Source organism: Melitaea cinxia, chromosome 27, assembly GCF_905220565.1.
Source record: "Melitaea cinxia chromosome 27, ilMelCinx1.1, whole genome shotgun sequence".
Classification (NCBI taxonomy): domain Eukaryota; kingdom Metazoa; phylum Arthropoda; class Insecta; order Lepidoptera; family Nymphalidae; genus Melitaea; species Melitaea cinxia.
The window spans coordinates 6,852,167-6,919,055 of NC_059420.1; the positions used below are offsets into that span (position 1 = coordinate 6,852,167).

At 36.7% G+C, this 66,889-nt stretch overlaps 1 protein-coding gene across 1 annotated transcript; it reads left to right on the forward strand.

Moving 5' to 3' along the window:
- The first annotated feature begins 37,442 nt into the window (after window positions 1-37,442).
- LOC123666931 lies at window positions 37,443-38,273 on the forward strand. Its single transcript, XM_045600944.1, has one exon. It carries the CDS (start codon window positions 37,443-37,445, stop codon window positions 38,271-38,273), a length of 831 nt encoding a protein of 276 aa, XP_045456900.1.
- The last annotated feature ends 28,616 nt before the right edge of the window (window positions 38,274-66,889 follow it).

Sequence of the window (66,889 nt, forward strand, 5' to 3'; positions counted from 1 at the left end):
CACACTACCGCATTCCAGCAGGATAAGTGAGGCCGTTTCTTCTGCCTCCATGCACGCTCTGCTTAGGGGGCTATCTGTAACAACTAAATTGTGTGTTTGTTAAGCAAGGCATGTCCGGTAAGAGCCCCAACTAGTAGTCAGAGCTGGGCTCTCCCGTAACCGCGAAGTTTGCGGTACAATCCTGGGTCGATCCTAGGAAGAGCTTCCTTGGTCTGCCTGCAGATAGGTTTGTCCCAGATTCTTCTTATTCAGGCAGTCCTTAAAACTTCCACAAACGTCTGATGGTTTCTAACTCACATTGAAATCTTTTTTGCCTTGCTCTGTGTCATACATCAGTTTCCCATTGTTTACTTTTAATTATAGAATATAATAATATTAAATTGAGAAACGAAAATCCTATTAAATGGAAACGTTATAAATTGTGTCACTTATAATTCCTTTTTGTTTTCAATGGTCCAGTGTCAGTTATGTTCTCACTGTTGAACTGCACTGGAACTGTTGGACGAAATCAACGCCATCGCCTTTGTGCAGAAAATATTTGAATCACTACGATAGTACAATTTTGAGTTAAGTTTTTTTAAAAATTCCATTTTTTAAGCCAGCGGTAAACTTTGGCTAATACTATTATTTTGATAATATTTTATTTTTAAAACAAGTAATAGAACTGTCTGCATCACTATGTTAATACCATTCGTGTTCTTTCATATCATCATATTCAAACAAACGCACTACTACTCAAATTGAAATAGTCTAAGTAGGATTAAATATCATCTGCATCACTTTTTTTTCCGTTTTAATTTTATTTCAGTTCAATCTTTACAAAGTATGGTACAGTACCTCTGACAAATTGTTCAATATACTCGATTACTCCTCTATGGGCTACCTCCAAAACAATCTTTAAAATGATAGTATAGACACTATCTATATATTATACAGTCTGCATCAAGTTTTTCGATTTATTATTGTTATTTATTGTATTGACTCCGCTAAGATCCTAACATTTTCTTTATCTTTCTCAAAGCAACACAATTAGCTCATTCAAACCATGGGTCGATTGATAACACTTTTTATGATGTTTCAATTAAAATATTCATAAGCGGGATATTTACCATCTTTTTTATTTTCATTTTGCGGAACTCGATATTTTGACATGAAATGGGAAAAAAAAAATGTTTCAATTATTCTCTTCAACATAATTATGTTTAGTATGAAACAAAGTACATTTTAGTCCATATCACGTCTGACACGACACTTCGCATGGCAAAGTTGCGTTCAATCAAACGCTCTACCACTCAAATTGAATACCATCTGCATCACTCAAAATCATTTTTTTTGTTTTTATGATAGATACAGCATTAACAATGTAGTAAAATATGCTTGAAACTGAGAAGAAAATTAAGTTGTGTATTCTCATTACGGTAATTGCATTGATTGCTTTATTGTACTTATTAAATAACCATTCTATTTGAATTAAAAAGAAAAAAAATACTCGTGGCATTGATAAAAGATATAATATTTTAATTACAAAGAGTAGACATCACGATAGCGATCTTCTATGTAACCATTCAGACAACTATTGCACGACTGGCTCGGGCTGTGTGGACAAGAGTAAAGCTGCTATGCGACATATACATACTCACGACAAATAAACTGAAATCCTATTAGTTTTCTCTTTTAAGTAATTATCTTTTGCCATTTTTAACGCTTCGAATGACTTATGACCTTGTAGAGCGTATCTTATGATCTTCAAACCCTCTATTCTACATAGTCGAATTTTGGTGGTTTCTTGTTTTGGGTTGTATCTTTAAATATTTTTTTTTTGTCATGGGATAATGCGTTCTCTCTTTACTCATATGGATTTGTAAATTGATCCTTGCAATAGTAGCAATAATCGAAACTGTTGTTGTAGTCTGTAATTTGGTCGCGGTTGATAGTCTGTGTCTTTAATTTTTTCGACTGAGGTGGATCTGAAATGAACAAAGGCAACCTTTATTATCAAATTGGGTACTGTCAAAAAAACATAGTGTTGAGCCATTTTACCAATTTAATCTAATAATTTAACACATACGCTTAGTACAGTTTAAAATGAAAGTTCCCGACTTTTATTCATGCTAGTCAAATCAATCGATAATCTAGGCGTGCTTGTGTATTATGTGTTTCCGGAGAGGAGGCCACCGACGAGGCCTCCTTCCGCAGGCGACGAACGGGGGTGCCTAGGAGGCGCTACTTAATGCGCCTCCAGTAGCGCCCCTGTGCTCGTGTCGGGCCGGGATGGGAACCCGGTCCTGCTATACATGGCGTCGTCGGGATTATTCAGAGGTGAGCCGGATGTACTGTGTGGCTACAGTACTAAAGAATATAGTCACCCCCTCTCTTCCCGTGGGTGTCGTAAGAGGCGACTAAGGGATAACACAGTTCCGCTACCACCTTGGAACTTACAAAGCCGACCGATGGCGGGATAACCATCCAACTGCTGGCTTTGAAATACACAGGCCGAAACCGTCGCCGGCCGCAGCGTCTTCGGTGCGACAAAGCCAGCCCTGCGGTCACCAACCCGCTTGCCAAGCGTGGTGACTATGGGCAAAACACATGAGTTCACGCTATTTTTGGCGTAAACTTGTGGAGTCCTATGTCCAGTAGTGGACTGTAAAGGGCTGTAATGATGAGCCGGATAGTCTCCACGAAGGAGAAGTCTGGCCTTTTCGCCGAGGCCAGCCGGTCGCTGGAGGGATCCTGTTGCCTGCAGATCCGGGACCCTCCAATTAAAGCGGCTGAAGGCCCCGCAGTGGTTTGGTTGGTACTGCACCCCCAAGTGCTGAAGCTGACATACGGTCTAGGATTGCCTACGCGGGCGTCCTGGATATCACCCGTAAATGGGTTCCCATGCGATACCAAAAAAATGTGTTTCCGGACCCTCGACATACGAGTAAACACTAGTGGGGGCCTAGTTAGGTCGAATGTGAGGTGTAAGTGTGACGCGTTTACAACAACTGACTAACAGACACATTATGGACATTACTATAATTATTTTTTTTTTGTTCGCAAGTCAGGATATGCTGTGTGGTTACGGCAGTAAAGAATAAAGTCATCATCTCTCTTCCCGCGGGTATTGTAAGAGGCGACTAAAAGGTAACACAGTTCCACGACCACCTTGGAACTTAAAAAACCCACCGACGGCGGGATAAAAGTCAACTGCTGGTTTTGAAATATATAGGCCGAAGTCGGGGTAGCAGCGTCTTCGGTGCGACAAAACCAGCCCTGCGGTCGCCAACCCGCCTGGCCAGCGTGGTGACTATGGGCAACACAAATGAGTTCACGCCATTTTGGGTACGATTTTGTGGAGACTTATGTCCAGCAGCAGTCCTGTCTTTCAATTACTGGTACGATATCACTGCACTTCCAAATATCTTCTGGTCACAAGCTCACTTCTAAACTACCACGATCACTACTTCTATGTCTTTGACTTTCATCTTAAATGCTGGTGGAAGGACTTATTCCTTAGTTATAAAAGTCGGTTCATCGCTTGTTTCATATCTATTGCTAGTCCCAGGACTTCTATCTCTGTGACTTGGACTAGTGCTTTTGTCTCTGAAACACAAGTTAGTGCTTCCATGTCTGTTTGTAGATGTATGTACTCAGAGCTTTCGTCTGTGCAGCTAGAACAGATACTTTCGCCTCGTCGGTGTAGATTTGGATATTCGTCTCTATAGTTAGAATCCCGTGTTTTATCTTTACGGGTGACTGAGACTAAGTCTGACTGCCCGTCTTCACTTTCGGTCTTTTTGCTGCTAATCTTGGTGCTTGAAAGTTTTGATTTCCGGTCGAGTTTTTCGTCCAGGTACAGTTTTGTGTTTGCGATGTCATAAAACGATTTCTTTGGAGTTATTCGTGACGTGACTGGTACAATTTTTCTGAAGCTGACAATTGTGGGCTTGAAGTAGTTCTCGGTGTATACAGCTGTGTGACGTTGTGTTGTGGCTGCACTCGTAGTGTGCTCTGGATATTGAACGAGCCTTCAGAACTCTTCGACATTGAAAGTTCTCAAGTCAACAGCGATGTCATTTGTTAACCGGTTAACCGGTTCGAACTAGTTTTTGGCTCTGGCGACAACGCTCTGGGAGTTGGTTGAGAATTAACTGACAGTTATTTGAGGGTTGGGGTACTTTGAAGTCTCAGAGAGGACGAAGCTAGTGTATGCGGACCCCAGATAATCGATAATGCTAACTTTGCTTTATGTGGAGTTTGTCAACAAAATACTGTCCGAGGAATTCAGTAATGGATAGCATACGGACACTTACTATAATGCTATACTTTCGTGATTTAAATAAAATATAAAAGAAAAATACGTATTCACTTAATGAAACTTTTCGACTGTTTGTGCTTGTACGAATATCTGTTTCGGTCTGGTGTTCTATTTTTGTGGGTCTCGTCACCGTGCCTTGGAAAGCACGCGATGGCAAATGTTATTCATTGTATGTAATACATCCTTCAACCTCGAGCGGAGCTCACTGGTGGAGTTAGTTTTGTCATCTTCGTCAACGTCACAAAGCATTGTGCACAAATTTTCTACATATATTATACAACGCAGCAAGCTTCTTAGCTCCGCGCTTACTGACACAGTCTGTGTGCTCGTGTAGAGAGCCTGCACAAAAGATTTGATAGCTACAGCTACTCATTTCAAAGTTTGAGCAAAGGCTAATTATAGATTTTTTTCAATGTTAGTAAAAGCAGTTGTTGAAACGGACATTCTTATAAATGAATTTTTTCCACATAGACGCAATGAATGAGTTCTTATTGACAAAATATTGACTCCGCTAATTTCCCAACAATTTCTTTATCTTTCTCAAAGCAACATAATTAGCTCATTCAAACATCCATCCGACCATGGACATACATATATCCACCAATATGTCGTTTTAGTTTTAATCAACGTACTAATAAAAGTGCAATTTATTGATAAACGAATACTCTCTTGGTATACGTCAAGCGTGATGTCAAGAGTAAATAAAATCAAATAATACTGTAACAACCCCCAGCTCTATCATGAACTGCTCGACTTTCTTCATTTTTCACTTTCTGAGTTTTCATTCTAAAAGATATAAAACATTATCCGCATCACTCTCTGTTGGTTTTGGTGGTTTTAATAGATTTATACAACTTCTAAGATTATTTAGTCTGCAAGACAGACATGTTGTATTTATAATTGTTCATAATAATATTTTGTATGTTCACAAAATATCGATTATTTTGACAATGATAGTATTAAACGTTATAAACCTAAACACGAAAGGAACGACCAATTTGTAATTCCAGTAAAGGAAAAGCAGACATTTATATAATAAAATCTCACAAACAATTTTACAATTGATGGGGCAGAGGACTTCCACAATATTTTGCCATCGCGTTGTATTCTCATGGTTTTGTCTAATCTTAAACAGGGACGGCTGAACAACAGAGTATGATGTGTCACCTACGTGTAGGAAATTATCTAACTCATTACGAAGCATGTAATAGCTTGTGGCGAAAATCTGTATTTGTGGAATGTGCCGTTAATTGACACTGTGGTAAAATTAAGCGTTATCAGAGCCACGTCGCAACTCGTATAGTTTCGACTTTATCCCATAATCATACAACAATTCTCCTATCAGACGCCGTGGCTAGAATCGTCTCATCACTTGATAAACGGTTGCGAGCTAACTATGTAATGACAACTGACGGCAGCGGTGAAACTAAACGTGTTTCTTGCAATTGTTCGGAATACGCTCTCGAATCTTCAGGTATGACGTTCATGTGTGTCAGTAATGTGTTTGCTACAATTAAAGACGATGTTGTGTGTGACGTCACAAAACATTATCGACATGATTTAGTACGGGGGTCGGCTGTAGAAGTTTTGTTGATGTCGTAGACAAACGCTTTCAGACTTTCTACACATCGCTTGCAAATAAAATAAAACATTATCTGCGTCACTCTTTTTTTTTTGTTGTTGCTCTTTGCAGATCGCTTGACTTTGTAAGCCTGCATTAGACAGCTGGCCTTCACTGATATTGTGTGGTAAACCTCTGGTGTAGTGCTGCGTGTAGGAGCACCTCAACAGCAGCAGTCGCTGGTTTTATTCCCATTCGGGATGGATATGTGCACAGTGAAACTAGCGTATTTCATATTAAATTTATTAAATTAATTAAATTAATGTAAGTTAGGCCCCAGTTACACAAAATTGTAATAAACTTATGTATCAATATGTAGGTGACCGTTGATGTTGAGTTTGTAGTGACATATTTCTGCTGATGAACGGATGCTTTACACCTAAGTTTAATTACAAAGTAATTACTATACGAAGGAAGATGCCGCCGTCACTGATTTCTGCATCACCGTTAAAAGTATCGTGATACTTTATCTTTCAGTTATTTATCCAAATAATCGTGTATAACACAATAAACTCTTCAGTTTTATATTATATTGTCTACCTGATTCAAGTTCACTTTCATATATTTAAAATATAGAAATAAGCTTTTTTACACAGTTTTCAATACTGATGAACCGAGTTGGCCATTTTTGTAGTTCTCTTCCTCTGAAGAATTCCATTGAAGTCGAAGTGACAATTGGAGTATCGATATAAATAATATTCAATTATTCTTAATACACACATCACAGACGCTGTCTGCATCACTGTTAAGAAGTTCTTTTGCTTCCTCAAAGCGTGATATGATATTAAATCATACAATAGACCAAGAACTCGGTCCCTTTGATAAGCTGTTCAGTATCCTCAATTATCCTCGCTGGGTTATTTTTACAATTATTACAGAGAATAATTGTTTGAACACTATCTCTATACACAGTCTGCATCACTGTTAAGAAGTTCTTTTGCTTCCTCAAAGCGTGATATGATATTAAATCATACAATAGACCAAGACCTCGGTCCCTTTGATAAGCTGTTCAGTATCCTCAATTATCCTCGCTGGGTTATCTTTACAATTATTACAGAGAATAATTGTTTGAACACTATCTCTATACACAGTCTGCATCACAAACCTTTACTGAAATATTGCTGTAATGTCCCAACATTTTTCTATATTATGAAAATTATTCGAAAATGGGATAATTAGCATGTTTATTATTTTCGATTTGCGGAGCTCGATATTTCGACATTGACTTCGACTGTCTTGATCACGAGACTGTAGTTTGCGGGTAGATGTTGCTGGCTTTAGCTGTGTCCATACCGGACTACTTCCTTTCTAACACGTTTGCTGTGTAGACACTGGGGTAACCCTACTATTGTTATTTTCACCCCTACCATTGTCACCTGTTTTACGATCCCGTGTTTTGCAAACGTTACTTACTGTGTCGATTCGCGATTTGTTTATATCACTCTTCAAGGTTTTGCATAACCTAATCACTGGATTCCACACCCTCGACAGTTGAAACCAGATGGGTCCCTATTGAAATTAGTATATTTAGTAATTTCAATGGCTTCTCTAACCAGTCGGGGTATATAATGGCGTTCTGTCGCGAGTATTTGAGCATTATGAAACTCAATCCAATGCCGAACCATTATCCGGCTTCCAAATGGTTTTCCGCGATGGCTGACTTCTTAGTGTCGTTGTCGTTGTTGTGTGTGTGTGTGTATTACTTAAATCTTCAATAGTTCCGTGGTGCAATCACACTTCTCAAATTATTATTATTTTTTTGAAACAATAAGTGAAATTGGGATTATTTTATATAAAGAGAATATTTTCTAAAGTCAAACAGCATTAGTAGAGACAGTATTAGAACGAAATAAAGTTGTCGAGCGTAAAAAAAAAAGATTATGAGAGAAGGAGAAAATAGTTATTTTTTTAACGCGTCGAACTAAACTAGAGAGAGGTGCAAAATAATAGTTAGCTAAATAAAATTGGGTTTGGAGGTCAAAATTAAATAAGACAATAATTAGAAAGTAATTTAATATAAAGTTATTCAATAACCTGGATTTAACCGAAAAAAATAAATTAGGATTTACACAGATTTGTATGAATCAACAACTTTAACTTGCTTCTGAGAATTAAACGTACGTTTCTAAAACAATACAATATTATTTTAATACAAAATTAAGGTTCGTAATATTTCTGGGACATCGGTGGATGTTAACTAAGGTCACTTATCGTCAGCTGGATTCGGTGATCACGTGGCTCCGCCGTAGCACCACCGGATGATCTCACGCTGACTCTCGAGTTTCGTCGACCACACAATTCCACAGCACCATCCACCCCCGCGATGACAACCGGAGGCAGGAGAATCATCACATCGGGGTTAAAAATATTATCTTCATGCCAGAGGGTAGGTTTCTCATAATGCGGGTCCGTACTCTGGTAATAGTACAAATTACACTGTAAATCTGTATTGTTGGGGTCCCAGCGGGTAACCTACAAATTGTCTTGCCACGCGGTATTAAAAGGCACCAACAGCACTGCCCGTAACCGCCACGCCAAGGAACCTGGAGGGTCACACCAGAAGGTGAGCCCTTCCGCAGTCAACCCCCAAAGTCTCTGGGTTGACACGGAAATGGCCCACAAAAGACGAGCACATCCTAATATTTTACATAATTTATTTAATATTTTATTTGAGCAATGAAAATGAATCCAACGCACACAATCTACACACATAATTATTTATATGAGTCCTCACGGACGCCTGTTCTAAGAAGCAAGCTCCGCATATATCACAAGTGAACGTATCACAATGGTCGATCATATTTTTTTAAGGAATTAAAATAAGGAAACACTATTACACTCAGAACAAGTCAAGTTATTTAATGTGAGGAGGAGTTTCAATAATTTGTTGGTGACCGGGTATACATCATCACATCGCTTGAAAATGGAATAAAACATGCAATCGCAACATGCAATCCGCCAACCCGCATTGGAGCAGCGTGGTGGATTAAGCTCTGATCCTTCTCCTACATGGAGAAAGAGGCCTATGCTCAGTAGTGGGATATTACAGGCTGAAGCGTTAAGCATTATTTTTATATATGGCCAACTTTTGCATTGGCATATATAGCTCATGTTTACGTCGAGAATTGGTCCGAAGTACACTGTCACAAGTTTTAAATAGATTTATGTTCTTCTTTACAAATATACCTGATTCGTAAATGTATAAACAAGGAAAGGGAAGGACGCGGAGCGATTTAAAAAGTGGTTTACAGCTGTCCAGGTAACCAGCTCCACATAATGATCTAAGACATTTTTTTTGGACTTTAAAGATTTTATCTGCGTCTACAGAGTTTCCCCACAGTATGACACCATAGCGTAGGTTTGATGAGACATAGCCGTGGTAAGTAAATTATTCTAAATTAAATTATAGAAACATTTATAAAATATCAGTCTTGTTTCAACAATATTACAGGAGCGTAACGGAATATATAGATATAAAAAGAAAAAAGACTTGTCGACTTTTAGACAACAGAAGCTGTTTTACACAATGAAGGCATAAACAAAAATTTAGCCATCTTGATAAATGTGCGCTATAAGTGAAGGTGAAGATAAAAGCCAGCATTGCTGCTTTCTCAGTTGCCACATTCCTGAGCCGTTTTAAGACGTAAACAAATTTTTCAAGTTTCTCACACATTCCGTTCACATGTACCTTCCAATCGCAATACTTGTCTTCTTGTATCCCTAAAAAAGATGTCGATTCTACTGGTGTGGGAAACCATAAAAAACACTTTTTTATATTAAGTGTTTCGTTGCATTGTTTAACTTGCTTGAATTTATTAGTTTTGTTTGAAGAAAAGAGTTGAAATAAAAGAAAGATGTGGACTAAATTATTCTGTATTGCAAAGATTACAATTATTTGAAAATACTTCGCACGACGAGAAGAAAAATGGGAAAAGAGAATTAAAATGTCAAAATCACTGCCTTTTATAGTAAACGTTCTGTCGCACCACTGTATTGTCTATTGCACTCACAGTTTATACAATCACTTCACATCGATGACCGACGAATTAGGTGCGGACCACACGATGTGAACCGTTGCAGAGTTGCCACGCAAAAAAAAATGTGAGACGTTCCTTAACACCCATTTGTTTTTCCAAATCTCTATTTTCGGCTCCGACCCAAAAAACTAAATTAATAAATCGTTAATATAAATAATTAATTAATTCATCGATGTCTAAGACAAACGCTTGCCAACTTTCTCCATGTCGCTTGCAAATAGAATAAAACATTATCTGCGTCACTTCTTTTCTTGGTTTAATTTGAGTTATTATACTTGTCCACTACAATATTTGTGCCATAAAGTTTATTGAAGTATTTCAATGTTTTTAAATATCGAACAATTTTTGCTGCGCAGATGGAAGGAAGAACAAAAATGGAAATGAAATTTATATAAATATGAAAACAAAAATTTCCTCCAAGATTATTCGCAATAAAATTAATTTGTATTTGTTTCATGGTTCGACTTCACTTCCCAAATCATTGTCTTCTAAGTGTGATAAAAAACTATCTGCATACTCTTCTTGTTTTTCTTGCTCATTTTTTCATCTCATTCTCAATTATCACATCTGAGACGACACTTCGTGTAGCAAAATCGCGTTCAATCAAACGCTCTATCACTCAAAGTATATTACTCAAGTCGGATCAAAAATCTTTTGCGTAACTCGCTGATCAGTTTTATATATTTATAACTTTAGCGTGTATTTTGAAGTAAACGCTAAGGTCATATGGATTGTAAAAAGTGAATAGCTGTTTATACGTGTGCCTAGCGTTTTAGAAAAATTTTAGCGAAAATGGTAAAGATTAACTAAAAACAATAAAAACTGGCCAAGTGTGAGTCGTAATCGCGCACCGAGGGTTCCGTACGAACAAAAATATAAAAAATATTTTTGTTATATGATGTAATTAAAATTTATTTTATTCGCAATTTTTCCTTTATTTGTGCTTTAAGACGTTGCTTCGTACCAAATTTCAAATTCTGAGTTCACGGGAAGTGCCCTGCAGGTTTGATTTAATTGCGATTGTCGAACATTTACAGCATAAATGACTGTATCATATGATTACGTTGAAAAGTTTGAGTTTTTCATAGCTTCAAGGAACAGTGGACTTGAGTATTTGACATGAATTTCAGCTTAAAACCTTCACGCGTTCCTGCAAAAAAAGGGCCAACAAAGTGATCCTATATGGGTTCCGCTTTTTCTTTTGAGGCACGGAACCCTAAAAAGTAAGAAAGTATATTTAAATGACAGCTTTTATGCTGAATAAAGTTTCCTTGTTCTAACTCACTTCGTGAATTATTTGTTGTCTTCGACGTGATTTAAAACATTACTTTTTCGAACGGGGCTTGTTGCGCATGTATACTTAAAATTTGAAAATAAATAAAATAAATTAATTTTATTCTTTAAATTAATAATATTTGTATCGTTCTATTTTTAGCACCCTCTACCCCACCGTTACCTCGGCCGCTGCCATAGCCGGGAATAGTGGGGCTGCCGGGAACTAAGGGCCTAAACTTTTGGTGCGAACTCATGGGTTTTTTGCCCGTAGTCACCACGCTGGGCAGGCGGGTTTGTGACCGCAGGGCTGACTTTATCGCACCGAAGACGCTGCTGCCCGTCCTCGGTCTGTGCATTTTAAAAAAAGCCAGCAGTTGGATGGCTATCCCGCCATAGGTCGGCCTTTCAAGTTCCATGGTGGTAGTGGAACCGTGCCATCCCCCAGTCGCCCCCCCACGACACCCACGGGAAGAGATGGGGTGGCTAAATTCTTTAGTGCCGTAACCACACAGCAAGCAAAGATATTATAACATGTTAAATAAAACAATTTGTTATAATACAAAAAAAAAATATGTACAAAAAATTTAATGTACATAAATAAATCGTTTGTCTGTCGTTCAGTTTGAGTCTTAGTAGTCTGTGTATGGGAAAATAACAATATCATATTAAAAAAAATGTATATAGGATTACAACTTATAAAAATAAAAATATTCCTATCTAGGAAATAAGGCTACATATTTCATTAATCTTCTTTGCGTACTGCTTCTGGCATTTCAACCTTGTAATATTAACAGCTATTTTCTATTTTCAATTTACGACAATTTTTTCATTTATATTCTGTGACTGCCATTCTAAAGGCATGCACAATTATCATATGCCAAAATTACAACAGTAGCGCAACCTATATATATAGCCTATATATATAGCGCAACCTATATATGAGCACCCTTATATTATATAATTTCATAACTTATATCTAGTACTGGCAGTTCGCTAAGAGCACGCGACACGCACGCTCCCGCTCACCAAACATCACTTGCTGGATGATGGCTTACAGGTCGTATTAGCATCAATCAATCTCTCCCTAGAACTTAGAGGAGCTTGGTCTGATCGTAGTGCAACAGTCTGGTAACAGACGTGCTGACATACACGAGTCTTCCGCGATCGCAGTCGACGAGCATCAAGAAGCAATCCTTGCCGCTTGAAGAACTAAAACATTCAACTCTCGCTCTGGTAGGAAAACGGATCGAGGTCTGACAGTTAGCGGTCCAGCTGAAAGCGTCCCGCGAACTGATCTCAAGTACTGAACTGCCATTCGGAGTACCGTCAGCTTGTCCAATATATGGGTTATCCCCCACACATCGGTACCGTGGTGCTCAACTCCGATATATAGGTGTTTATTATATCACGCTGTCTTTTCTCAAAATCGCTGTGGTTTTTGCTTTTTATCAGGCATAGAGCGGCTAGAGCGCGAGTCTTCATTGCTTCATCTTTATATAATAGTTGTACTTTTACTTGTATTCAAATAATACAACTTGTAGTTGCATATGTCTAAAGTATCGATATAAAGTAGTCGTGCGATGTATCGAAAATAAGGCCTACATCTTGAGACCGTTCTCATGACGGTCGATGTTCTCGTAACATTCCGTCACAAGTTCCATTTTATCTTGTAGCATTTCCAAGACGCTCTGATGCTTAAAATGTATATCTCGCTCATTCTGCAACTCAATGATTTCAGCGGTGTAGATCTCCCGTGGCATTCAATCCGATCGGAAAGGAAACCATATCGTGCATTTTTTCTAATAATATTTGAGGCTGACCGATCCTCGGTGAGGTGATGCATCGAAAATGCATAGAAGTCATGAGTAGACCGCGATCTAGCGATTCACAACGCGGCCCAGCGCCTCCAATTCGCAATGTAGTGAGACGAATTCGAGAAAATCACATTCGACCTCCATGGACTCGTAATTGACTGTCCTGATCGAGTAATCCTTCTCACTATTATTCAGTCGACAGGAGCATCTATACAGTATGTACCACGTGTACGAAATTGAGTAATTTATAATCATTTTTTCTTTCAAATGAATCTGCGTCTATTATACGATTGCCCGCAGGAAACTATCGAACTCATTACGTAGCATGTTCTGGCTTATGGCGAATATCTGAATTTGTGGAATTTGCCATTCTTTGACACTATGATAAATTTGAGCGTAATAAGAGAAGAGTCGCAACTCGTACAGCTTTGAACTTATCCCATAATCATTTCACAATTCTCCCTTCTTAATAGCTGATGCCGTGGCTAGTTTCATCTCGTCTAAACTGTTGCAAGCTAACTGTATAATGACAACTAATTACAGCGGCGAAACTAAACGTGTTTCTTGCGACTGTTCGAAATTCAGTCTCTTTCTTCTTCCGGTCTTCTATTCGGCCATATACCTCTTCCGATCTGACGTTCATATATGACAGAAATGTGTGTGCCACAATTAAAGACGACGAAAGATGTGTGTGATGTTTTAAAATATTAACACCCTTTACGGACGGGGGTCGGCTGTGGATCATTCGTCGATATCTAAGACAAACGCCGACATTCTTCGAGTCACTTACAAATGAAATAAAACATTATCTGTATTACTATCTTCTATATTCTCGTCCTTATTTCTCGCTCCTTTGTATAAATATCGTTCAGTTTAAAGTCTCATTTCTTCACACATTCCGTTCAGACATTACATTTACACATTACAATTACATTTCAGTTCCTCTGATGGACCGGTCAGTATCCTCAAGGTTCTGAACCTATAATACTGATATATCGTCCTATTTCTTTTAAAGGTTTTACTACGTGTGGCCTTGTTATCACTGTGTCTGAGAAAAATGAACTGTTTCTATTTACTTTCGTCACTCGCTCGCAATGATATATGAGAAATATTTACTTTAAACATTCATATTTCATACGACCTTGATTGCGAAATGCGAAAACATCATTAAATTTTGTTTCGTACTTGGTTCTAATACATAATATTAGCCATATGTATGCTATCTCCGTGATCTTACTTCTGTTCTTATTGCTGTAGGCAACACCAAAGTTTAGTTTGTCTGATGGCAAAGGATCTTGGTCTATTATGGACTGTAAAAGTCTACATTAGGGGTTACTGGTAATATCAAGCCGATATCCTGTAACGCTTACTTATGAAGGCTATATTTTCAAATCTTTAATAAGCTACAAGCCAGTTGGATGACTGAAGAAAACAATTCATTGCTCATGATTTTATCCCAAGTCTATCGAATACATTATTGCTGCATAGTTATGTGTTTCTAACATTAAAAAATATCTAGTCTTACCACAGTATCCTATTAATTACGCTTCAATATTTGACAATATCTAAATATGTTTTGAATTTACAATTTGTTTGTGTGAAACTGGATTGATTCAAGATAAACATAACGTGTATTACAGGCGCTAAAATGTTTAATATTCTTGTAAATTAAAACAGTGTGAAATAATATATTGGCGATGTTTTGTATCTGTAATGCTTAACAAAAATCTCACATAAAGACTAAACGAGACTCGGGAACTGACTGTGTTTCGCAATAAACTATTTCATAATTGGCTAACAAGAAAAACACGTTTTAAATGACAAAAGCATACGTGCAGAGGATGAAACTTTTGCTTAGGGTTTTTTGAAGTTATACTTCCTTTGACGTGTTGGAGAAAATTGATAAGAATGCATTTTTTCGATGGGCGACCCGACCAGCACCCTGAAGATAGCTAGTCAAAGAAGAAGTTAGCAACGTGAAGTTACCTAGCAAATAAAATATAACTTCTCACGTGCGTACATATTTACACACACTTTTTTTTAATTAATTTGACATTGATGCAAATTATAACGATATTGGATGGGTGGATTATATACATAAAATTGTATAGGAAACTAATACAAACTCGCTTAAAAATGTTTGGTAGTTCAAACTATCATCATTTCATTCACCTGACGTTTGCTGCTGTATCTATGAATAACTGAGAAGGTCAAACTCCAGATTCTGCTTGTTGATGTTGATATTGATAAACACAGGCTGTTTTCCGCAATTCGACGTTTAATGCGCATATTTTGCGTGATTGGCTGTGGACACTATTCGTGCCAGCCTAGCTCCTCGAGGAGGCCTAGCAGACCCTTCACGTTGACGACGACTTCCTGGAGCGACCTCGGTGTCCCGAGGTGTAGTGCCCTGTAGTTCGCCACACTACCGCATTCAAGCAGGATAAGTGAGGCCGTTTCTTCTGCCTCCATGCACGCTCTGCATAGGGGGCTGTCTGTAACAACTAAATTGTGTGTTTGTTAAGCAAGGCATGTCCGGTAAGAGCCCCGACCAGTAGTCGGAGCTGGGCTCTCCCATAACCGCGAAGTTTGCGGTACGGTCTGCCTGCAGGTAGTTAGGTTTGTCCCAGATTCTTCTTATTCAGGCAGTCCTTAAAACTTCCACAAACGTATGATGGTTTCTAACTCACATTGAAATCTTTTTTGCCTTGCTCTGTGTCATACATCAGTTTCCTATTGTTTACTTTTAATTATAGAATATAATAATATTAAATTAAGAAACGAAAAGCTTATTAAATGGACACGTTATAAATTGTGTCACTTTATAATTCCTTTTTGTTTTCAATGGTCCAGTGTCAGTTATGTTCTCACTGTTGAACTGCACTGAAACTGTTGGACGAAATCAACGCCATCGCCTTTCAGCAGAAAATATTTGAATCACTACAATAGTACAATTTTGAGTTAAGTTTTTTTAACAATTCCATTTTTTAAGCCAGCGGTAAACTTTGGCTAATAGTATTATTTTGATAATATTTTATTTTTAAAACAAGTAATAGAACTGTCTGCATCACTATGTTAATACCATTCGTATTCTTTCATATCATCATATTCAAACAAACGCTCTACCACTCAACTTGAAATAGTCTAAGTAGGATTAAATATGATCTGCATCACTTTTTTTTACAGTTTTTTTTTTATTTCAGTTCAATCTTTACAAAGTATGGTACAGTACCTCTGACAAATTGTTCAATATTTTCGATTACTCCTCTGTGGGCTACCTCCAAAACAATCTTTAAAATGATAGTATAGACACTATCTATATATTATACAGTCTGCATCAAGTTTTTCGATTTATTACTGTTATTTATTGTATTGACTCCGCTAAGATCCCAACATTTTCTTTATCTTTCTCAAAGCAACACAATTAGCTCATTCAAACCATGGGTCGACTGATAACACTTTTTATTATGTTTCAATTAAAATATTCATAAGCGGGATATTTACCATGTTTTTTATTTTCATTTTGCGGAACTCGATAATTCGGCATGAAATGCGAATTCACGAGAAAAAAAATGTTTCAATTATTCTCTTCAACATATGTTTAGTATGAAACAAAGTATATTTTAGTCCATATCACGTCTGACACGACACTTCGCATGGCAAAGTTGCGTTCAATCAAACGCTCTATCACTCAAATTGAAGACCATCTGCATCACTCAAAATCAATTTTTTTATTTTTATGATAGATACATCATTAACAATGTAGTAAAATATGCTTGAAACTGAGAAGAAAATTAAGTTGTGTATTCTCATTACGGTAATTGCATTGATTGCTTTATTATACTTATTAAATAACCATTCTACTTGAATAAAAAATAAAAAAAAATACTCGTGGCATTGATAAAAGACATAATATTTTAATTACAAAGAGTAGACATCGCGACAGCGATCCTCTATGTAACCATTCAGACAACTGTTATTCCACAACGGGCTCGGGCTGTGTGTGCAAGACTAAAGCTGCTATGCGACATATACGTACTCACGGCAAATTAGCTGAAATCCTATTAGTTTTCTCTTTAAAGTAATTGTCTTTTGCCATTTTTAACGCTTCAAACGACTTATGACCTTGTAGAGCGTATCTTATGACCTTCAAACCCTCTATTCTACATAGTCGAATTTTGGTGGTTTCTTGTTTTGGGTTGTATCTTTAAATAATTTTTTTTTGGTCATGGGATAATGCGTTCTCTCTTTACTTATATGAATTTGTAAATTGATCCTTGCAACAGTAGCAATAATCGAAACTGTTGTTGTAGTCTGTAATTTGGTCGTGGTTGATAGTCTTTTTCTTTAATTTTTTTCATTCAAATAACCATTTTTTGAATTAAAAATAAAAAAAATACTCGTGGCATTGATAAAAGACATAATATTTTAATTACAAAGAGTAGACATCGCGACAGCGATCCTCTATGTAACCATTCAGACAACTGTTATTGCACAACGGGCTCGGGCTGTGTGGGCAAGAGTAAAGCTGCTATGCGACATATACGTACTCACGGCAAATTAGCTGAAATCCTATTACTTTTCTCTTTAAAGTAATTGTCTTTTGCCATTTTTAACGCTTCAAACGACTTATGACCTTGTAGAGCGTATCTTATGATCTTCAAACCCTCTATTCTACATAGTCGAATTTTGGTGGATTCTTGTTTTGTGTTGTATCTTTAAATAATTCGTTTTGGTCATGGGATAATGCGTTCTCTCTTTACTCATATGGATTTGTAAGCTGATCCTTGCAGTAGTAGCAATAATCGAAACTGTTGTTGTAGTCTGTAATTTGGTCGCGGTTGATAGTCTGTGTCTTTAATTTTTTCGACTGAGGTGGATCTGAAACGAACAAAAGCAACCTTTATTATCAAATTGGGTACTGTCAAAAAAACATAGTGTTGAGCCATTTTACCAATTTAATCTAATAATTTAACACATATGCTTAGTACAGTTTAAAATGAAAGTTCCCGACTTTTCTTCATGCTAGTCAAATCAATCGATAATCTAGGCGTGCTTGTGTATTATGTGTTTCCGGAGAGGAGGCCACCGACGAGGCCTCCTTCCGCAGGCGACGAACGGGGGTGCCTAGGAGGCGCTACTTAATGCGCCTCCAGTAACGCCCCTGTGCTCGTGTCGGGCCGGGATGGGAACCCGGTCCTGCTATACATGGCGTCGTCGGGATTATTCAGAGGTGAGCCGGATGTACTGTGTGGCTACAGTACTAAAGAATATAGCCACCCCCTCTCTTCCCGTGGGTGTCGTAAGAGGCGACTAAGGGATAACACAGTTCCGCTACCACCTTGGAACTTAAAAAGCCGACCGATGGCGGGATAACCATCCAACTGCTGGCTTTGAAATACACAGGCCGAAGACGGGCAGCAGCGTCTTCGGTGCGACAAAGCCAGCCCTGCGGTCACCAACCCGCTTGCCAAGCGTGGTGACTATGGGCAAAACACATGAGTTCACGCTATTTTTGGCGTAAACTTGTGGAGTCCTATGTCCAGTAGTGGACTGTAAAGGGCTGTAATGATGAGCCGGATAGTCTCCACGAAGGAGAAGTCTGGCCTTTTCGCCGAGGCCAGCCGGTCGCTGGAGGGATCCTGTTGCCTGCAGATCCGGGACCCTCCAATTAAAGCGGCTGAAGGCCCCGCAGTGGTTTGGTTGGTACTGCACCCCCAAGTGCTGAAGCTGACATACGGTCTAGGATTGCCTACGCGGGCGTCCTGGATATCACCCGTAAATGGGTTCCCATGCGATACCAAAAAAATGTGTTTCCGGACCCTTGACATACGAGTAAACACTAGTGGGGGCCTAGTTAGGTCGAATGTGAGGTGTAAGTGTGACGCGTTTACAACAACTGACTAACAGACACATTATGGACATTACTATAATTATTTTTTTTTTGTTCGCAAGTCAGGATATGCTGTGTGGTTACGGCAGTAAAGAATAAAGTCATCATCTCTCTTCCCGCGGGTATTGTAAGAGGCGACTAAAAGGTAACACAGTTCCACGACCACCTTGGAACTTAAAAAACCCACCGACGGCGGGATAAAAGTCAACTGCTGGTTTTGAAATATATAGGCCGAAGTCGGGGTAGCAGCGTCTTCGGTGCGACAAAACCAGCCCTGCGGTCGCCAACCCGCCTGGCCAGCGTGGTGACTATGGGCAACACAAATGAGTTCACGCCATTTTGGGTACGATTTTGTGGAGACTTATGTCCAGCAGCAGTCCTGTCTTTCAATTACTGGTACGATATCACTGCACTTCCAAATATCTTCTGGTCACAAGCTCACTTCTAAACTACCACGATCACTACTTCTATGTCTTTGACTTTCATCTTAAATGCTGGTGGAAGGACTTATTCCTTAGTTATAAAAGTCGGTTCATCGCTTGTTTCATATCTATTGCTAGTCCCAGGACTTCTATCTCTGTGACTTGGACTAGTGCTTTTGTCTCTGAAACACAAGTTAGTGCTTCCATGTCTGTTTGTAGATGTATGTACTCAGAGCTTTCGTCTGTGCAGCTAGAACAGATACTTTCGCCTCGTCGGTGTAGATTTGGATATTCGTCTCTATAGTTAGAATCCCGTGTTTTATCTTTACGGGTGACTGAGACTAAGTCTGACTGCCCGTCTTCACTTTCGGTCTTTTTGCTGCTAATCTTGGTGCTTGAAAGTTTTGATTTCCGGTCGAGTTTTTCGTCCAGGTACAGTTTTGTGTTTGCGATGTCATAAAACGATTTCTTTGGAGTTATTCGTGACGTGACTGGTACAATTTTTCTGAAGCTGACAATTGTGGGCTTGAAGTAGTTCTCGGTGTATACAGCTGTGTGACGTTGTGTTGTGGCTGCACTCGTAGTGTGCTCTGGATATTGAACGAGCCTTCAGAACTCTTCGACATTGAAAGTTGTCAAGTCAACAGCGATGTCATTTGTTAACCGGTTAACCGGTTCGAACTAGTTTTTGGCTCTGGCGACAACGCTCTGGGAGTTGGTTGAGAATTAACTAACAGTTATTTGAGGGTTGGCGTACTTTGACGTCTCAGAGAGGACGAAGCTAGTGTATGCGGACCCCAGATAATCGATAATGCTAACTTTGCTTTATGTGGAGTTTGTCAACAAAATACTGTCCGAGGAATTCAGTAATGGATAGCATACGGACACTTACTATAACGCTATACTTTCGTGATTTAAATAAAATATAAAAGAAAAATACGTATTCACTTAATGAAACTTTTCGACTGTTTGTGCTTGTACGAATATCTGTTTCGGTCTGGTGTTCTATTTTTGTGGGTCTCGTCACCGTGCCTTGGAAAGCACGCAATGGCAAATGTTATTCATTGTATGTAATACATCCTTCAACCTCCAGTGGAGCTCACTGGTGGAGTTAGTTTTGTCATCTTCGTCAACGTCACAAAGCATTGTGCACAAATTTTCTACATATTATACAACGCAGCAAGCTTCTTAGCTCCGCGCTTACTGACACAGTCTGTGTGCTCGTGTAGAGAGCCTGCACAAAAGATTTGATAGCTACAGCTACTCATTTCAAAGTTTGAGCAAAGGCTAATTATAGATTTTTTTCAATGTTAGTAAAAGCAGTTGTTGAAACGGACATTCTTATAAATGAATTAATTTTTTCCACATAGACGCAACGAATGAGTTCTTATTGACAAAATATTGACTCCGCTAATTTCCCAACAATTTCTTTATCTTTCTCAAAGCAGCATAATTAGCTCATTCAAACATCCATCCATTCGACCATGGACATACATATATCCACCAATATGTCGTTTTAGTTTTAATCAACGTACTAATAAAAGTGCAATTTATTGATAAACGAATACTCTCTTGGTATACGTCAAGCGTGATGTCAAGAGTAAATAAAATCAAATAATACTGTAACAACCTCCAGCTCTATCATGAACTGCTCGACTTTTTTCATTTTTCACTTTCTGAGTTTTCATTCTAAAAGATATAAAACATTATCCGCATCACTCTCTGTTGGTTTTGGTGGTTTTAATAGATTTATACAACTTCTAAGATTATTTAGTCTGCAAGACAGACATGTTGTATTTATAATTGTTCATAATAATATTTTGTATGTTCACAAAATATCGATTATTTTGACAATGATAGTATTAAACGTTATAAACCTAAACACGAAAGGAACGACCAATTTGTAATTCCAGTAAAGGAAAAGCAGACATTTATATAATAAAATCTCACAAACAATTTTACAATTGATGGGGCAGAGGACTTCCACAGTATTTTGCCATCGCGTTTTATTCTCATGGTTTTGCCTAATCTTAAACAGGGACGGCTGAATAACAGAGTATGATGTGTCACCTACGTGCAGGAAATTATCAAACTCATTACGAAGCATGTAATAGCTTGTGGCGAAAATCTGTATTTGTGGAATGTGCCGTTAATTGACACTGTGGTAAATTTAAGCGTTATCAGAGCCACGTCGCAACTCGTATAGTTTCGACTTTATCCCATAATCATACAACAATTCTCCTATCAGACGCCGTGGCTATTTTCATCTCATCACTTGATAAACGGTTGCGAGCTAACTATGTAATGACAACTGACGGCAGCGGTGAAACTAAACGTGTTTCTTGCAATTGTTCGGAATACGCTCTCGAATCTTCAGGTATGACGTTCATGTGTGTCAGTAATGTGTTTGCTACACGAAAAAAAAGACGATGTTGTGTGTGACGTCACAAAACATTATCGACATGATTTAGTACGGGGGTCGGCTGTAGAAGTTTTGTTGATGTCGTAGACAAACGCTTTCAGACTTTCTACACATCGCTTGCAAATAAAATAAAACATTATCTGCGTCACTCTTTTTTTTTTTGTTGTTGCTCTTTGCAGATCGCTTGACTTTGTAAGCCTGCATTAGACAGCTGGCCTTCACTGATATTGTGTGGTAAACCTCTGGTGTAGTGCTGCGTGTAGGAGCACCTCAACAGCAGCAGTCGCCGGTTTTATTCCCATTCGGGATGGATATGTGCACAGTAAAACTAGCGTATTTCATATTAAATTTATTAAATTAATTAAATTAATGTAAGTTAGGCCCCAGTTGCACAGATATTGTAATAGACTTATATATCAATATGTAGGTGACCGTTGACATTGATTTTGTAGTGACATATTTCTGCTGATGAACGGATGCTTTACACCTAAGTTAAATTACAAAGTTGATTACTACACGAAGGAAGATGCCGCCGTCACTGATTTCTGCGTCACCATTAAAAGTATCGTGATACTTTATCTTTCAGTTATTTATCCAAATAATCGTGTATAACACAAAAAACACTTCAGTTTTATATTATATTGTCTACCTAACTCAAGTTCACTTTCATATATTTAAAATATAGAAATAAGCTTTTTTACACAGTTTTCAATACTGATGAACCGAGGTGGCCATTTTTGTAGTTCTCTTCCTCTGACGAATTCCATTGAAGTCGAAGTGATAATTGGAGTATCGATATAAATAATATTCAATTATTCTTAATACACACATCACAGACGCTGTCTGCATCACTGTTAAGAAGTTCTTTTGCTTCCTCAAAGCGTGATATGATATTAAATCACACAATAGACCAAGACCTCGGTCCCTTTGATAAGCTGTTCAGTATCATCAATTATCCTCGCTGGGTTATCTTTACAATTATTACAGAGAATAATTGTTTGAACACTATCTCTATACACAGTCTGCATCACAAACCTTTACTGAAATATTGCTGTAATGTCCCAACATTTTTCCATATTATGAAAATTATTCGAAAATGGGATAATTAGCATGTTTATTATTTTCGCTTTGCGGAGCTCGATATTTCGACATTGACTTCGACTGTCTTGATCACGATACTGTAGTTTGCGGGTAGGTGTTGCTGGCTTTAGCTGTGTCCATACCGGACTACTTCCTTTCTAACACGTTTGCTGTGTAGACACTGGGGTAACCCTACTATTGTTATTTTCACCCCTACCATTGTCACCTGTTTTACGATCCCGTGTTTTGCAAACGTTACTTACTGTGTCGATTCGCGATTTGTTTATAACACTCTTCAAGGTTTTGCATAACCTAATCACTGGATTCCACACCCTCGACAGTTGAAACCCATCTTCCCTATTGAAACTACTATATGAATTAATTTAAATATCTTGTCTGGCTTCTCTCACCAGTCGGGGTATATAATGGCGTTCTGTCGCGAGTATTTGAGCATTATGAAACTCAATCCAATGGTTCGGTCCGGCTTCCAGATGGTGTTCCGCGATGGCTGACTTCTCAGTGTCGTTGTCGTTAATGTTGTGTGTGTGTGTGTGTGTATTACTTAAATCTTCAATAGTTCCGTGGTGCAATCACACTTCTCAAATTATTATTTTTTTGAAACGATAAGTGAAATTGGGATTATTTTATATAAAGAGAATATTTTCTAAAGTCAAAAGCTTTAACAGAGATAGTATTGGAACGAAATAAAGTTGTGGCGCGTAAAAAAAAAGATTATGAGAGAAGGAGAAATAGTTTTTTTTTTAACGCGTCGAACTAAACTAGACAGAGGTAAAAAAAATACAGTTAGCTAATTGAAATTGGGTTTGGAGGTCAAAATTAAATAAGACAATAATTAGAAAGTAATTTAATATAAAGTTATTCAATAACCTGGATTTAACCGAAAAAAATAAATTAGGATTTACACAGATTTGTATGAACCAACAACTTTAACTTGCTTCTGAGAATTAAACGTACGTTTCTAAAACAATACAATATTATTTTAACTAACTGGATGTTAACTAAGGTCACTTATCGTCAGCTGGATTTCGTGATCACGTGCGTCCGCCGTAGCACCACCGGATGATCTCACGCTGACTCTCGAGTTTCGTCGACCATACAATTCCACAGCACCGTCCACCCCCGCGATGACAACCGGAGGCAGGAGAATCATCACATCGGGGTTAAAAATATTATCTTCATGCCAGAGGGTAGGATTCTCGTAATGCGGGTCCGTACTCTGGTAATAGTACAAATTACACTGTAAATCTGTATTGTTGGGGTCCCAGCGGGTAACCCACAAATTGTCTTGCCACGCGGTATTAAAAGGCACCAACAGCACTGCCCGTAACCGCCACGCCAAGGAACCTGGAGGGTCACACCAGAAGGTGAGCCCTTCCGCAGTCAACCCCCAAAGTCTCTGGGTTGACACGGAAATGGCCCACAAAAGACGAGCACATTCTAATATTTTACATAATTTATTTAATATTTTATTTGAGCAATGAAAATGAATCCAACACACACAATCTACACACATAATTATTTATACGAGTCCTCACGGACGCCTGTTCTAAGAAGCATGCTCCGCATATATCACAAGTGAACGTATCACAATGGTCGATCATATTTTCTTAAGGAATTAAAATAAGGAAACACTATTACACTCAGTACAAGTTAAGTTATTTAATGTGAGGAGGAGTTTCAATAATTTGTTGGTGACCGGGTATACGTCATCACATCGCTTGAAAATGGAATAAAACATGCAACCGCAACATGCAATCCGCCAACCCGCATTGGAGCAGCGTGGTGGATTAAGCTCTGATCCTTCTCCTACATGGAGAAAGAGGCCTATGCCCAGTAGTGGGATATTACAGGCTGAAGCGTTAAGCATTATTTTTATATATGGCCAACTTTTGCATTGGCATATATAGCTCATGTTTACGTCGAGAATTGGTCCGAAGTACACTGTCACAAGTTTTAAATAGATGTATGTTCTTCTTTACAAATATACCTGATTCGTAAATGTATAAACAAAGAAAGGGAAGGACGCGGAGCGATTTAAAAAGTGGTTTACAGCTGTCCAGGTAACCAGCTCCACATAATGATCTAAGACATTTTTTTTGGACTTTAAAGATCTTATCTGCGTCTACAGAGTTTCCCCACAGTATGACACCATAGCGTAGGTTTGATGAGACATAGCCGTGGTAAGTAAACTATTCTAAATGAAAGTATAGGAACATTTTAAAAATATCAGTCTTTTTTCAACAATATTACAGGAGCGTAACAGAATATATAGATATAAAAAGAAAAAAGACTTGTCGACTTTTAGACAACAGAAGCTGTTTTACACAATGAAGGCATAAACAAAAATTTAGCCATCTTGATAAATGTGCGCTATAAGTGAAGGTGAAGATAAAAGCCAGCATTGCTGCTTTCTCAGTTGTCACATTCCTGAGCCGTTTTAAGACGTAAACAAATTTTTCAAGTTTCTCACACATTTCGTTCACATGTACCTTCCAATCGCAATACTTGTCTTCTTGTATCCCTAAAAAAGATGTCGATTCTACTGGTGTGGGAAACCATAAAAAACACTTTTTTATATTAAGTGTTTCGTTGCATTGTTTAACTTGCTTGAATTTATTAGTTTTGTTTGAAGAAAAGAGTTGAAATAAAAGAAAGATGTGGACTAAATTATTCTGTATTGCAAAGATTACAATTATTTGAAAACACTTCGCACGACGAGAAGAAAAATGGGAAAGAAGAGATTATAATGTCAAAATCACTGCCTTTTATAGTGAACGTTCTATCAGACCACTGTATTGTCTATTGCACTCACAGTTTATACAATCACTTCACATCGATGGCCGACGAATTAGGTACGGACCACACGATGTGAACCGTTGCAGAGTTGCCACGCAATAAAAATGTGAGACGTTCCTTAACACCCATTTGTTTTTCCAAATCTCTGTTTTCGGCTCCGACCCGAAAAGCTAAATTAATAAATCGTTATATAAATAATTAATTAATTCATCGATGTCTAAGACAAACGCTTGCCAACTTTCTCCATGTCGCTTGCAAATAGAATAAAACATTATCTGCGTCACTTCTTTTCTTGGTTTAATTTGAGTTATTATACTTGTCCACTACAATATTTGTGCCAGAAAGTTTATTGAAGTATTTCAATGTTTTTAAATATCGAACAATTTTTGCTGCGCAGATGGAAGGAGGAACATAAATGGAAATGAAATTTATATAAATATGAAAACAAAAATTTCCTCCAAGATTATTCGCAATAAAATTAATTTGTATTTGTTTCATGGTTCGACTTCACTTCCCAAATCATTGTCTTCTAAGTATGATAAGAAACTATCTGCATACTCTTCTTGTTTTTCTTGCTCATTTTTTCATCTCATTCTCAATTATCACACCTGAGACGACACTTCGTGTAGCAAAATCGCGTTCAATCAAACGCTCTATCACTCAAAGTATACTCAAAGTATATAAGTGTGAGTCGTAATCGCGCACCGAGGGTTCCGTACGAACAAAAATATAAAAAATATTTTTGTTATAATATGATGTAGTTAAAATTTATTTTATTCGCAATTTTTCCTTTGTTTGTGCTTTAAGACGTTGCTTCGTACCAAATTTCAAACTGAGTTCACGGGAAGTGCCCTGCAGGTTTGATTTACTTGCGAGTATCGAAAATTTGCAATATAACGTATCTTTTGATTGCGTCGGCTTAAAAGTTTGATTTTTTTCATAGCTTCAAGAGACAGCAGAGTTGAGTATTTGTTACGAATTTCAACTATACAAGGGTCAACAAAGTGATCCTATAAGGGTTCCGTTTTTTCCTTTTGAGGTACGGAACCCTAAAAAGTAAAAAATTATATTTAAATGACAGTTTTTGCGCTGAATAAAGTTTCTTTCTTCTAACTCACTTCGTGAATTATTTATTTTCTTCGACGTGAGTTCAAACATTACTTTTTTCGAACCCTCAGCACCTCAACAGCAGCAGTCGCGGGTTTGTTTTGCGGGTTGTAAATATTATACGCATACATATTACAGCGCTATAGGGTTCGATAAGTAGCTACTCTTATGTTTTGTGTTTAAACTATGCTTAGCAATAATAAATAATTACACCAATAAAACTACACATACTGACTAAACCAAGCTCTCACGACAATAACATCACTCAAACCCACACACTGATTCTGCAATTATTGCTAAATTTACAATTGACCTTAATTTATTACAAACTACGTGCATTAGCAGAATTACTTTTGAGATCGGTAGAGACGAACAAACTATGATTTTTGTCGTTGACTAGTTTTGTCTAGGCTGGCAACACCTTAGACGCAACACGGTATTCTTACCATATTTAAGTTACGCCAGGGTTATTGCTCACAGCAATTAAAACGATCTGATTTCTTGAGAATTATACTCAATCTTAATATTTTATTCTCACCTGTAACCGAATTATTGGTTCTGCAATAAAGTACTCAATGGTTATATCGTTTTAGACATTTGGAGTAAGTTTTTATTGATTTTTTTTCGTTTATAATCGTTTTGACAACCTAAAAATACATAGTGTATTTAACAGTAGCAGCAAAACATCACTACAGTCTCGATCTGTGCTCTTGTAGTTTATTGTACATGCGAAATAATACAATGGTCACAGGCAGTTGTTCAACCTCACTTCTGAAATTGCTTTTTTCTAAACATTATCTGCATCACTGACTTGTTGCTATTTTTGTTTGTTCCACATTTCAAGCAATCTTAAGTCAAACGTCAGCACAAAATATAATGAAAAATGAGTTGGACAGTCTTTACGTTGAATCAAGTTTCTTTGTTCTACCTGACTTTCTAAGTGATTATCTTCGACGAGTATTTAAACATCACCTGCATCACTGCTTTTTGCTTTTTGTAACTGATGACTGTATTTTGATAACTCTGACAACAAAAAGTGTGTGTATTTATGTACGCACGTAAGTTACGTTATCTCGCTGTCTTTTCTCAAAATCCCTGTGGTTCTGTCTTTTTATCGGCTAGAGCGCGAGTCCTTGTTGCCGTCATTTTCATATAATAGTACTACTTGTAATTCTACTTGTATTTGCTTTGTTGATATGTGCTTTGTTATGTTTGAATATATATCATATATTCAAATATTACATATATATATATGTAATAAAATAGTATAGTAATACAAGCACCTCAGTAACTCTGATAAACTGTTCAATACTTATTTATTTCTGTACCTCTCTCAGTTAAATAATAATTTTTTTGGACTTTAATGATTTTATCTGCGTCTACAGAGTTTCCCCACAGTATGACACCATAGCGTAAGTAAATTATTCTAAATTAAAGTATAGGAACATTTTAAAAATATCAGTCTTCTTTAAACAATATTACAGGAGCGTAACAGAATATATAGATGTAAAAAGAAAAAAGACTTGTCGACTTTTAGACAACAGAAGCTGTTTTACACAATGAAGGCATAAACAAAAATTTAGCCATCTTGATAAATGTGCGCTATAAGTGAAGGTGAAGATAAAAGCCAGCATTGCTGCTTTCTCAGTTGCCACATTCCTGAGCCGTTTTAAGACGTAAACAAATTTTTCAAGTTTCTCACACATACCGTTCACATGTACCTTCCAATCGCAATACTTGTCTACTTGTATCCCTAAAAAAGATGTCGATTCTACTGGTGTGGGAAACCATAAAAAACACTTTTTTATATTAAATAATTTATTTAGTAGCAGAGCGCGCACAATCGTTTTGGCGTCTAGGCAGGAAGAGAGAAGTAGTGTTGCCAGAGATAACATACTTTAGTCTCTGATTCCATAGACCACACAAACAATATAATATTAACATTATTACAATTGTTTAATTTTTATGTTAAAATTTATTAATTTAACATCTACATTTGAAATTTTCACGTTATTATAATTTATATTTGCACTAAGAATATTACATTGATGAGTTTGAAATTGTATAATTTTTGTTTTCAAAAGATTTATTTTCAAATTGTTTTTAGTAAGCCGCCAGTCAATCACTTTTGTCAAAACTAAGTTAGTCTCTTTTTCAATATTTGATCTATTACCACTTTTAATGTCTATCGTCGTATCATCAGCAAATAATATACATTCATGATCTAACCCATCTGGTAAATCATTTATGTATATGAGAAACAATAGAGGCCCTAGAACACTTCCCCGCGGTACTCCATAGCCATTTTCTCGATAGGTCGAATAGAAATTTTGTTTTCCATTTCTGATGAGCTTTGTTATAACCAAACACTGTTCTCTTTTGCCTAAATAATTATAAAAGTTGTTTCCCTCTAATACCGTACCTGTACATTTTGTCCAACAATAAACTATGGGACAAGAAATCGAACGCTTTCGTCATGTCTAAAAAAGTTGATAGTGGATAGATTTTTTGATTTAAACTTTCTGATATACTTTTTATAAGAGAAAAACATGCTAGCATTGTAGAACTATTTTTTCGAAATCCGTATTGTGAGTTTTTTAACATTTTAAACGTTGTTAGAAATTTATAAAGTTTATCGCTCATTACTTTTTCAAAGATTTTTGACAAGATCGGTATTAAAGTGATAGGTCTGTAATTGTTAATATCAAGGGGGTCACCCCGCTTATAAAGTGGTTTTACAATTGATTTTTTCAGACTGTTTGGAAATTTACCTTCTTCGAGTGATTTATTAACTAGATGAGTCAGCGGTTTAGCTATGATATTAGCACATTCTTTCAAAATGTATGTATTTAAAAAGTCATATCCAGTAGATTTAGTATTTTTAAGAGATTTTATAACCTTTACTATATCGGATTCGTTCACTGATGTTACAAAGAATGAGTTGTTGTTGTTGTTTGACAACTTTGCTAGATCTATATCTAGCAACGTTGTCTTAAAATTGTGTTTTTTAATATCGGAGTACTCGTAGTTTTAACTTTTTTTAAGAAATCTATTTTTTTAATTTGTTCATTTATTATTTTCTTCAGTTCAGCTATTTCGGAGTTTAAAGTAATTATTTCTTCATGTGCAGATGTTAGTTCGTATTGTACATTTTCAAGTTGTTGTTTTAAATCACAAACTGATAATGTATCTACGGTTGAAGTTTGTGGAAGACTTTTATTATATTGGCTGTTGTTTAGTGTTAAATTCGTCACTGAACTATTCGATGTTTTACTCGAAAGATTTAATTCTGAGTCAGATAAAGATAACGCCTTCCTCCTTTGTCTTCTGTTAGTCATATTATCCATATTAATGAAAATACTTAATAAAAATATACAAAATTTTAAAACTCTATTAGCCCGTGATTTAAACCCAGGATTCAATGTCATACGATATAAAGCAGAGTTCGACAAATTGCGCTAATAGCTATTAATTTGTAAGTTGAAAAATAAGGATCAGTATCTTCTTTCATAAGACAAGTATGGATAGTTGAGTTTATTTGACACAGGTAACTTTTAAACTTAGAACTGCCCAGATAATTATAAAAATATTTTGTTGTTATTTATTTGCCATTTTTTTTCTAAGTGAAAGTTTGCCACTAGGAGAAATATTGTCCCATATACAAGCACTTACAAGTAAAGAATATACGTATACACACTAATAGTCTTGAAGAGTAGTAGTCAGTAGTTCCATTATCACATTTATATATTTCTTCGGTCACACATTTCCTTAGTCACGTGGATGTCATACAACAATTATTCACTAGGTAAGTTTAGTCAAGAATATATATTAGTAGTTCTGAAGAGCAAGTAGTCAGTAATTCACAACATATACTCAATAAAGGTAGGCATTTGTTGTTTTTTTTTTTTTTTCTTAGTCATTTGGATATCCAATGAGATAACACTAACATATAACAATTACTCACTAAACCAAACGTTAAACACACTTTTAGTAAATTTTTAGTAGTTTAAATTATAAAAAATGATTTAATTAACGGAGCGAGTGTTTAGCCGTACAGGTCTACCCACTTTTTTCCGCTACATAAGTTCTGCTAAAATGAAAATGTATTTTTTTTAAATGAAGTAATGAATATTATTAAAATTTATACCTACATATTTATTAACGTCTCAGCAATAAGTATATAAAAATATTCTGTTCGAAACGGCCACCTTTAGCTTTTATACAGGCCTTTAATCTGTTTGGCCACGAATCTATGGATTTACGCACTGATTCCAAGGGAAATTTCGCTACTGCTTGCTTCAAAGATTTTTTAAAAGACTCAATGTCGCCGTGTCGTTTACTGATGCGCAAAAAATTAAGCAAATCGCGTGGACGAGAAGCTTGCTTCCGTATCGATACTTGTCGCATCACTACGCTAGGATACACGGTGCCTGCGCCGCTCGCGCTTCACTCCGTCTATGAGGCCTACAACGTTTGAGACAGATTAGACCTCACTTCATACAGTAGCGTAATTAATTTCTATTCAGTACGTATGGGTGCTTTTCAACCTCATATTTTATTAACTGTACCATTGGGCTTGGCTTCGCTAGAGAAACAATGTTATGTATTTGTCTCTGTCATACTCAAAGAAATGTCAAAATAGTCACCTCCCGCACAGAGTGAAAGAATGCGATTTTGACTGCCGCATCAGCAAGAAGTCACGCTTGTGACTTTTAGACCTCATAATGCAGTGAACGTGTTAAGGGCTCAGTATCAATCACAGCTAAGTATTACAGCTGTCAAAAATGTCTTGCACTGGAGTCTTGTATCTTTGAGCAAGGATTCAAAGTGTCAATGAAGGTTATCGGTAAATAATTCGCCTTCCTGGAAAGGGTCACTTTCATTATTTGTCGAAACACTTATTTGTTCAGATACTTTCTTATATAGCAAAATTACGATCGATCGAACCGCTTTTTGAAATCGTCAATCGCTTCAGGTCAGCCATATTTTTTTAATACTTGTTGTTGTGTTTGAACCTCACTATCTTAATCATTGTGTTTGCTCTAAGGGAGATAAAACATCATCTGCATCACTTATTATGTGTGGAATCTTGGTGAGTTTTTTTTTCAGAGCAAATGAAAAGTGCAAAAAAAGGGAACTAATATAGTGTAAGTTTAAATTAAAAGTTCCTTCAAACTTATTTCGTGTGTTGTCAGTATTATCTCGAACACGTTGTTATTTATAACAGATTTGCGTTTTATTATATTTATATAATAACCATTCTATTACAATTATAAATAAAAAAGTACTAGTCTCATTGTTGCAAGATGTAATATTTTAATTACAAAGAGTAGACATCGCGAGAGCGATCCTCTATGTAACCATTCAGACAACTATTGCACGACTGGCTCGGGCTGCGTGGGCAAGAGTAAAGCCGCTATGCGACATATACATACTCACGGCAGCGGCAACAACATTAATAGATTGTTGGACACTATGGGAAAGATGATTGCACACTACTCGCGGATGTTCCTCTACTAGTCTAACCGACGATGCTTTGGTCGGTAATGGATGAACACTTTCGGCAAGACTACCATACATATATACACATACATTGTGATGCGGAAGGTTCCATATACCTTACAACAATACGTATACAGTTTTGAGGCACTATCAAGGCCTCGGGATCATTACCGGAAAAATTGTACGGCGACGTGCACAAATTTTTGAACATTTACGAAAAATTTCGGCGAAACTGGAATTAAGAATTAATTAAATTAAGAAATCACATTAAAATGAGTTGGACAGCCTTTATGTTGCATAAGGCTTCCTTGCTTTACCTGACTTCCTGAATTATTATCTTCGACGTGTGTTAAAACATCATCTGCATCACTCCTTTTACTTTATGTTCTTTAAGCCTGTGGATATATCACTAAAATAAAATAAAAACCCCAGCTCCTAAATCACTGCCTTCTGAATGGAATAAAACAATATCTGCATCACTACTTGAAGCAAACTTTTGCTAGAAACAAAAATGTCGCAAACCAATTTACGTAGCATTTTCTTCATTATACACAACTCAAACGAGCACTCCTACCGTGGAATTTCAGTGCCTCCGTAGAAGGTGCACCCCTTGCACTCGTAGCCCCAGTCTTGGCGCTAGTAGTGTTAGTCTGACACTAGACGCTTGTCAACGCACACATTGATTAAGTTACGATCCGTGTCCTACACGGACAAATCCTATGCCCATATCGCCTTTACGACTGAGCTGACCGTATTTGTTTTCTTTTTTCACTGCATTGTGACGTTTAATACCAAAATATCGAAATATGAATATTTCATTGCACATGTATTAATAAAGACGTCTGGCTCAAGCAAGCATTCGCATAGAAATGAAGATTTTTATTTCGATACACATCTTAATAAGACGGAATCACATATTTTGCACGAGTGACGGCACTCTGTATATCGAAGTTTCGTGGTTCAAATTCACTTCCTAAATTGTTATCTTCTACGTGGAATAAAACATCATCTGCATCACTGTTTTAGTGAAATGTACAGTTGCCAATAACAAGTTGCAAGCAGTTTTGTACGAAATCTTCTATGTTTCGCAAATTCAAGCGAACATTCTCAGTTTGAAGACTGAGTGCGGTTTTTCACTGCGCCGTAATTACTACTATACTAAAGTGTGATAATTTGTGTGTGATCAAGTGTGTGACAACCGACTCGCAGACGTTCAGTTGGATGTCTTTATCGTCGGATGGCTTGATAGTTCAACCTCACTTTTAAATTCTTATGAGGGGAATATAACACCATGTGCATCACTGTCCTTAATATTATTGTATATTGCTTCGACATCAAAACCAACGCAGGTCTTTTCACGAAAAGTTTTCTTTGTTATATAAAACTTCAACCATGCAGCAAACGACCATTCTTATATTAAAATAACAGATTCCCAATTCAAATGTAATATTTTGTTTATATTTAATTCCATACAATTTATTAAATCAACAAACTGTCATCGTGCAGTGTATATTTGAACATGCGTCTAGCAATTGCGGTCTGAAGCGCTTACCTGCTAGCCCTCGCTATTGTTTCATTGATTCTCGAATGTTTAATGGTTCAGCCTCTCCTCTCTAATCATTATTTTCTAATTGAGATAAAACATCATGTGCATCATTAGCTTAGCCTTGTACATGTACTCTTTATGATGTAAGTAAGAAGTTTCATCTTTGTGACTACGGCTAGAGTCATAAGTAAAACTAAAACTCTGTTGTTTCAGGGAATAATCGGAGTATTCGCAGCCGCTTTATTCTTTATCGTAGGTATCACTGTCAGGCTTTCTTTATTAGTTTCTTATATGTTATATAGTACTTCAACATTTTATGAATGTAGATATTTAATGACTAGGGGTCATTCAAGTAAGCTGCTACACACACATTGATTGTTGTATACCTTCTTATGTTTATTTATATGAGTCCTCAAGGACGCCTGTTCTAAGAAGCATGCTCCGCATATATCCCAAGTGAACGTACCACAATGGTCGATCATATGTTTTTGTTTTTTAAGGAATCAAAATAAAGAAACACACAGTTACACTCAGTACAAGTCAAATTATTTAATGTGAGGAGTTTTAAAAATTCGTTGGTGACCGGGTATACATCATCTCATCGCTTGAAAATGGAATAAAACATTATCTGCATCACTTAATGTTTAAATTTAATAATTTTTTCATATTTTTTAGAAATTTATTCAATCCCATGTCTTTTCATCACAAATATATTCGTGAATCTTTTAATAGGCATGCATTTCTTAATCTACACGACCTATTTTTTACGAATCAGTTTGTGTTTTAACTGTTTATCCTAATTATTATTTTACTAATAGGATCAATTATCATCTGCGTCATTGGCTTACAATTAGGTAGTATTTGTAGCAAATCGAAAAAAAAGAAGTCTATTAATCATTTGATAAGTAGAGAATGGCCTAGCATCGTCAAAGGATAATGTTGTTGCAATTTCATTTAAGTTTTCTTGTAGTAAGTAGTAATTGACTTTGTCATTGACTTGTTATAGCTGTGACCAAAACTCAGTGTGATTATAAAACAATTATTTTAATTAGGAAATATATTTTATATAAATTTAAGCATTCGTATGTACTGATTTATAATCGCCATAAAATTTTTATTATAAATTAAAGTCAAATTGAAATTATTTTTTTTTCTCAGCAATTTATTGGTTTTGTATTTGAACATGCTTGTCTAAACTTGTGTTACAGCGATTTAAGATTCGATAAGTAGCTACTCTTATGTTCTGTGATTAAGCTATGCTTAGCAACAATAAATAATTACACTAATAAAACTACACATACTGACTAAACCAAGCTAAACCCACACTCTTAATCTGAAATTATTGCTAAATTTACAATTTACCTTAATTTATTACAAACTAAGTGCATTAGCAGAATTACTTTTGAGATCGGTAGAGACGAACCAACTATGATTTTTGTCGTTGACTAGTTTTGTCTAGACGGCAACACCTTAGACGCAACACGGTATTCCTACCATTTTTAAGTTACGCCGTGGTCATTGCTCACAGCAATTTAAACGATCCGATTTCTTGAGAATTATACCTACTCTTATTATTTTATTCTCGCCTGTAACCGAATTATTGGTTCTGAAATAAAGTACTGGAATGGTTATATCGTTTTAGACATTTGGAGTAAGTTTTTATTGAATTTTTTTCGTTTATTATCGTTTTGACAACCTAAAAATACATAGTGTATTTAACAGTAGCAGCAAAACATCACTACAGTCTCGATCTGTGCTCTTGTAGTTTATTGTACATGCGAAATAATACAATGGTCACAGGCAGTTGTTCAACCTCACTTCTGAAATTGCTTTTTTCTAAACATTATCTGCATCACTCCGTTTGGCACATCTTTTTGATCTACATGAGTTGAGAAAAATGAGTACATCACTGCTTTTTGCTTTTAGTAACTAATGACTGTATTTTGATAACTCTAACAACAAAAAAGTGTGTGTGTGTATTTATGTACGCTCGTTAGAAGTATTTACTTACCTCTATATATATATATATATATATATATATATATATATATATATATATATATAGCTGCTACAATATGTCGTGTATGGTATGGTCGGCAGAGTTGCTATCGTTAATATTTGATGCCACGATGGTAGTGCAGTCTACCGGATCCAATGTAAAACATTCCAAAATTAACTACTTATAAATGAAAAATTAGTTAAATAAACATTTTCCAGTGGAACAAATCCCCTCATCAAATCCCCTTGAACTCACACAAAAAATTTCATCAAAATCGGTCCACCCATCTAGGAGGAGTTCAGTGGCATACACACGCACACAAGAAATATATATATATATATAAAGATTCATAACAAAACGGATCGGACTCTGAACAAACTCCAACTTCAATTCTGAGGTTTTAATAGATGGCGCTATTGGTATTTTTCGACGCGCTTACATTATTATGTGTATAAAACTTCAAGTTAAATTTAGTTCTGGGATTTCTTAATAGATGGTGCAGTCTTTTACACCACGCTTTCATTATGATGTATTTAACAAGTCTTATTAAATTTCGTGGCAGGTAAATTTGTATGCCCTTCAAATATACTGTTGGTGCACAAGGTTTTTTTGTTTTTTATTTACAACCTTTGTTGCATCCCTCGTTTTGACCTGTCAACACTTGGGTGTTATACAGACTCTATTGTTTACTTCTCTTTATGAAAGCCCCTTACGGGTTTTTTTTTTGGGATTACATTTTTATTGATGGTTTCAGCAATGCTCACACGTCGAAAGCCTACTCACATTGTAGCCGTTTTTGCTGTGGAACATTTGTTGATGTCGAAGACAAACACTTTCAGACTTTCTACACATCGCCTGCAAATAGAATAAAACACTATCTGCGTCACTTATTTTTCGTTTTGTGTGGAGTTTGACTTTGTAAACCTGCATGAGACAGCTGGCCGTCACTGATATTGTGCTGATAGACGAGTTTCGAAGAAAAGAAGCTTAGTTATGTTCGGAGGTTGTGTTTTAGCGTAACTCACATAAACATTCTCAATCATTTCTGCATACTTTCTAATTGGGACAAACAACATCTGAACCACTCCCAACTGTCTTTTTTCCTTCTTTTTATTGCAACTTTTAATGTTAAGTCAACATCCTGTAACCTAACAAAAACTCTGGTATAGTGGTGCGTGTAGGAACGCCTCAACAGTAGCAGTCGCAGGTTTCATTTCCTTTCAGGATAGATATGTGCACAGTAAAAATAGCGTAAAAACGAAAAATATTCTGAGACATTCCTAACTAAGAAAATTTCTGGGTGAGAGTGATTGGCGGTGAATTGAACACTTACCTTGAAACAGTCCCATCGTAAGCGCTGAGTTGCAGCGAGGAGGCCAGCAACATCAGCGTTTTAAAAATGAATTGCAGTGGGTGCCATCAAGAAAGTCCATAATGGCAGCGTTACTAATGACCACACTCCAAGGGGTAATAGAAAGGTCCTAGGAGAGTCAAAACTAGTAGTCAGTAATTGTATGTGGCTATATAGGTCTGTGTAGGTACTCCTAATCAATATAATTCCATCCACTATAGATTTTATAAATAGCGTTCGATGGGCGGGGACAATGTCCGATCCGTATCGGCTCGAATGTGGAGTCAGGCAGGGGGGGTTAACATCTCAGACACTTTTTAACCTCTACATGGATGACCTGATCGTCGCACTCAGCAGGCAGCATGTCGATTGTCATGTTGATGGAGTATGCGTAAATAATATAAGTTATGCGGACGACATGGTACTGCTGAGTGCGTCAATCAGTGGAATGAGACAGCTGGTACAGACATGTGAGGATTACGCGTGTTATCATGGCTTAAAATATAACGTTTTAAAAAGCCAATGCATGGTCTTTGAGGCTATCGGAACAAAATGCCCCCCGAATAGCCCACCCGTGCTTCTCTCTGGTGTACCTTTAAAAATGGTGGAGCAATTTAAGTATCTAGGGCATATAGTTACTACTTGTCTCAAGGATGATGCAGACATTGAGAGGGAGCGGAGGGCACTGTCAGTTAGAGCGAACATGTTAGCTCGAAGGTTTGCTCGTTGCTCAGCCCAAGTAAAGATAACACTTTTTAGAGCATACTGCACCTTGTTTTATACGTGTAGCTTAAGGGCTGACTACACAAAGAAAAGATACAGTGACCTCCGTGTCCTCTACAATAATGCATTCAGGATACTGTTGGGGCTGCCCCGATGCTGCAGCGCCTCAGGCATGTTTGCAGACGCAAGAACCGACTGCTTCCACACCACCATGCGTAAGCGATGCGCATCTTTTGTGCCTAGCGTAAGGGGCAGCCAAAACAGTGTGCTGAAGATGATCGCGGAGCGTTTTGACTGCTTCTACCTCCGGCATTGCTGCGATAGACACCTTGCGATACAAATGCCGGAGCGAAAGCTTTAAATATTAATTATTATTATTATTCATATTGGATATTGTGTGATTGTAATTAGTTTCATTTTATTATTGTAATTGTATTTTTCAAATTGTTGTGACATTTGTTACTTTTTTTTTAAAGTTGTATTTGATTATAAGAATTGAAGACAGTCAAATTGTTTTATGGGTCAAATTGTTGCCTTAAATAAAGAATTATTATTTATTATTATTATTTATTTATTAACATAATAACAACAACATTCAAATATGTGTCGTTAGATTACACGTTGTTACAGAATGCGTTGAGGAAATAAAGGTTCACTGCTCGTTCCTGGTAGGTGATAGCATGATAATATGTAGCCTATATATTGACCCGACTTCTTAATAATATTCGTGCTAAATTTGAAGTAAATCCATGCAGTACTTCTTCTTGGAGTTTATCCCGGACATAAATACAAATAAACAGACAAACAGACAAAAATTCTAAAAACTATATTTTTGGCTTCGGTATCGATTGTAGATCACACCCCAAGTATTCTTTTAAAAAAATATTCAATGTACAGTTTTGACTTTCCTACCATTTTATTATATGTATAGATATTATTAAAATACTTCAAAGAATACAACTGCCTTCATACGTCAAGCTTTTAATGTAACGTCACGATTTTCGTCACAAGTTACGTGGTAACGTTATCTATTCACATTAGAAATTGGTTTAAGATGAAAACAAAAAAAAAACGGTTCACTTCATCTTTTAAGGAATCATTTAAATTTAATTGAATGAATGTGTCAAACTATCGATTATTGTTTTCAAAGTGTAACGGAACATCATCTGCATCACTTTTTTTACGTAAATGTTATAATACGAGTATGTACGTACATGAAAGTAACTTTACAAGTAAGTTTCTCTCGACGTGTTGGCAACTTATATGATCGTATCGTAATCTACACAATCTATTTCACCCTACCTAATTTGTGTTTTGATTGTCCATCCTAATTATTGTTTTACTAATAGGATAAAATTATATCTGCGCACTGGTTTACGATTAGGTTATATTTGTAACAAAAGTAAAATGTTTTCTCTACAATGTTGATAGTCTCCAATTGCTATTCTGTCTATCTCTATCTATCTATGGCCTTTACACCTATTGCAGATGTTTCAAGCAGTGTAATCCATGTTTGTTTCACCACTCTTGAGATTGCGATGGCGGAGTGTCCTCTTCACAGATTTCAACTGCTTTGCTTGGGTTTTTACTTTATTGTCGTTCACTAAACGAAGCTCTCGCGACGATAACATCACTTAAACCCCACACACCTATTCTGAAATTTTTGCTAAATTTACAATTTACCTTAATTTATTACAAACTACGTGCATTAGCATAATTATTTTTGAGATCGGTAGAGACGAACCAACTATGATTTTTGTCGTTGACTAGTTTTGTCTAGACGGCAACACCTTAGACGCAACACGGTATTCCTACAATTTTTAAGTTACGCCAGGGTTATTGCTCACAGCAATTAATACGATCTGATTTCTTGAGAATTATACGTAATCTTAATATGTTATTTTCGCCTGTAGCCGAATTATTGGTTCTGAAATAAAGTACTGGAATGATTATATCGTTTTAGAAATGTTGGAATTCACGTAATTATTTTCAATATGATATGCATATATAAATGTTATTAAGCCTATGTAATTATAATAAATAGTCTCTCGGATTAGTCATCGAGTGAAATAATTACTGCAAGGTAATTACTATACAAAGGAAGATGCCGCCGTCACTGATTTCTGCGTCACCATCAAAAGTATCAATTCAAAAGTTGTCAAAAGAATCGTGTATTTTCATTTTATAAATTAATTCGTGACATTTATTTGGTTTTTTTAATAGTTTTAGCGTTACTCGCGCATTAAAAGACTTCTCATATTGTCGCTTTTTTGATTCACATTATCGTATTGTGTAGTTTGTAAGCACAGAACTGTCACAGTGTGTGAGGAATTTAGCCAAAGGTGTGGACACTTACTGTCACATTTCATAAATAATTTTATAATACTATGATTCTTAATAAATACGTAATAAACTCTGCCTGCATCACTATGTTTTCACATTAAAGATACTACAATTATACAATAATTACAAATTTTGATTTTTTTTTTAAGGTCACTGTTGGACCACGTCCTAGCTTTACTAGGCAGTCACAGGATTGTCGATTTGTAGTTCTAATGATAAATCGCATGTGGTATGATGTGGAATGATGGATGTTAATTTTAAGTAATAAAAAAAAATTACAAAGCATGATACGTAATAAAATTGTATAGTGTCACAAACACCTCAGTACCTTTGATAAGCTGTTCAGTACGTCGAGTTATATTCGAGTTATATATATCGTTTTCTAGTAAATACAATTATTCTGCAAATGAAGTGAAAGTTAAACATACTTCTCAAATTGTTATTTTCTAAGTATTAAAACGTCATCTGCATCACTCTTTTATTGCCTTGGGTTCTTCTTGACTTCGAAATAAAAGGTCGCTTATATTTTTACTTCACATGAACACATGAGTTCACGTTATTTTTGGCGTAAGCTTGTGGAGGCCTATGTCCAGCAGTGGACTGTACAGGCTGTAATGAGGATGATGATGTTATATTTTTACTTAAACTTTTCTCGATGACACACGACTCAACACTCTAACGGCTAGTGTAATTTTGCAGTGCCTCGAATACTCTCTTGGTATACGTCAAGCGTGATGTCAGGAGTAAATAAAATCAAACAATACTGTGAGAACCTCCAGCTTTATCATGAACTGCTCAACTTTCGTCATTTTTCACTTTCTAAGTTTTCATTCTTAAAGATATAAAACATTATCCGCATCACTCGCTGTTTCGTTTTGTGGAGTTGTATAACTTCTAAGATTATTTAGTCTACAAGACAGACATGTTGTATTTATAAATGTTTATAATAATATTTTGTATGTTGACGAAATAACGATTATTTTGACAAAAATAGTAATAAACGTTATAAACCTAAACACGAAAGGAACGACCAAATTGTAATTCCAGTAAACGAAAAGCAGACGTTTCTATAATATAATCTCACAAACGATTTTACAATTAGTGGGGCAGAGGACTTCCACAGAAGATTTGATGATGTCGAGGACAAACGCTTGCAGACTCTCCACATATCGCCTGCCAATGGTATAAAAAATTATCTGCGTCACTTTTTCTTGCTTTTATTTGAATAGGAATTGAGCTTAACTTTGTAAACTTGCATTAGACAGCTGGCCTACTACAGTCTCGATCTGTGCTCTTGTAGTTTATTGTACATGCGAAATAATACAATGGTCGCAGGCAGCGTTCAACTCACTTGTGAAATTGTTTTTTTTTCCAAACATTATCTGCATCACTGGCTTGTTGTGTTAGTTGTCAAGTCAAACGTTAGCACAAAATATAATGACAACTATTCGTTAATATATTCGCTACCTCTATAACTTGTAAGTTAAGCGCCTATTTGAGTCAGTTTTGAGTCTTACAGATCTGATAAAATAAGCAAAGCATAAATAGATGAATAGTGTAAGTATGAATAGCAAAAACTCCCTCCATCATCGCAATACTAATAAGTCAATGACAATAACTTTTCACGGGCTCTCTTGTAGTAAATGCTAAACTACGAGCAGTTGTAACTTATGACAACAAAATTTCTTATGAGGTTGATAGGTTGGGTATAAGGAGCTGATGTGCCTTGGTTGCCAGCTTTTCTTAATTGTGTGTCTTCATTAAAAGGCCATCTCTTACGACCTCTCTGTGGCCTAAAACGCTCGACTTCTATGGTTTTGTACTTTCTATATTATCATTCTGAAAGACATAAAACATTATCCGCATCATTCTAGTCTCTTTTTGGTTTTGTCAGCAAGACAGATCTATTCGCAGAATTTGTAATCTTGCAGCACGTATTATAGGGCTTTTTTTAAATAAGACATACATGTTGTATTTATAATTGAGTAACGGTATGATATAATTGTTTGTAATAATATTATGTATAAAAATATTAATTATTCTGGCAAAAATAGTGACAAACGTTATAAAGCCGAATACGACAAGGGACGAGCAAACTTTCTTTTCGTTCTCGCGACGGTTGATGTTCTCGTAACGGTCTGCCACACGCTCGATTTTGTCGTGTAGCATATCCACAACGCTTTGATATTCTGCTTTGGTCGGTAATAGATAAATACTTTTGGCAAGACTTTTACCACATCGATACTTGACGGTTCTCCGTATATCGACTCGGCTAGTCTCTTGTTTTACGTACATTTCTATGCCGAAGGTTGCATATACCTCACAGCAATATCTATACAGCTCTGAGGTGAAAATGCACAACGTGCACAAATTTTGTACATTTAAGAAAAATTTCGACGAAAAGGAAAATAATTATTTGAAATTAAAACTATGGAAACATATTGTATGTCGTATGAGTTGGGCAGCTTTTATGTTGAACCAGGTTTCCTTATCCTAACTCACTTCCTGAATTATTGTCTTCGACATGTATTTAAATATCACCTGCGTCACTTCTTTTAGCTTCTTTATCGTTATCCTTCTTTTAGTAACTGATGACTCTATTTTGATATCTGTGGCAACAACAACAACAACGTAATACTGCAACTCGACGATAGATGTCACTGAACGCAATTGAGTCGCGCTAACGTTTTGTTTTACGGTATGCATATATGGGTCTCCATACAAAATTGTATTACCTTTAGTTCATGGAAATAAATGGTCATCACCTTGAAACGGCCTATTTATACTGTAAATTCCGTAGTATTGGTGTAGTTTTTTTGGACGTGTTGTACAGGAAGCCTTTTGCTATTTGTGGTCCAAAGGACATCAGGTTCTCGACTCGTTAGGTTTCCTGCCAACGGTTAATTTAGTATTTGTATCTTTATTCGCTAGAAGGTATATAAAGTTTTAGAATATCCCCAATATAATCAATACGGAGGTATGAATTATAGGTATTGTATAAGTTTAAACAATGGTAGATCCCAGTTTGTCTGATTTGTCAAATTTTTCACGTTGACGTTACACATCGGTTTCAGTCAATTACATTCCTTTTCGTAAAGTTTTCCAACGTTTCAATCGCCACGCGATCAGACTCGTTTACAGGATAGTCAAGGATTCTTTTCAATATCAGACTATATTTAGTCAAGCATTGTATTTGCTTCACTAGTAAGTTTAATTGAAGCCTGTTGCATTGTTTCTTGCCATAGCAAGAAGATAAGATATAAATAAATAATAATAAGGTGATGAACGGGCCACTTTCCACAACTGGACGTCTCCGTGCGCTTATTTTGCGTGACTGGCTGTGGACACTATTCGTACCAGCCCAGCTCCTTAAGGAAGCCTAGCAGACCCTTCACGTTGCCGACGACTTCCTGGAGCGACCTCGGTGTCCCGACGTGTAGTGTGCTGGAGTTCGCTACACTAGCGCATTCCAGCAGGATGTGTGAAGCCGTTTCTTCTGCCTCCCTGCACGCTCTGTATGCTCTCCCTGTATGCTCTGTACGGGGCTGACTGTAATACCTAAATTGTGTAAGTGTTTGTTAAGCAAGGCATGTCCAGTAAGAGTCCCGACCAGTAGTCAGAGCTGAGCTCTCCCATAACCGCGAAGTTTGCGGGACAATCTTAGGTTGATCTTCGAAAGAGCTTCCCTGGTCTGCCTGCATGTAACTAGGTTTGTCCAATATTCTTGGTGCATTACCTTGGTGTTGTGTCGCAGCTGAGTGCACAACCATCTGAAAGGCGGAGACAGAATGGGTTCGAGTCCGCAGACCCTCAACTCCGATCCCTCCCTCGATAGTCGATCAGCCGCGTCCTTGCCTCGCGATCCACTGCGACCCTTTATCCATTGAAGGGTAATGGTGTTTGTTTCACTTACTATCGTCAGAGCTCGATGGCACTCGTATATTAGCCCTGATTTCATAGTGTCACTCTGCAGGGCTTGCAGGACCGATCTGCTATCAGACAGTATACGGATTGGAAAACCCTGTACCTCTCTGGAATTGATCACTGTTGTTGCCATTTGATTCTCATGCATTCCGTCTAGAAGACAGTATTATGGATTCCCAATGGAGATGAGATTCAGATTTTCTGAGTGAACCCCAGAATCTGTACCTGTTGATGTTTTCGACCCGTCTGTGAAGATTCTTAACTCTTTGAGGTTGAGGCCCTCCCCTGGGTCTTCATGTAATTGTATCCTGTATTTTTTTATTGAATACGTACTGTTTGGGTATCCTTTCCGTGACCGCTTCGATGAGCGGTTCCCTGTTTACCAGTTCGCCAAGTATTCCTATGTGTGTTACTTTTACGTTCCACCATAGGTTTAGCTTCCTGAGTCTTACCGCAGTCGCTCCCGCCTCATGTTGGATAAACAGATGCAGCGGCGGCAAGTTCAGTAGGGCTTCCAGGGCCGCAGTCGGAGTGGTCCTCATGCAGCCCGTAGTCGCCATGCAAGCCAGCCTTTGAAGTCGTTGCAACTTTGCTTCACCGGTGATTAGTTTGGTTATCGGCCACCAAACCACTGCGCCGTAGTTGATAATGGGCTTGATGAGGGACTAGTACAGCCACAGAGTGATTTTGTGAGGACCCATAACCACTAGCGCCTCCCGCCGTCTTGCCGGATTTCTCTTTGGCCTGTCGTCGGTCGACAAGAGTCCACGCCTCGTCAAAACGTTGGGCAGACACCTCTTCTGCCGTCCGGGTTCCAGGTTGCCCCGGTACCCTGATGACGTCGAGGATAGCACCCTTTGGCTTAGCGCCTCCTTGAGGTGGCACTGTGCCTGGAAAATACGCCGTCGACGTGGACGACCTCGGTTCCTCCGGTTTCCCGGTTTCCCCTCGGCCACCCTCGGACTTGCGCTTTGTGTGTAGTGGCGCCACCTTAGCAGCACCACGGCGTCGGCGAGCTGAGGGCGACGAGGACGCGTATGACAGACTTAACAAAGGCGAGCCAATAGCTTAACGCCGCACACTTAAGCGTAATCACACCACGTCCTACACCCCATAATAATAAGATATACTCACAACAAATTCCGACTCAGTTTGCTGTTTCTTGCAGTAGTACTCGAGAATTTTGCTTTGATCGACAACATATGGTATGAATATTTTATTAAAGCACGGGGAAAAACACGTAAAGAAAACACGTCGTTGCAAAGAGCTACGAGTATTTTGCCTTCTTAACATTTCTATTGTATTGCTTACGAGATTGTTCAGTTTCTTTTTAAGAATGATTACCTTTCTTTCAAATAGAGATTTTCCGATTGTATGTAAATGTAATGCAGATTACGAGAAACCATCTTGTTTAAAGATAATTCTCAATCTCAAATTTTTCCACTACGCTTGTCATTAGATACAAAAGTACATGATTGCTCCTATTACCTACTAAAAAATTCTTTGAAAACTGATGTCAGAATTAGTTTATTCAGGCATTTGGTCGCTTTCCGCTATATCTGTCTCTTCGGAAATATAAACTTGTCTCCTCTATAAATGCCCCTCCCGTATTCGCCGCAACATTCTAGCTGTATTTATTGCACTTGTGTGATTAACAAACATGTGGTTTACTTGAGTTTTGACTAACTGACATTTTGACAGTTAATAAAATCAAGACCAATCCAACATAAATATGAAGAATGAAATTATTTAAATGCTAACGATTATAAGTTTCTTTCTCGTAAGAAAATACTTTATTGTAAATATCACAGCTAACAATTACAAATACATCACGACTAATGAGTAACTAATCTTACTAAACAATGATTTACAGCAGATCATGCATAGTCTTGAAAGTATTTGTTACGCAGTCAACTTTGGCAGTCAATAATATTTTAGCATTTATATGCCGCGCTTTGTAGATTTAGAAGTTGTAGAAATAGAATAATAAACTAATTTTAAAGTTATAAAATTTTAGTAGCACGCGGTCAGAAAACGGGGTAGGTTTGGAATCAGGCGCGCTAGGCACCTGATTTTCAGCCTTTATTTCCTTAGCTGGCCCACGCCGCGACAACGTACCTTAGAAAGTAAAATGGAAGGACACTGGCCTGACTAATTCCCGGCGATGATGGTCTTCAGTTCCGTCTTCGTCCGATGACCGGCGGAGATCTCCACCGGTGTAAATGCCGGTAATCAGTCAGCCCGTTATTAATCGAGGGCAGTGACTCGATTTGTAGCAAAGTATAATTAAAGATATAAATCTAAAAATAAATCCTGGAACGAAGAAAGTTCCGAGTCAGGAAAAGAACAATTCAGAAACCAGTGTCACAATTAGCAAAATAATAAATAATTACAATTTTCTCGTTAAGTTAAGAACACCAGTAATATGTAATTATAATAGATATCATGAGAACTTACCCCAGCGGGATTTAAGCCGAGTTAGGGTCGAGGTTAGGTCTCGAGGTTCGGCGGCAACGAAGTGCAAAGAAAAAGAAGCAAAGACACGCGAGCAAGGCGCTCCTTCCTTCATCGCCTAGACTTTCTAAAACTGCACAACTAAATAACAATTTAAAGTACTTAAACAAATGGCATTGGATATAGAAAATGTACACTAATATAATATTTACTTATGAAGAGGTAAACTTTACTAGATTATTTTGCAAGCTTGTAGGAACTGTTTGGAACTAATAAACAGATTTTGAAAATTTTTCAGTAGCTTCATTTTTGTAAAAAAAAATTACATTTCACAAGTCTGAAGAGAAGCACTACAGCTGTGCCACTTATTCTGTAAAAGCCGATGTACCTACCTATATTAAGCTCTCATCCTTCTCCTACCCTACCTGGGGAAAGAGGCCTATGCCCAGCAGTGGGGTATTACAGGCTGAAGTGAAAGCGTACAATGTAGGTAGGGGGTAATGGAGTAGAGTGTCTACTATGCCAAATGTTAGTCTTTTGTCGAATTAAAAAAATGTAGTAGTCAATTAACTCGAAAGTTTACACTAAAGAAGTTTGATAACTAGCAAACTGGGAACTGGTTACTAGAAGCTTTTTGGAAAGATTTTCATTACTAACAAGTCATCAAAGCCGAGCATTCCATTCGACTGGTTGTCGAAGAGGAGGAACAGACTGTGAAGGTTTGCAATGGTAATTTCGTTCCAGCCTGGGAACCGGCGTACTACCTTCTGCACGCTCCATCGTCGATCATGTTCTTTCATTTCCTAAATATAAAATATATTTGGAGTTTTATAAAATTTTCGCTGCTGAATTAAGAAGTTTACATTCAATGAAGTTTTGAAAGTTGTTGACATACTTGATTGTGTTGCCTCTGCTCTGCTAATCTCTTATAGAATTGATCCACTAACTTATCATAGTCAGTCATGGGAACTTTATGGACATCTGAAATTTTCCGTTGTGGTTCACCTAAATTTTAAAAATATTATGATGAAATCGTGGCAGTCTGGCTTTCCGTTTACTTATACATATGTAGTCATAAAAGTTAGATAACTTGACTAACGATACCTACTATAAAATAAAATCAAAAATCATTTAAACTTTGAAAATTTTAGCAATTTCATACTTGTTTACTAATCGTAGTAAATGGATAATTTTCAAAGTTACCTGTCGCAGTGAAGTCCTCCTGCCTGTAGAAACATATCGGTTTTCTTTTTACAGGGTATTCGAAAAATCTACCCAGGCTCGACACGAGAGCACTTATATAATGACCCATTACTTCTAGTGGGTATAACAAAAATTATTTGATAAGTAATAAATTGTATAGCCACTCAATTCCGATTTAATTGATGTTTATGACATTTGACTTGTAAAATTAACATCTGGTAAAAGAAACTTTTTTTATTATAAAATAAGAAATAATGTTGAATATTTATTGATAAATTAATATTTTTTCAAATAACTTTCTACTATTATATATTTACATTATGAGTAATTGATCGGGGAAATTCGGATAATGTAGAGAATTTGTAAATAAAACACCATTTTTTTTATCAATCATTTATTTTATATAAAATTTGCATAAAAAAAATAAAAAAAAGTCATGACCAATACAATGTCACGCAAGATTAATAATATTATGACTCGAAGTAATGATTATTACCGAAAGGTTAAAAAAATCATGTAAGGTAAGGTTGCACAATTCGTACCCTAGCAATATCTCGCATAATATTTATATTGTATTGTATGTATTCATGTGAGTTAAAATTCTAAAAAATTTTAATCATTGGTAAGCTTATAGCCGAAATGTAATAATTAAGTTGTTTTTTTTTTTTTCTAAAATCTGCTTGTAATACAGTGTAGATATTATAAATTATTAAGTTTAAATTTAGATATTAAATTATTTTATAATTTAAGGAGTAGACAGGAATATTAAATTTAGAATTTCTAATTACAATTAAATTGATTTTATTAAAGAAAGATCAATAATTACCAAAAAACATCAGCGGCATCTATCAAGTCTGTTAGAGAAAAAACGCCGATATGAAACACAAATAGTCACGAAGTGTTGAAAAATGCCGATAGATGGCGCTACAAGTAGAAGCATGATAAAAATAAAGTGAAAAAACTTAACCTTTACTACAAGATCTTATTTATTAGAGTAACGTTCCAGCACAACGTTACATATATAATACGAAATTCATTGAATATGCAATTACAAATGTTAACGGTTACCAACAGTTGTGGCGAATGTCTTCTTATTCCTCAGTTCCTCTGATGAATTTGTCAGTACGCTCGTATTCAAAACACAGTAGAATACGATTCATTTATATTTCACACATGTTTTTTTATTTTATTTTATTTTATTTAGGAAACATACAGTACAATAATACAGTAAATTAATAAATTCATACAGCCAATACACAAACCAGCAAAGTTTCCAACAGTAAATAATTCATAAATGAGCAAAAAGAACACATTAACAAGAAATAATCGATAAATCACACACAGAAATATAAAATATAAATAATTCAAGCAACACTAAAATAAACAATTAAGACAAACAAAAACAAATAGAAAAATTTAATACAATCATCAATTAAATAATAAAGAATTGAAAGATAACAAATTAAATTATACAAAATTACAAAACTAAATTATACCAACTACTGATTGAATACAATTAGGCATATTTATATATAATTAAAAACGATTAAAAAATTGTAATCGATAATTCACAAATATTATTATTTATATGGCATTGCAAAATACAAACATTGATCAGTTAAAGTTTTAGTTTTTTTTTTCTTTTTTTTTTTTTTTTTTTAATCAGTCAGAGTTACAACACAAAATAAAAACAATTTAATTAGACAATCACAAAAACAAAAAATAAAAAACAATAATTATCTTATAATGTTATTCTCAAAACTGATACATTAGAAATTTAGAACACTAACATTTAGAGAGGGCTTTGATTTTTTTTTTAACCAATCTCAATGGTACTGAAAAATAATCTATTTCTGCATACACTTCGTTATATCGAGCACATGAACGAGAAATAAAATTGTTTTTAGCGTATCTCGTTCTCGTAAGGGGAATGTTAAAAGTGGACTTACAGCGCGAAGAATAACTGGGGCATCTAAAGTTTAAGTAACTTAGAAGAATCGGTGAATCAATTATATTGTTAAGCAACTTATACAAGAATATTTGGTCCTTCTCCATACGACGCTGTTCGAGTGAAACAAGGCGCGCATCTAAATTTTTGAATCTAAAAGTAAGAATTTTCTCAAATTTTCGTTGGATCTTTTCTATTTCATTAACGTATATTTTATATTGAGGGTTCCATATGACTGAACTATATTCCAAAATTGGACGTACTAAGGAGTTGTATAATGTAATTAGAGTATCCATGTTTTTAAAATCCCTACTAGCCCTCAGAACAAAGCCGAGAGTACGAAAGGCCTTTGCAACAATGATATCTACATGTGGTTTAAAAGTTAATTTGCTATCAAGATGTACACCCAGATCTCTCACCTCGGAGACACGACTCAAAACATTTCCATTCAAGTTGTAATTAAATATAACTGATGTTTTCTTACGCGAGTATGAAATAATGTTACATTTCTTAATGTTGAGAAGTAGATGATTAACAACGCAATATTTGCAAAGTTCGTCCAGATCAATCTGTAATTGCACGCAGTCGTTATAGTTGGTTATATTCTTATAGATTTTCATATCATCTGCGTAGAGAAGTATTGATGAGTATTTAAAAACGTAACGAATATCATTAACAAACACGTTAAAAAGAAGAGGTCCGAGGTGAGAGCCCTGGGGGACACCTGACGTAACTGGGACAAATGTTGAACAAAAACCTCTGATCGCAACAGCTTGGCTTCTATCACGTAGATAAGAGGACAACCAACGTAGGAGGTCACCGTGTATACCCACTTCCTCGAGTTTAATAATAAGAAGATCGTGAGATATTTTGTCAAAAGCTTTAGAGTAGTCAGTATACACGGCATCCACCTGGTAACCTAGATCCATAGCATTCGATACGTGATGTACAAATTCACAGAGATTAGTGTCGGTTGATTTTTTACTTATAAAACCATGTTGCTGGGGAGCAAGTATAGTACGTAAAGCAGGAAAGATGTTATCAAATATAATCTTCTCGAAGAGCTTAGCAATAGTAGACAACTTTGAAATTGGCCTATAATCTTTAACATTATATATATCACCGGATTTAAAAATTGGGGTAACAAGCGACTTCTTCCATACTTTTGGCATTTCACCATGGTTGAGTGATTTGGAAAATAATAAAAATAAGGGATAAGAAAGTTGTTTACTGCACATTTTCAAAAACAACGGGGGTAAACCATCAGGACCTGGGCTTTTATTAATGTCCAACTTTTTCAGATATTTCTCAATAATTTGAGTTGATAGAGAGATCGTACCAATAGAAATGTGAATGGGTAAAGTGGGCTTGTTTTTCAAAATAGGATTAGAAGAATCGCTGTACATAGAACTATCGGTAATAAGTTCCGCAGAATTGTACACCGACTTAAAGTATTCATTAAATAAAATACACATTTCGTTCCCCTCAGTAACAGATTTCTCGTTATACGTTATATGATTTGGTATGGAATTTGAAGATTTTTTCGTCTTAATGAAGGACCAAAAGTATTTACTGTTTTTTTTAATTTTTAACTCTGACAAGCAAATGTAACTTTCGTAGCATTTCAATTGAATTGATTTTTGACGTTCTCTCAAAAGACTAAATTGGTTATAATCCGCTAAACTATTGTACTTCTTCCATTTCCTGTGATACTTTTATTTCTCACGAACAATTTTTATTAGTGGTTTAGAGTACCAACATGGAAAGCCATTCGTATATTTAATTTTAGTTGGAACCAAATCTGAAACTATTTTATTTATTGTTTGATAAAAGGTATCCACAGCTGCGGCAACATCACAATCGCTTAAAATATCATGCCAATCAACAGTAGCAAGAGCCTCATTTATTCTTTCATAATCCGCTGCATGAAATAAACGTATAGTTCTACACGAAGGCTGTAGCTCTTTGAAAATACAATTTTGCAAATTGACATGAAGCGCAGGGTGATAATTATCCTCCCCTACTAGTGGAAGAGTACAAGAACAAACATAGCAATCCATATCAGTAAATATTAAGTCAAGAAGCCTACCGTGACTATTACGTATTCTATTAAATTGTTTTAAATTTGAAAAATTTAGAAAGTTCGACAAGCTATATGCAAATTTATCCCCTTCGCCCACCACACTTAAGTGTGAATCACCGTCCACTTCAATCCATTGAGCTGATGGGATATTAAAATCTCCTATTATTAAGTAACTATCGTTTGAGTTGCTTAATATTTCTTCTGAAATTCTGTCAAAAAAATCACAAAGTGTGTCATAATGCATTGAATTTTGTGGAAAGTAACAACATAAAATGTGCAGAAGTTTAGTACATGGCGCCGCATTAAGAAAAATCGAGACTTTGATAATTTCTGCTGAACACGCGTCAATATACGTGGAAGATGAACGAGTTAAAAAATTGGATTTAAGTGCTATCAATACGCCGCCCCCCAATACATTACCACACTCAGAATAATTACGATCACATCTATAGACAGAATATCGTGAATCAAAAAGCTCAGCACAAAATATGTTCTCATGCAGCCATGTCTCACTCAAGCAAATAACGTCATAGTCAACCTTTAGTAAGTTTTTATAGAAAGTATTAGTTTTTGTTCGTAGCCCACGTACATTCTGATAATAAACCTTCAAGCTACTATCCATAGTAATAGGTGGAAATTAACAATGCATTATACTTCATAAAATAGCAAATCGACGAGTAAGCAGAAAATACACCTCCAAACAAACACACACTCCCACAAATTCCAATATAAATGCATAAATAAACACACGACAACGCGTAAGTATACGCACATACAAACACAAGTACGCACAAAAACCAATCAAGAAAATTATAATTACAGTTATCATATATTATAAAAAGGAGCACTATAAAATTTCTACTTAATAGATACAAGGCGCCAAAGTGTATGCAAAAACAGAAAACAATGCAAACAATAGCAACAACAATATGCCGTAATATATTATGTATGTAAACGTGTGCCAGTAAGCTATAAAAAATACAAGTAGCTCTTAAACAATCTTTTTTAAATCGCTCTCTCGTCCTATATGTAACACTGCACTAGTACTTGACCGTCTAACCATTATACTACAATTTTTGATCCAAACGAACTCATAGTTTTTTTCCTTGGCAATTCTTTTAACAGACTGTAATAGGGCTTTGTTTGCACTTGTCAGGTGATCATTGAAATAAATGGAATTACTATTTCCAATAAAACCCAAGTCGCTACATTTCAGATTTAATTTCCGTACCTGAGACAAAAAATCATCCTTTTTCCAACGACATAAGAATTTGACAATTATAGGTTTAGTCTTTTTCATATCCTTATTTTTCGATGCAACTCTTGTTACAAAATCGATATCCGTATTAGGATTAAATTTACATTTAGTTTTTTCTGATATATCTTGTAAGATGGAAAGTAGGTTCTCATTTTGTTTCTCAGGAATGCCATAGATCTCCACATTTGATCTGCGAGCCCATTGTTCACGAACGTTGTTTTCCTCCTTCAGAGTAGTTATAGATGACGTGATTTCACCCAGTCCCGAACATTGTTTATTTAATTTTTGGACGTCTTTTTCACAACCCTCAATTCTTTTATTAAAATTATCAAAATTAGAATTAATAAACTCAAAAAATTCCTTCATACTTAAAAACTCTTCGCGTAAAGATTTTAGTTCCTCTTGCAAAGGAATCATAGACTTTTTAAAATCATCTTTTAAAATTGAAATTTCTGATGAAACAACAGATCGTATCAATTCAATTAAGAACGATTCGTCGTGTTCCGTACTACAAGTGGAATCTAACATCATGTTCTTGGAACACGTACCATCTCGCCTTAAAGTAACATTATTATTATCCATGCAATTATCTTCATCTGACCTCGAGAGATTGGTAACTCCTCGGACTGGTGTGTTGTCGCTATTATCTTTGCGCGACCCGGTTAGTGAACACTCCGGACAAAGCCAGTGTTTTCGTGTCTCCAATTTGCCATCTTTCTTAAAACCAGAGGCCTGGAGACATTGAATGTGGTGATTCAATTTGCATTTTGTACATGTAATGGTATTGGTGGCTCCACCTGTCGGTGACTTGCAGCAAGCAAATTTCATTTTAAATTCAAATATTGACTTGAAAATTATAATTTTTAGAAATAAATTTTAAATTTAAACAAATGAATAACAGCGACTAGACCGGAGGATTTGAACCCAGTTCCGCTCGATGTAAGATGTGTAGTAAAAAACCGTAGCTGTGACCAATACACCGCGGCAGCAGTTCAGTAGTGCAGCGAATTATGATATCACTATGTAATACCACGTACAAGGATAACTTTTAATTGAAGAAGAAGAGGGTATAACTTCAACTTAAAACAATGTCATACAAAAATCATAACAAGTTTTTGCACTTAAAATCACTTTAAAAAGCACAAAAGTTCACAACTTTACACTCAAGTACACACCAACAAGTCACATAAGGATGATTAAAAATAAATATACCGAAGTTATTGAAAAATGAATAGTATAAGTAACGAAAAACACTGATTTTTATTTCGGACAAAATAATATGATCCTGCTCAATGACCGCTCCTACGTAGACTGGTAGATGTTTCCAAAATAATTTCAGGTGTTATGATTCTACATCACTTTTCGATACATTGTCTTCTACGTGCGATGAAACATCATCTGCATCACTCAATGGGTTTGTCAATTGGGTTTTATATTTGGATAGTTGTATGAGTTCATCCAAAGCCAATTCATGTTCACTAATCTTCCTTCTAGCAGAGATGTATTTTTCAGTCATTTCGCTAAGATTGTGATTTAAAATGCTAATTTTTAAATTTAATGCATTGATGTCAGCTTCATAGGTTTGCCTCGATTTTTCACATTCATTAATAAACAATTTTAAGAAGTTAACAAGTTAACAATTATTGCAAGAATAAAATGTATTTGATTAACAAATGAAAATTGAACAAGATTTACCTATACGTAAATAAAAATATATAGAAGGAATATTAACTATATTATATAGTAGAAATTTAAAAAAAAACCGTGTTTAACAATGCTCAACGATCATTGAGTATCAATCAACGCAAACATATAGACTGGGAAGTTTCTTTGTCTACACTGCATCATCGTCTTTAATTTGGTCAGTCTACATGTTTTCAAAAATTGTTTTAGAGGTCTTGTGAGAGATGGATCGGTTTCATCTATCTCTGGTTTTCCCGATGAAGCAACATTCTCTTTAACAATTAGAACTCCATTACTTGAAAGTGCATCTCTGCAACATGAAAGATAATCAACCAAATCTATATTTGTTAGATAACCTGAAATCTCGTCTCGCATCTGATCGAAGAGGTCAGAGGTGTGGCGCTGCCTGAATCTAGACGTGAGGATTCTGCAAAGAGACTTGCGAACAGGTTTGCCTTTTCCTCAGCAGCGTGGGCTAGTGAACCATCGGGTTTTAGCAGTGGAGGTAGTGAGGGGCGACAGAACTTCGATTCAACCGGCTTAGCTAGGGACCAAATCCTATCCAATCTGAATTACTTAGTAGTTTCTCTATTGAGTAAGGATTACCGCACATTCAGTAATGTGATTGTCTTTCATACTAATAAACCTCCTTTAATTTAGGTTATTTCTTACAGGCCCCTCTGATTCGAGGAAGTTGACAAGCATCTGCCCCTGCAATTCTTGCGCCCTAATCCGTGTGGTCCGAGTCTCGATTCGTCGCGGTCATGTTATCCCATTTTAGCGTTAAAGTCTCCCATAAAAACGCTGCAGAAGGTCGAAGTAGTGCCATGTATGGCCCTTGTAATATCTTCATACAAGGCTTCGACTTTATCGTGAGAGTGTGCCGAGGTCGGCGCATATACCTGTATCACTTTCAGTGAGTACCTGTCAGTGAGTTTAAGTACAAGGTACGCTACGCGGGTCGACACACTGCTAACTTTCACAACGTTAGTGAGAGTATTGTGGACCAGAAAACCGAAAATTAGTAACTAGAACTGAATATATACTCACTCTATGGCTCTTCTTATCACTTTTTATTTTCATTGATATTTCACTATTAGTCTATTAGTATTTAAGGTAAAATTTATAAATTTGTCAATGAACAGTTCACTGATACCATTACGTTCTTTTGATTTTCCAGTTTCGTCATTTATAATATTTCAAGTCATTTTTATTTTGTTTTTACTAGACTTAATTTTGTTGCTAATGAATATTAACTTGGCAGCGGCACAAACAATTTAAAAATTGTACAATATTTTCCGGTTTCTCGTGTAAGTGTGTACGGCTTACTTCCTTCAGAACGAACTGGCAACTTGGTGCTTACCAAAGTTAAAAACAATCTGCTATTCCATAAACCATTGTTCGGTAATACAAATTGTATTAACATTATATTTACTCAGAAATAGTGTGGCGTACCCATTTATTATATAGACTTTTTAAATCAAAATAACAATGAAACCTCATTTCTTGTGTTCTTGCCTCACGTCTATTTCCTCTGCTAGAACGACATCAGCTCCGTAAGCGACGGTTACGTGTACTGCATCGGTTGCTACCAGCCGCCAGATTTGCGTGCCACGTTTCGTTTATCGGTTCGTGGTGTAGATGTAGCGTACAAGTCACTAGGGTAGTGGTACAAGTCACTTCTACATTGAACCCATTATATACGGTACAGGTCTCAACTACTCTCTAACCGTAAAGCTCACCACAATGGTACAAGTCGTTTCTAACTTGAAAACATTATATACGGTACAGGTCTCCTATCGCTTATACCTTGAAACCATTATATACGGTACAGGTCTCCTGTCGCTTATACCTTGAAACCATTATATACGGTACAGGTCTCCTGTCGCTTATACCTTGAAACCATTATATACGGTACAGGTCTCCTGTCGCTTATACCTTGAACCATTATATACGGTACAGGTCTCCTGTCGTTTATACCTTGAGACCGTTATATACGGTACAGGTCTCCTGTCGTTTATACCTTGAAACCATTATATATGGTACAGGTCTCCTGTCGCTTATACCTTGAAACCATTATATACGGTACAGGTCTCCTGTCGCTTATACCTTGAAACCATTATATACGGTACAGGTCTCAACTACCCTCTAATCGTTAAGCTCAATACAATGGTACAAGTCGCTTCTACCTTGAAACCATTATATACGGTACAGGTCTCATCTACCCCGAAACCGTGAAGCTCAACACAATGGTACAAGTCGTTTCTACCTTGAAACCATTATATACGGTACAGGTCTCCTGTCTCTTCTCCCTTGAAACCGTTATATACGGTACAGGTCTCCTGTCGCTTATACCTTGAAACCATTATATACGGTACAGGTCTCCTGTCTCTTCTCCCTTGAAACCGTTATATACGGTACAGGTCTCCTGTCGCTTATACCTTGAAACCATTATATACGGTACAGGTCTCCTGTCTCTTCTCCCTTGAAACCGTTATATACGGTACAGGTCTCCTGTCGCTTATACCTTGAAACCATTATATACGGTACAGGTCTCCTATCACTTATATCTTGAAACCATTATATACGGTACAGGTCTCCTGTCGCTTATACCTTGAACCATTATATACGGTACAGGTCTCAACTACCCTCTAACCGTAAAGCTAACCACAATGATACAAGTCGTTTCTAACTTGAAAATATTTAATACGGTACAGGGCTCCTGTCGCTTATAGCTTGAAACCGTTATATACGGTACAGGTCTCCTGTCGCTTATACCTTGAAACCATTATATACGGTACAGGTCTCCTGTCGCTTATACCTTGAAACCATTATATACGGTACAGGTCTCATCTACCCTCTAATCGTTAAGCTCAACACAGTGGTACGAGTCGCTTCTACCTTGAAACAATTATATACGGTACAGGTCTCCTGTCGCTTCTCCCTTGAAACCGTTATATACGGTACAGGTCTCCTGTCGCTTATACCTTGAAACCATTATATACGGTACAGGTCTCCTGTCGCTTATACCTTGAAACCATTATATACGGTACAGGTCTCATCTACCCTCTAATCGTTAAGCTCAACACAGTGGTACGAGTCGCTTCTACCTTGAAACAATTATATACGGTACAGGTCTCAAATACCCTCTAACCCTAAAGCTCACCACAATGATACAAGTCGCTTCTACCTTGAAACCGTTATATACGGTACAGGTCTCCTGTCGCTTATACCTTGAAACTATTATATACGGTACAGGTCTCCTGTCGGTTACATGTACTGCATCGGTTGCTACCAGCCGCCAGATTTGCGTGCCACGTTTCATTTATCGGTTCGTGGTGTAGATGTAGCGTACAAGTCACTAGGGTAGTGGTACAAGTCACTTCTACATTGAAACCATTATATACGGTACAGGTCTCAACTACTCTCTAACCGTAAAGCTCACCACAATGATACAAGTCGTTTCTAACTTGAAAACATTATATACGGTACAGGTCTCCTGTCGCTTATACCTTGAACCATTATATACGGTACAGAAGGCCTAGCCAAGTTACAGACGTTTCGTATCGAACGTCTTTCTACAATCGTTGACGGCTCGGCGTAAGTCATTTTAAATTGGTAGCCAAGTTGACACGACTGAGTCAAACGCTCATTATACAACGTCTTTAGAAAAAACTAATACTTTAGTCTATGATGAGCGTTTTTACGAGCGTCAAACTAACGTCAAAGTCACAACGTCGTAATACATAAAATTATAAATTGTTATTAGAACTATTGAAAGCCATTAATCCTGAAGAAGAAATTGTTATTAACTTATTAAGTGTTTTATGCGTAACCGAAATAAGGTAAAGTTCTTCATCATTACAGCCTATACAGTCCACTGCTGGACATAGGCCTCCATAAGTTTACGCCTAAAATAACGTGAACTCATGTGTTTTGCCCATAGTCACCACGCTGGGCAGGCGGGTTGGTGACCGCAGTACTGGCTTTGTCGCACCGAAGATGCTGCTGCCCGTCTTCGGCCTGTGTATTTCAAAGCCAGCAGTTGGATGGTTATCCCGCCATCGGTCGGCTTCTTAAGTTCCAAGGTGGTTGTGGAACCTTGTTATCCCTTAGTCGCCTCTTACGACACCCACGGGAAGAGAGGGTAAAGTTCTTATATTTGGTTTATTATTATTATATCACAGTGTTAATTTTAAACATTACTGTGTCTAGAAAAACTCGAAATGTTATGATAACATGATTCTGAATAGGAATGAAAAATATCTTGGAAGAATATTAGGTGTTAAATCTTTGCAATTTTAATTTTAAGAATTGGTTAGGACTTGTTCTTATCGTTTCGTTAGCTGTCATGTTCATTAATTTTATTCATTTTCTCTTTTCTCTTAAATTGTAATTTACATTTTCAGAAATATTGTGCTGCCATGTATATAATATTATATGTGGATAACGGCGCTGATAAACTTTTATTATGCAATTGTTTGTTGTCCTAAATAAAATAAAATAAAATCTTAAAAATTAAGTGGTTTATATGATGGAATATAGATCTTGAGCAAGCCCAGAACAGTTCGCAGCTTTACTGGAATTCATGGAAAGGGAAAAAAAAATCCACAAAGAGAAAAGGAAAGGTTGTGATTAGAATTGCGAAAGATAGCAATGGAAGAAAGCCGAAATGTAATTTTAAGTCGTTTAGTTGATACTAGACAATTTGATGCAAATTTTACCATTTTTTACAAGTTGAGACCATCATCGCTACCTCCGACAAACACTATTCCTTAAAATGTCTAATGTAGTGATAGTGGTCTCAGCTGAGGGCTATATACAATTTCAAATTGCCTGCAATATCAGAGGAACAATTAATTTTTGTTTGTATATAACAAAATCTATTTTAATTTATACTTAAAATGTAATAATGAAACTAATATTTATGTACAATAACTGTAGCTAATTGATTTTTATGTAAAGTAACAAATAATACCTAAAATGTAGGTTTTGAGTGAATTGTAAATAAAAAGTATTAATGACTGAAAAATCCTTTCTTTTCAACTGTGCATGCCACGAATATCACCAGTGTTTTAATAAAACAATAATAAACTTATTTGTAATAATAATAATGTTTTATTAATTATTTTATATTTAAGTAGGTATATTACATTGAACATAAAATTAACTGGACATTTACAAAATACTGTTAATAACTTATTAATCATATGTAGGTAAATGATAAATTAAATATGAAGGACCTAGATAAAGTTACGTACGACGTACGAAGTTAAGTACGACGCGTTGGCGCAATGGTAAATGCACTGGCTGTTGCGCTAGCGGTCGCGGGTTCGATTCCCGCTCCCGACAGACATTTATATCGACCATATAGATGTTAGTCGTGGTCTGGGTGTTGTGTTTGTGTATTGTGTGTGTTTCCGGACCCCCAACACAGGAAAAAGTCCTACTGGGGGATCCGTTGAGTGTAAAGCGTTTATTAATTTTTATAAAAAAAGAATAAAAGTTTGTAACTAGACAATGTAAATAAAATCTTACTAATTAAAATTACTATAATCTATTCAATAATAACTCAGCATGGCTCTTCCAAAATCATCATGGCTAAATGCTGCATATAGTTCAAAATTATCGTAAATAAATAATTCTCGGTCCTAACACAACTCTTTCATATTATCATAATAGACGCCATTTTTTAACGTTTACTACTGGGTTTCGGCAATCTTTTAACTATCGTTCAAAAATTTCGATATCGTTTCGCTGACGCTTGTCAAAACTGTAACATGGCTACCATTTGTATGGGATGTAGTGATCGTCGTTGTAGAAACGATTCCGTTCGACGTTGTAACATTTTGAACGAGTAAACTTGTCTACGAATTTTCTATTCGTTTGTTATGATCACGTGACTTTACGTTGAGATGATGTCATTCCTATACATTTGGTTAGTTTTCTAATAGCGTTATCGATTGTAGATTGTCAACTTGGCTAAGCCCGCAGGTCTCCTGTCGCTTATACCTTGAACCATTATATACGGTATAGGTCTCCTGTCGCTTATACCTTGAACCATTATATACGGTACAGGTCTCCTGTCGCTTATAGCTTGAAACCGTTATATACGGTACAGGTCTCCTGTCGCTTCTCCCTTGAAACCATTATATACGGTAGAGGTCTCAACTACTCTCTAACCGTAAAGCTCACCAGAATGATACAAGTCGCTTCTACCTTGAAACCGTTATATACGGTACAGGTCTCCTGTCGCTTATACCTTGAAACCATTATATACGGTACAGGTCTCCTGTCGGTTACATGTACTGCATCGGTTGCTACCAGCCGCCAGATTTGCGTGCCACGTTTCGTTTATCGGTTCGTGGTGTAGATGTAGCGTACAAGTCACTAGGGTAGTGGTACAAGTCACTTCTACATTGAAACCATTATATACGGTACAGATCTCAACTACTCTCTAACCGTAAAGCTCACCACAATGATACAAGTCGTTTCTAACTTGAAAACATTATATACGGTACAGGTCTCCTGTCGCTTATACCTTGAACCATTATATACGGTACAGGTCTCCTGTCGCTTATACCTTGAACCATTATATACGGTATAGGTCTCCTGTCGCTTATACCTTGAACCATTATATACGGTAAGGTCTCCTGTCGCTTATAGCTTGAAACCGTTATATACGGTACAGGTCTCCTGTCGCTTCTCCCTTGAAACCATTATATACGGTACAGGTCTCCTATCGCTTATACCTTGAAACCATTATATACGGTACAGGTCTCCTGTCGCTTGTACCTTGAACCATTATATACGGTACAGGTCTCAACTACCCTCTAACCGTAAAGCTCACCACAATGGTACAAGTCGCTTCTATCTTGAAACCATTATATACGGTACAGGTCTCCTATCGCTTATACCTTGAAACCATTATATACGGTACAGGTCTCCTGTCGCTTGTACCTTGAACCATTATATACGGTACAGGTCTCAACTACCCTCTAACCGTAAAGCTCACCACAATGGTTCAAGTCGCTTCTACCTTGAAACCATTATATACGGTACAGGTCTCAACTACTCTCTAACCGTAAAGCTCACCACAATGATACAAGTCGTTTCTAACTTGAAAACATTATATACGGTACAGGTCTCCTATCGCTTATACCTTGAAACCATTATATACGGTACAGGTCTCCTGTCGCTTATACCTTGAACCATTATATACGGTACAGGTCTCCTGTCGCTTATACCTTGAACCATTATATACGGTATAGGTCTCCTGTCGCTTATACCTTGAACCATTATATACGGTATAGGTCTCCTGTCGCTTATAGCTTGAAACCGTTATATACGGTACAGGTCTCCTGTCGTTTATACCTTGAAACCGTTATATACGGTACAGGTCTCATCTAGCCTCTAACCGTTAAACTTAAAACCGTTAAGCTTTGCCGGGTTTGGGTATGAAGACTACCTTGACTTCCCTCCATAACTTTGGAGTGTAGCAGTAAGCTAAGCAACTTCTATATATGGAGACAAGGTGGTTGATAAGTTTCCTATCACTCCATCTTAGCAGACCTGGAAACACCTTATCCAGTCCTGCCGACTTGTATGGAAGGAAACTGTTGATGTCCCATATTACTTTATCATGTGTGACAATTTTCTTGGCGGTGATCCAGTCCACCATTACAGGTGTCTTCTTTGGCTCTTCCTCCCATGCCACATTTCTTTCGATTTAGCATCCTGGGAAGTGTGAAGTTATTAACAGTTCTGAAGTTTCCAGATCCGTTTCGGTGTAGGTTCCATCCGGTTTTTTCAGGCGTCCCAGGCTGTCCACCGGTTTGTTGCACAGTATATTCTCAACTCTGTTCGCCTGATTGTTCGTTTCAATGTTGGTACAAAAGCGCCTCCAGGACTCCTTCTTCCTCATTCTGGTGTGCCTTTTGTAATGATATTGGGCTTGCTTGTAGACATCCCAGTGGTGTTCTAGGCGAGTATTCTTTACTCTATTGAACAACTTCCTCACCCTGCGTCGTAGCTTTTCGAGCTCCGGTCCCCACCAGTGCCCTTTGCGAAACTGTCGCGCTCTAGGTGATGAAAGTGGGCATGTTTATTTGAAGTTGGTGATTAGGAAGTCGGTTATCTGGTTGATATGATTGTCAATGTCCTCCGTAACTTCATGGTTATCGGGCAGTACGACGCCTTTGAGTTTCTCCGCTGTCAAAAGCTCATACCTGCCGCGGTACATCTTCCGAGGGTTACGGCGGGATTAAGGTGACGACCCTTTATTTATAGGTTGTGAATGCTAGCGCGACCCCATCTCACCCCACCCAGGCGGATGACTGCTCACACGTGGTGGTTTTTAGTCAGTTGGACTCTGACATAACGCGCTCCTGCGATGGAGGGTATCCATAAGGGATTTTCCCCACGTAAAAAAAAAGATCCTTTATTTATAACATTAAGGTTAGTTGCGAGTAGAAATGAAACAAAGTCCTCACCTCGCTGGACGTATCCTTGCTGCCCCACAGCGCATGGTGCGCATTTGAGTCAGCGGATATGATGAGCTCCAGACCCTGGCGCTTACAGTCCTCAGCAAGCGTGGCTAGCTCTGGAGTGGGGATGTCAGCATCATTCGACAAGTAGGCGGATGCTATCACCACATCAGGTAAGCCTGAAGAGGGTTCTTTTTGGAGCCTGACGGTTGTAAGATCTCTGCTGCAACTGCCTCTCAATGGCCTCAGCCTGCTCCTTTGAGAGGTCGTACACCACGTGTTCGGCTCCGGCTTCTTTTTGCTGAGTCACGAGTAGTTTGCTCGCAAATATTGTGCATTCTGTTGCGCGAACACCTTGATAACGGCGTAAATGACATACGATTTTCTTCCATAACCAGCACTACTTGACATAACCAAGACTTTTTGTGGGCTAGAGTCTGAAAGCCGAAATATTTTGATTGTCAATCCCACTTCTGAAATGTAGAACTCAACAACAACACTTATTTCTCATTTCAAAACTATACTGATTCATTCACAATACACTTATTTAACTGCATTGAATACGTTATCACACTAATCACTTATACGCCATTTATCGAGTTGCAATGCACAATAACTTCCTGTTTACCTACAAATTATCATATTTATAGGACAACAATCCCGCCAATAGATTACAAAATGGCGATTGATCAATCAGAAAATTTGTGTTGACTATTCGGAAGATGGTATCACCATCTTTATGATTTTCCGGTACTTCAACAAATAACAATTACAGTAAGAACACTACAATCTTATAAAATTACAATCAATATAATCTTATAAAATTATTAGAAGCATAAATTTGAATGATAACAGTATTAATTTGGTAACTACCCTACAAAACAGATAATAAAGTTGGCGACTGACTAATTGAAAAATAAGAGTAATATCAATACGAAATCCAATATTTTAATAATTGTCAGAATTGCAAATTTAAATGCGAACACGTTGTGCCTCGAAAGTTCTAGTATGTGTTTGCGAGGTCCTGGAGTAGGACTGCTGGCGGCCGACCGCTGAGCGAGGGTCTTTCTTTTCACCTTCAGCTACAGTGCAGGTTACATATAATACAATGTTGGGTACGATTGGACTGTTTTGATTGGATATGTTTGATGAACATCGGTTGAGTCGTTTAATAGTTGTAGGGGGTGAATGTGGGGAAGAATAACTGAATGTCTGCAAATATAATCTAGTGGGGTGGGGGTGCATTACAAAATAATGTGTTCAATGAAAATCGGTTGAGCCCTGAAAAAACTCTGCGGGTAAAAGTAGGGAAAATACCCAACATCTGCAAATATATGTGGTGGGGAGAAAATGAGGATGGGAATCCAAATGTCAGTAAATTTACCCAAGTACTAAATGAAATAGCATAACATGCACTTTACTAAATTAATAATAATAAAAAAATGAAAAATATTAAAAAAATCGGTTGAACTGTTTGAAGTTAATGAGGCTAAAAGTGGGGATGGAAAACAGAATGGCTGTGAATGTATCCTAATGTTGTATCAACAACTTAATAAACGCAATGAAGACATCGTCTTTCTCCGGATGCGGTTCTTCTTCATCGCTTTCGATTTTTTTGAAGTGAAGATCTTATGAAGCGAAGATAGTGTTGGATAATTTTCGAGCCAAATTTTTCAACGTGCTTCGACATTTCAGTTAACAGTTTCGAATAAGGTAAAAACCAAGGATTTTATGAAATCCCTGCGCATACTGTATACTTGTGTTAGGATTGAGAACGTTAAAAATTACATGAAATAAAGTAAAATAATAGACGCAGTGGTCATCTATTACAGGTACGCGCAACGGAGTAGTTCAATTTCAGTCGATCCACAACGTCGATACCCCTTTTGTACCATTGTAAAACGATATTATTTCAGGTAATTTTTGGGGTGTTGAATCGTTTACAGATGCATTATTGTGCATAGTTGACAGTATGAGAACCACTCTATTCCTTTTAGAGCAATATGACACTAAGGTACTGTGATTCTTGCCAAATCCAAATAGCGACGAATAAACTACACGCCCCTTTTTCTTGAAATCTCCGGGTATTTAAGGCTTATTTTTTTATTGATCCAACAACAGTTAAATCGCTAATTTTGCGACTGTTTTATAAGTTTCCTGTAGCAGGACTACTGGAAGAGATTCCATCATGGGATAAGTAGTGCCTTTGTACCAGAATTGTTTATAAGAGCTATTTCCTTTTGCTATCCTAGTGTACATAAATTGTTAAATAAATAAATTAAATTATGCTGCGTCACTTAATGTTCAGCTAGTGGCACACTGGTGTACTAATTGTCCATTGTGACATTGGGACCCGTTCCAGATATTGGCTGGATAATTCGATTTGTCATACTACCCTGCAGGTTGAACTCCCACATACACCTCTAAATTCAGAGTATAAAGTCAACGATCATCCACCAATGCCTGTATTTTCAAGCCGTACTTTGCGGGTTTGTTAGGCATGTATATGGTGGATGAGTATTTGTTTGTAATATATATGAATGAGTAATGCGTACTGATCGCTTATACGCGTGTGAGCATCCCATGTCAACCAACAGTGCAACTGAACATCATAATTGTGGATCGTTTAGTTTATCATTGAATTAATTCCTCAGTTTTATCATAATTAAGATCCAACAACAATTCTGTAACCTTCAATTAACACCCATGCTTTGTAAGGGGGTATATGTCACAAAGCGTTGATTCTGTTATAAAGATAGACACCTAGATAACAAAAGAACCTATAGGCAAAAGTCCTGAATTCCATGCCGTTATAAACAACATGCTTCCTTTGTTTATTTATATTCAACTGTGGATTATATGGGAGCATGGGATGTTTACGGAGCACCACCGCCAAAACAAAGAGCTGACAGACAGTTAGAACCTTCCAATGCCTATACACGCGCCGTCTACAATGAGACAAAGAAATGGAAGGAAAGCGCTCACTGTCAGGACTGCTCTCTGCACACGCTCTACCTTTATAAGGTGAGTTTTTGCAGCATTAACATTAATTTGCACAATTAATTAGCTGCATAAAATCAGTTCACGCATCACAATCTTACATCAGGTTTGTGAGCTCACACATAGCATTTAAAATATAACAAAATATATTAACATTTTTAACTGACTCCAAAAAAGAAGGAGGTAACTTAATTCGACCATATAACACACGCACATATATATTTATTTATTTATTATTTTTTATGTATGTTCGGGGATAACTTCGTCGCTTATGAACGGATTTTGATAATTTTTGTTAGAAAGGAGATATCCCAAGTGTGATACCATGATAAGGAAACCAGTATATTTTGATAGAATCCCAGAGAAATCGAGCGAAACTCTCAAAAATTGTAGTGACGACTAGTGCGTTTATTTTTTTTAATTCTTTTCGTCTACTTACGCTGTCGATGTAGTTGAAGTAGTTTTTTTTTTTCGTTTGCGAACAAACACAATTATTACTTTAAATTTTATATATTTCATTTATAATAATCAGCAGCACCAAAGGTTTGACACACACCGTCTAACTATAGTTTGTCGCTTCCAATAACTCTCCGAT

What these genes read in the sequence shown, in the direction of transcription:
- LOC123666931 (XM_045600944.1), top strand. Translation starts at nt 37,443, where the DNA reads ATGTCCGATCCGTATCGGCTCGAATGTGGAGTCAGGCAGGGGGGGTTA.